The sequence below is a fragment of the Syzygium oleosum genome, unplaced genomic scaffold (genome assembly GCF_021117445.2).
Source record: "Syzygium oleosum isolate NSW1041296 unplaced genomic scaffold, Sole_v2.1 Sole_v2.24, whole genome shotgun sequence".
In the NCBI taxonomy this organism is placed as follows: Eukaryota; Viridiplantae; Streptophyta; class Magnoliopsida; order Myrtales; family Myrtaceae; genus Syzygium; species Syzygium oleosum.
In genome coordinates, this window is record NW_026607508.1 from 5040872 (window position 1) to 5112960 (window position 72089).

A 72089-nucleotide genomic window follows, 5' to 3' on the forward strand; every position below is an offset into this window, starting at 1 on the left:
GAGCGATGATATCATGACGGATGAATTTTGCCATGTTCTTCGCGGTGATGTTGACTTATGAATTTGCTTCAATCCACTTAGTGAAGTAGTCGATGGCCACCAAAATAAAACGATGCCCATTTGAAGCTTTAGGATTGATGGATCCAATAACATCAATGCCCCACATAGAAAATGGCCATGCTTCGGACATTTGATGTAATTCATTTGGAGGAGCATTGATTTTGTCCCCATAAACTTGACATTGATGACAATATCATACGTGTTGAATGCAATCCGTCTCCATTGTCAACCAATAATATCGGAGCCTTATGATTTTCTTTGCCAAGAGATGACCGTTCATATTTGGGCCACACTCTCCTTCATGTATGTCCTTCATCAATTGATTGGCTCCTTTGACATCCACACACCTTAGCAAGACCGAATCGAATGATCCTTTGTAAAGAGCATTTCCGCTCACAAAAAACTTTGATGCCAATTTCATCAAATACTTTCTATCGACTGCTTGACTCCCTTGGGGAAATGTGCCTTTTTGGAGATAGGTCATGATATCATAATACCATGACTCACCATCGGGTTCCTCTTCAATCGCCATGCAATAAGCTGAGCATTCAAGAATTTCAATTTTGAGGGGATCGATGCCCAATCCATCCATTACTTGTAACATCGATGACAAAGTTGCCAAGGCATCAGCAAATTGATTTTGAGACCTTGGTAGATACTAGAAAGATATCTCTTCAAATTCTTCCATTAATTCTCCAAAAAATTTGTGATAAGGGACCAATTTTGAATTGCACGTTTGTCATTCACCTTCGGTTTAAAGAATGATGCGCGCGGAATTGCCATAGACTTGCAATCTCTTAACCTTCATATCAATGGCAAGTTGTAGGCCGAGGATACAAGCTTCATACTCCGAGATGTTATTGGTGCAAGGAAAGACCAATTTTGTGTCTACGAGATAATGCGACCCATTAGGGAGATGAGGACTGCCCTAGTGCTCGAACCGGATAGGTTGATGGCACCATCAAAGTACATGATCCATTTGTCATGTGAAATCAAGAGAATGCGTTCGTCTGCAAGATCAATTCCGTTAGGGCCTTCTAACTACTTTGGACTTTCGGCTAGCATGTCAGCTATGGCTCGACCTTTGACAGATTTTTGTGCCAAAGTTACTCGGAGATGAGAATTTGCCACTTGGCTAATTTTCCAACGAAAGCGGGCTTCTCCAAGAGGTACTTGATTGGATCGTTCTTGGTCACCAACAAGATTTGATAATGAAGTGTATATTGACGTAACCGATGTAATACCCACACCGGGGCTACGTACGTCTTTTCAACTTCGGAATAATTCATTTTGGAGGTGGAAAACTTCTTGCTAAGATAGTATATGGCACACTCCCTTCCATCATTCGGTCTTCTTCGGGCTAGCATGGCTCCCAATGACTCATCATGGATGGTTAAGTATAGAATCAACAGTACTCCAGGGGTTGGCGGTACCAAAACCGGTGGATGTGAAAATAATGCTTTATCTCTTCGAAGGCATTTTGACATTCATTATCCCATTCCACTTTAGCTTTTTTCTTCAAAAGTTTGAATAATGGCTTTGCCGTCTCGGATAGTTGAGAAATGAATCTAGTGACATAATTCAATCTTCCCAACAAGCTTCGTACTTCTTTGACGATAGACGGAGCTTTCAAATCACATATGGCTTTGACCTTTGATGGATCAACTTCGATGCCTTGATTACTAACCATGAATCCCGATAGCGTCCTAGACTTTTCCCCAAATGCACACTTCGCAAGGTTAAGCCTTAGCTTGAATTTTCGAAGTCTATCAAATAGCTTCCTCAAAATTTAGATGTGATCTTCACCATGTCTTGACTTGGCGATCATGTCATCCACATACACCTCGTTCTCTTTGTGCATCATGTTGTGAAATAGCGTAACCATCGCTCTTTGGTATGTTGCCCCTACATTCTTTAAGTTGAAGGGCATAACCTTATAATAGAAAGTCCCCCATGGAGTGATGAAGGACATTTTGCTTTTGTCTTCTTCTTTCATTCGGATTTGGTTGTATCCAGAGAATCCATCCATAAAAGAGAATAATTCAAATCTCACCGTGCTATCAACCAGGACATCGATGTGTGGCAATGGGAAATCGTCCTTTGGACTGGCTTGATTCAAGTCTTGGTAATCAACACATACTCAAACTTGACTGTCCTTCATGACAAGGACAATATTCGCAATCCAGCTGGAATAATGAGTTACTTCGATGAAGTCCACCTTGAGTAGCTTCATGACTTCTTCTTCTATTTTTTTGGATAACTCTAGCTTTGTCCTTCTAAGCTTTTGTTTCTTAGGCGGCACATTAGGATCAATTGGTAATGCATACTCCACAATTTCGGGATCCAAACCCGGCATGTCGGCGTAGGACCAAGCAAATACATCTTGATACTCCTTTAAGAGTTCAATCATCCTTTTGGCTTCAACTTCGGAAAGACTGGCTCCGATCTTGGTTTCTTTGAGATTCTCGGAATCACCCAAATTCACAGTGACCGTCTGTTCGGCTATGAATGGTTTAGATTCTTCGTGACGAATCCATTCTTGTTCAATACATTTATGATCATCCTCATCATCTGATTTGGAAGAACTTTCATCATCCAACTCCGAGTCACATGTGTATCTATCATGAGTATGCAAAATGTCATGCTCAACAGGGTTGGTAGGTGCTCCAAATAGTCTGGATTCTTCATGGGTCATGATAGCGCCAATGAAGTCTTCCATCAAATCATTTACAACGGCGGTAATCATCCCTTCATCTTGTGTCGGGATAAAGAAGCTTGGAGGAGGTATGTACTTGACATAGAAGTCATATTTTCCACTCGGTTGACCTAAGGTATCAACTATCTCTCCACGTTCACGAGCGATTCTTATAAACTCATGATCTCAATGGGCTCCTCTAACATCGGGTTTGGAATCGCTATCGGAGATATCCCCATTATCTTCCTCGACATATGGAGGTTCAATCAATTCGGATGTGGAATTGTCATCCTCGGTTTCTAAGGCTTCCATTTCTTCGGCAACAATCTCGACAGGTTCATCTTCGACAACCTCAACGAGTTCACCTTTGATAAACCCAATAGGCTCACCTTTGACTTCATTTTCTTCAAACTCACACAGAAAGTTCTCGGAAGATACATCTATCATGGCCAACATCATCATGGCATCCGATTCTTCTCCTATGTTTCGGATTTTCCCTATGTCGATCAATTTGGAAATGCACATCAACTTTTCTTCTTTCAAGATGTCACCTTCCTTTCCATCATGCCCAGCTAGCATCAAGATCTCATTCAACTTCGGTACATCGACCATAAAAGGACTTCTTGTCTTCATTCATAACTACCATATTCACACCTTGGTTATGATCGAGCAATGGATTTTATTGCACATTCGGTTCGGGATCCTTAAAAGACAAGATCCCTTTGTCGATCAAGCTTTGAACCTTAATTTTCAACATTAGGCAATTGTCGGTGCTATGGCCTTTCTCGCCCATATGATATTCACAAGACTTCGTGATGTCAAAGCCAACGAATTTTGAAGGGTTATCTCTAGATTAATAACACATTTGAAGACTAGAAGTATCAAGCAATTTGTATAGGATCATTCAGGACGGTATCTAATCCAGCATACAAACCTACTCCAATGTACATGACTCACTCCTTCTATCACTGATTCTGGAGTGTAAAGACCAAAAGTCAGTGTTAACAGGCAATCGTACGAAAAATATAAAGACAAGTGGTTTATCTTTTTCCTTGTAGTTTAAATTTCAACTCCAAGACACATGCCCGGTGCGCTCACCGGTCACGCAAGGAGGAACATCTCCCGTCTAGTAGGGTCCGGTGCGCTCTCCGGTCTGCTGCGGTGTATGCCAATATTCTCATTGGCCTGCACAGACTTCGTAGTCCACTGACCACGGCATCTCGATCAACTCCCGGGGCATCTAAGATATACTCATCCTAGGCATCCAGTTCACACGATCCCTAGGCATCTCGCTATTCCCTACAGGCTCCTCGGGGCATCCACGATTCATCGGCCGTAGGCATCACATTCACATTTCCCAAATATCTCGTACATAACCAGTATGTGACACCACATGCAAATATGATAACTCATGTGTACACAACACCATGCCACTATCATAACACTGTTTTACTCATGGTAGCTTTCACACCATATTCCAGATTCTGGCAACATATAAATGACCTCATTTGCCCCATCATTTGACGTCACATCAAAGTCAATCATATCTCATTGGAAATCTCAGAATGTATAGATTTTGTCTCCAGAAGACATCGGATCGAAATTCCAACGTTCTCATATAGAAAATGATGAATCTTTGCAATCTGGCAAAACTGGCCAGTTTTGCACTGTTCAAGAAATCAGACTTAAAAACATAGTAAATGGATTCCGAAAATTATAAAATTTGAATATGTCATAAAAAAGGCATGAACAGACATTTCCCATGAGATCACGAAATCTGAATCTTTTTGTAAACACAACTTTTAGTAGCTCAAAGACAGACTAAAAACAGTTTGTTGGAACAGAATCCTTGCTTCTCAAAGTAAACTCTTTCCTATACACAAATCATCTCCAAAAATTCCAAAATTTATATATGTTATATAGAAAGAAGTTTTTAACAACTTTTGTGAAGGAAATTTATTAAGAATCGTTCTAGAAAAACTTGTGGAAAATCAAGAAAGTGTAAAGGTCATGGAAATAGCAACACTGGATGGTTCAAACCCGTTTAGAAAATGGTCTTTCATACAAACCAAATCAGCTTAGAAAAATCTAAATTTAAAGTATGTTATACTTCAAGATGTCGGGAGAAACTTTGAGAAGAAAGTTTCTTACTATTCGGTTCCCAAAAATCTCTATAAATATGGAAAGAAGAAGAGGTCCAGTAGCTACATTTCTGGGTTTCAAGAACAAAGTTCAAAGAATTGAGTCCGAATGGAAAACCACCAAATTTGTACCCAAATCACCTCTAAATTCTTTGAAATTCTTATATAACATAGCCAGAGAAATCCTTTAAAACTTTCATGAAAGGAGTTTATAAAGATTCATACTAGAAAAATTTATAAAAATTTGAGAAGATGTGAGAATCGGAAAAATTACTGTTCCGGACAAAGTAACCTGGTTTGAAGATGGATTTTCGTGTGACCCAAATCAACTCAAAAAATTCCAGATTTAAAGTATGTTAAACTTTAAGATGTGAAGAACAACTTTTGTGAAGAACATAACTTCATATTCGACCCACAAGAGTCTCTACAAAAATAGAAAATCGAAGAGGTACAGTAGTTCCGGTATCAAGCCATACTTCAAGAATCCATTGCTCCAAATGAAACCCACGAACTTCCTTTCCCCAAAACTCAATCCCAGAAGCTTAAATTGGACATGCGACAACCAATTCCACTCTATTCAACCACCTCCACCCATTTACTTAACATGCAACACAATTTCTTGACCTAGAACTCACATGCAAAGCCATTTAGAAGCTAAAACACTCACATGTAACTCTATTTGGAGCTCAAGAACACACATGCACTTCATTTCCAGGTCTGATCATACCCATTCATGCACAATAAACATCAAGAACCACACATGTAAGCCACCAAATTGCATCTACAACTCAATTCCAGCAAAATCAAGGGTGTAGAAAGATTGGAAGGCTTAGAAATGAGTCTCATCTCATTGCCTTGATGATCTAAAAACTAGAATCTTTCCTTAACTAGCTGCTGGTGGGTTCCTTGGTCTTGATAATAGGTGAAATTAGGATGAAGATGAAGATAGAGATGGCGTGAGACGGAGAGACAGAGAGAGTAGGTTTCGGCCAAGGTAGAGAGAGTGAGTGAAATTGATAGAAAATGGAGAGAGAGAGTGTGTGAGGGGTCGGCCGAATGATTTAAGGAGTAAGGAGAGAGAGTGGCTTCTTGAACACTCCTCATAAGGTTTGCATGAAATTCTATTGGTTAACCATGTATAGGATCATCATGGCTATTAGGGAAATGATGTCTTAATTTTGAGAAATTCAAATTAAAAGTGTATATTTGGGGGTTTGTGGCCGGCACCATGAGGTCTCAATAGGGCACAAATTGTGTCCTAAAATATCTAATTTAAATGCACAATATCCACATACAACATACATTAGTGGCCATTGTCCCTAATTACCTCAAATGATCACCAATCTTATGTATTTTACATATATATGGCCGTACATTAGTCTCCACAATTGTCCGATGTAATTCCAAAATTTTCCGGTCAAAATATGCCAAGTGCGTATTTACCGAAATTCCAAAAGTATTTCGACAAGTGTATAATCAAACCTTGGCCATCACTAATTTCAATTCACATAATGTCACTAATTAATTATGCAAAATTTCAGGATGTCACACCTCGAGATTTCCAAGCCAATGAACATATCATTGGATTTGATTGGGAATGAGTTCTTTAAGGAAATTGAACCAAACCAAGAATGATCAATAAGGAAAGATTTCGTCATTGACTCAAAAAAGTGAAATAGGATGGCGCTCTTTGGACACTCCGACGATTTTCATTCTTAAACCGAAATCTTTGAGGTGAGAGACCAACCAAAGTTGGAGTAAACCTATTGGGGCTCTAAAAGTACCATTTTTGTTTTGTTTGAACCTATTGAGTGACACAAAGGTTTCACCTAAGATCATGTTGGAGAATCTCTTGAACATACACACTTGATTGACAATGTGAACTACCAAGGGATCTATAGTCTTTTTAGTGTATGGAAAAACTACAAAGTCCAAAAATGCTAAGAGAAAGACGGGAGGGATTTGATTACTCCTTTCTTTTGGCAAACTTGAAAGATGTTGTTCTAAGAACGAGAAAGGGAGTGCATTGGAATTTCCTCTAAGGACGCCTTTGATTTGGGACATATTGATTCCCAAAAATTAACTCAAGAGAGGAACGGGATCAACATCTATTGGAGGACTAACTAGATCAAGAGAACCGACTCTTCCAATGGCAATATCATACTCCTCAATTGAATGGGTCAATTCGTTTCGACCAAACACAAACGTCAATGTCAAGGAATTCCAAAAATGAGACAATGCCTTGATCATGGCAACACGTGGTTCAATGTACAAGAGTGCGGGGAGTTATCCAATCCTCTTTTCCACATAGGCCTTGTGTTTTGGCTCGAGACTTTCCCACATGCCCACGAGAGCTCTCGGTATGGGGATGACTCGAATCTCCAACATATCTATTTTGACTAATCCTAATTGGGGCATCGAGATTAATCACCACGTATTATAGAAAGAATACAACATTGAATTGAAATGGCGTAATTGAAATTGCGGTAAGAAAAATATCGGAATGATACAAATAACCTTACCATGAAGATATGGCAAACACAATGACACATCGCATGATGACATGTGAGGTTTGACGCCTAAAGGGTAGGATTATAAGTGTTCAAGGTTCCTACCTTGATTAGATAAGAAGAGTTTAGCCACCGCTACTAATGTCGGTCGGTGCACTTCTTACTAATCAAGATGAGCAAGATTGAGGAATGGATTATCACATGTATTCACATGTGGATTCCACTCTCAATACCTCCTAAGGGTGCCCTAAAGCAATCCGGGATTTTAGACCGCGGGACATGGGTGCATTGTGTCTGCTAAAGCGGGTAAACATGAATTTAAATTTAAAGCAAATAACACTTCAATATAATCACATACATTCACATACACCCAAATGCCACCTACAAAACAAAGGGTTTGCACACACTCCACCCCTTATATCTCCCACCTACAAAACCATTTAACACATGGTTAGTGGACTTACTTCATTTTCCATGCGACTTTGACATGTAATCGATGCTATAAAATGTAAACAAGTCAGATAACAATCAACAAGTTCGTTACGGCTTTAATCTACTTAGGTTTGTAACTTAGTCCCCAGTGGAGTCGCAAAGCCTGTCGCGACCTACCACCACGAGGGCCAAACTCGGGAAGTGGGTTTAGAGATAAGTGTTCATGAAACGATCTGAATGACACATCATAAAAGACAGTTTACCAAAGCATTGATCTTTTGTTCATCCATAAGGTCCATTAATTATGAATGTGGATTTTCCCTAAATCCATACCGTGCGTGACAGCGGGTTGATTTATCTTTTTCAACAAATAGGAGTCGCCACTAGCCTATGTCGGGGGTCGGTTAGATTACTCAATCGAAATGCAGGAATTTCGTTTCGATTTCTACGAAAACCAGAGATCAAAGGTTCGGGGACTAGTTTACTTTAATGTTTCCACTAATGCCCTTTCGGTACCACTAAACTTAACATGGTTATTATCTAAATTGTCATGCATTTGTTTTACTATTTTCATGCCAAAGTCTTAGTCCACTAGGTGATCATGCATTTTGTTTTTGTGTTTTCTATTTATGATTCTAAACTAATCCTATATTAGTCTAGAAAAGAAAACGAACAAGCAATTTGTATTGAAATGGGGTGCATAAAACACACAATGTATTAAAGTCGGGTCTAAGTGCTCACCATAGGCTACCCACTGAACATGCATCGGTCCTAGACATTCATCTAACAAACACATGCATAACAATGAATTAAACATGCATTTAGGTCAAACGGCCTTGTTTCTCAATCAAGTAAGCAATGGTAAGTGAGCCTCATGAGAGGATCACTTATTCAATTAAAATTGTCAAATTCGGGCTTATTTTGTTTAAATGCGATTAACCCACTTAATGACGTCCAAATGATGTGAATTAGATGTCATTAGAAATATTAGATCATGAGGATCAAAGTTCAAGCAGACCATTTTTCCCAATTCCCATCCGATTTTTCCGAAAATCAAAATTTATTTCGGAATGACAAACTGGACTTGATTATGTTAGGGACTTCAAAAAATTGTGGGAAAAATAACAAACGTTATCGAAACCGTGTGAAAATTTTATGCAATTAGGATTCTATGTGTCTTACAACTTTCATGTTTGGAGTTTTCGTTAAAGAGCCTTTGATGTTTTTAGGAAAATCAGTTTTCACTGAGAACTCGTTTGCAAAACATTTTTGAGGCTGAGAAGACCTTATCCGAATTTTTTAGCAAATTGACCCCCCAAAAATTGTTATTAGGTCCTAAAAATTTATAGTTTTTATAGTGAGACCCTAATGAATAACTTTGAAGTTTTGAGATTTTTCAAAAAAGGACCCGAGCTTTATAAAAATTGCAAAACCAATTAGAGGACTGAAACTGGAAAATTTTGGATCAAAGCACATAATCTTGACGTCTTTATCACATGAGAATCGGACTATCCTAATAAACATGGAATTGCATGAAATTTTTAGGTTTTACATATCAAGATGTTTTCTACAACTTTTATGAAGGAAGTTTCTCCAAATGACGAACACAAAAATTTATAAAAATAAAGAACATGCAAAGATCAGTTTGAAACCGATTATCACAGAGAGAAAACACGACTTACGATGCCAATCGTACTGATCTAATCAACATGGAATTGTATGAAATTTTTATACTAGACAGATCTGAATATGTTCTACGACTTTCATGAAGCAAGTTTCTTCAGATAATGAACGTAGAAAATCAGAAAAATCATCAAACAGGGCAAGGTTATTCAGTGAAGCATAAAAAAATGACAGGAGTTCAACATTCCAGAATCTGACTTAAGATCACGAGGAGGTTTTCACATAGCAAACGACATCCGTTTCATCCATGCAACCTATCTAATCGAAGTTTAGGAAGTCTAGATCGAATCTCTAGTTGAACACTTTTTTGGATTTTGTCATTTTCGAGCTCGAATCAGTAGTGGAAGCACATTGACTCTTAAGTACACGAAAATTACAGAATAGGATGTAAGAGTGCATACCTTGTTCAATGAGCTAGATGAGCGTACACGAGCTATCCAGCCTCCGTATTCAGTCCAATAACACCACAGAATAACCTCGGAAAGCTCGACGAATCATTGGGAATAACGTATAAAGATCAAAGTGAGAATCGATTCAATAAAACTCGATCGAACAATCAATAGAAAATCAGATCGAGAGGAGTGTTCCGGTGGTCGATTGGATGAACTCCGGCCACCACGACTTCGGAGACAAGCTGAGGAAGAGGCTCGGGATGCTTGGGATGCCTTGGAGGGCCGCCGGACGGCTGGTTCAGCCGCTTGAACCGGCTGGAAGATGCACCGGCTTGGATGCTAGTATTGTTGCCGAGAGGGAGAAGCCGCCAGATCGGGGAGCTCCGGCCACGGGCGGCACCGGCTTGACTTGCGACCGGCTAGGAGAGGCCGTGAAGGAGGCCAGCGTGCGGCTGGCATGGGAGGTGGAAACCTCGGCCGAGAGAGAGAGAGAGAAAGTTAGAAAGAGAAATCTGATTTGAAAATGGCCCCCCCTCCAATTTTTAGAGGGAAATTTGTATATAAACCGCCTCTAGTTTGAATCTTGACCCTTGGATGTATCCAAGAGTTGAGATTAAACCCCTAATGTCTAAGCAAAGTGTCCATTGGCTGAAATTTAATCACATGATTGATGACATGGCAATGTGGATGGCCAAGATTGAATACCAAATGAATGGTTGAGATTTTTTGTTTAATCCCTAAGTAATTTCTCTAATAAGGGAAATCTTGTAATTTCACATAGGGGCAAAATTGTAATTTTAGGCACAAAGGAGAGTGACTGGCTGGCCAAGGCTCGAGGTGGCCGGACCATTGCTAGAAGTGGCCATTTTCTGACTATCCTCGTCGGAACGGTAACTCGAGCCAGCCGGACCGGTCGGGCCGGTTCAAACTGGTTTGGCCAGTTCAATTGCAATCAATTGCAAATTATTTATGCAATTTAGTTCAATTTGTTTTATTGGGGACCTAATTGCAAGGAATTTCTATCCAATTAACAAAAGTACGGATCAAATTGAAGTGAAACAACTCAAATCCGATCAATTAAAGTCAATTAAATTTCTTTCCGACACCTCAATTGGATGAATTTGCTCAAATTACATCATGGGTGATGCCAATTTCATCTCACTTAAGTCGTGTCGCACAAATTGGGGTTTTTTCAATCAATTGATGCAATTTTCACAATTTTTGTCTTCAATTGATGAAATTGATTTCAATTAAACCCAATTGATTTGAAAAGTAATCAATTGATTCTATCAAATGGGTTTAAAACATCCTAATGAGGCCTAATTGACTTCCACATAGCGGCTTGAACTAGACTCCAAAAGGAAATTGGAGTTTAATCGTCAAATTGAAGCTCAATTCATCAAATTAGACCCTAGATAAGAGTGGGTTAAGTTGAATTACCTCAATTGGATCAATATCGCTTGCTTTTGCAAGTCAATGGCTCACTTAATTGATTGAATTGACTCAAATTCATGTAAATTTTTCAAAATTGATTTTCAACTTGAGTTGCGTATAAGAAATTAGGCTAATTCGTGGATTGATTGACCAAATAATGAAGAACCGACCGAAATCCCTAATTATGGCTCAAATTGGGGGTTTTCACTCTTGGCTTGGAATTCTAAATTGATTTGAAAATCGAATGTAAGACGATTTCTAGATCAAATGTCGTGAAGGAAACTATCCTAAAAAATGACTAGAAACAAAGTAATTTCATTTTTGGTCTATTTGAATCAAATTCCGCGGGATAAGTACAGCGCAAGTGCCATAACTTTTGTACGGAAGACACTTAAGTGCCATAACTTTTTGGCTCACTTGAGTGCCATAACTTTAAAAAAATGATCACTCAAGTGCCACTTACAATCGATCGTGAGGGCCCGAAACCGCGACTTTTCCGGTCGAACGGTGACCTTCCCGGTGAGGCGAGCACCACCAACTTGAAAAGGGGGTGTCGGTGAATCATTCCATGGCCTCCGTTTGTCTCGAAATTTCCGTTTTAGCCTCTGTTGACGAAGGTAAAAATGCTTCGTAGTCACACAAATAGGCTCGATAAATATGTGACTACAAAGCATTTTTACCTTCGTCAACGGAGGCTAAAACAGAAATTTCGAGATGAACGGAGGCCATAGAATGATTCACCGACACCTCCTCTTCAATCTAGTGGTGCTCGCCTTGCCGGAAAGGTCACCGTTTGGCTGGAAAAGCCACGGTTTTGGGCCCTCACGACCAACCCTCTCGACAAGTTGAATCGTGAAGCGCCGAAACCGCGGCTTTTCGATCAAACGGTGACCTTCCCGGTGAGGCAAGCACCACCAGCTTGAAGAGGGGGTGTCGGTGAATCATTACATGGCCTCCGTTCGTCTCAAAATCTCCGTTTTAGCCTCCGTTGACGAAAGTAAAAATGCTTCGTAGTCAAACAAATCGGCTCAATAAATTGTGTGACTACGAAGCATTTTTACCTTCACGGAAGCTAAAACGGAAATTTCGAGACGAACGGGAGGCCATGGAATGATTCACCGACACCCCTCTTCAGCCGGTGGTGCTCGCCGGGAAGGTCACCGTTCGACCGGAAAAGCCGCGGTTTCGAGCCCTCACGATCAGCCTCAAAAGTGGCACTTGAGTGATCATATTTTTGAAAGTTATGGCACTCAAGTGAGCCAAAAAAGTTATGGCACTTAAGTGTCCTCCATACAAAAGTTATGGCACTTGCGCTGTACTTACCCCAAATTCCGCAAATTGGGGAAAAGTTGATTCTAAACCGATTTTTGTAAATTGATGATGCCTAAGTGAAATTGACACTATTTTGGGGCTTTTTATGCAAAAAACCAAATTTTGACTTTGGATTGACTATTTAGTGAAAATTTGATCAAAAGTCAACTCAAAAATCAACATTTTGACTTTTTGAAATTAAAATGAAAAAATTTAGGAAATGAATGGCTAATGCTAATTCAAACGCTAAATGACTCTTTTTGGTTGAAAATCGGATTTTGTCGCGATCAGAAACCCATATCTCAATTTTTACCTTTACGATGTGTCGGCTGAAAATTAGGTGTCAACAAAGTTATGGTTATAAATTCAAATAACCGTGAGTGAATTTATCGGCTATTTTGATCATTTGCCGCTTACAATTGAAAACCACTCTAAACCACTACTCTCCACTATCGAAATGTCTTTACTGATTGGCAATTGCATTGTTGACACAAAATCATAAATAAAGCGGCCCATTTTCGCTTGATTTAATCAAAGTAAATATAAATGATGTGTAATGCCAAGTGGTAGCATCAAGTAACGCGTGTGGATGACTCAACGAGGGTATTTGCTCCCTAGACTTGCTCATTGGGCGGGTTTGGGCAACCTTGGATTAGGCCGGGTCCTAGCCCGGGTATCAGGCCACCGTTCTTTTTCTTATCTTTAAATTTTGTAGCTAAAAAAATAAAAATAAATGAAAAATAACTGTAGGTCTTTGTGTTATTTCATTTATTATTTTACTATGATTTTCATACTAATTGTCTCTCCTATATTAGAATTTTGGGCTTATTTTATTCATGTTTACAAATTCTAACTATCTTTCATCCATCAACCAATTAAATACCTCTACTTTTGAAAATACCAAAAACATACTTGAGTTTTACCTTTGGGTAAAATTATTAATAAAAGGAAAAATACTAAAAACACACCTCATCTTTCATCCAACGTCCACTTTTTTTTCTGGACGGTCATCCAACAACCAATTAAATACCTCTACTTTTGAAAATACCAAAAACATACTTGAGTTTTACCTTTGGGTATCATTTTGCACCTTCACATCAATTATCATTGTGTCAATTTTTACGAAAATTCCATTTTCTTCACAAAATGCCAAAATTACCCAAAACCAACTAAAAACTAAATCACCCATAACCCTAAGCATGATGCTAAAATAAGTTTGCAAGGAGGGGTAATTTGGTCTTTTCAATTTAAAGCTTTGCTTAGAGGTATGGGAATGGTACTTATAAAAATAGACGTATGTAAATGATTATTAGGTCAAAAGTGAGATATGTGCTTGATACTTTCCCTAAATGAAACATTTTTTGTAATCCTTTTCAATAAATATGTGCAAACGGGCCAGACTTTAACGCCCTTGTGTAGCCTCAACTCACTCAGGGTGCGCATGGAAATCATTATATTTCTCTGTTTTTTTATTTTTCTATTTTCGAGAACAGGTTTACAACAGATATTCGTTTGCTAACACAACTGTATTTTTTTAATTTTTGGAATAAATTTATACTCCAGAAATAGGTTTGGAATAGAAATCAGAAGTATAAATTTTCTACTTTTCTATTTCTGGAACAGAAATGAAATAAAAACTCTTCTCACCGCTCGTTCGTTTTACTGGCCAGTCTCCCACCCATTGTCCACCGTCGCCTCCCCGCAGCCGTTGTCCACCACCTCCCACCACTGTCGGCCGCCTCTCGCCGCCTTCCGCCACCGACCGCCTCCATCGCCGCTCGACACTAGCTGCCTCCCACCGTCGGTCGCTACCTCCCATCGCTGTCCACCGCCATCCACTGCCGACCGCCTCCATTGTCGCGCAACGCTAACTGCCTGCCACCGTTGGTCGCTACCTCCCGTCGCTGTCCACCGTCAGCCACCTCCTACCATCCTCCGCCAGCCACCGTCTGCCGTCCTCCGCTTCCTCTCGTTGCCGCCCACCTGCTGACCGCTCGGGAGGGAGAAATTGTGTCGGTATCAAACGAATTTCTGTTTCAAGAATAGAAATTTCGTATCGTTATCAAGCGCGTATTTTGGCTCAGAAACTCGTTCCTTGGAATAAAAATAGAAAATTCTATTTTCTAGCTATAAATTGATTTCTAAAACAGAATGTTTATCATTCGCGTCCTCACTGACCAGACATGTCTAGGTCCGCCCATTGTACTTACAAAATTCAGCCAACTCCACCTGTTGATCAAGTCTATTGCTCGCGTGGCGCAATATATAGTGAAGTTACTACTCGTGACCAATCATATCAGGTCAAAATATTCAATATTCTTCTATGTACATTCTCTTTTAGATATCCATCAAATCAATATGGAAGAGAATTGTTTTCTACAATCATTTGCCAACATATATTCTAGAGAATATAACATTGTCTTCCAAGACGTACCTATATAAGGAAGTACAAGAGAAGAACGATAGTACTATAATATTCTTAATGAATCTACGTAAATACCGCGAAGCTTGATGAATATTCGAAATAAAGGATACACATTTAGAAGAAATTTGAAAAGACATCAAGAGCTCTTGACATACGTGAAGACTGTTGACTTTCGAAGAGCAAGAACACCTCCAAGCTTCCAGAACGTGATGAGCTGCAAAGTCTTATCAGATCAATCTTCTGAGCCCTGTCGTCTTCGTCAACATGCGTTGGAGTTTCAATGGAGCTTTCCTTTTGCTTTTTCTAACAAAAGCATTAGTGTCCTTATACCTCTGGAGCAAATCTCATCAGGTGACCGGATAATTTACGAGAGACCTATAGTTCTATGTTCTTAAATGACCTTAAGAGAATGAGTAAGCGTGGTGATTCGAATCCAAGTCTTGAACGAGGAGGTCGAACACGCTCATGAGTTGAGCAACTCTTGCGGTTCAATTATTAGGTTGACTTATAACCATCGCGGAGTCTTGGTCAAGTTTCCCAGTCAACCCGCTTGTTTTGTTAGGTTAAGCAAGCCAGGAACGTTCATCCTCATTTCTTCTGTGAAAAAGCAGCCTATTGGGTAGTTTCTCTTGATCACGGAACTTGAAAATTGGACGAGTTCATCATTGCTCACCCCGGCATCAGAGAAAGCTGCTGCAAAACTTGTTCTTGATCAAATCAAAGAAACGCAAGACCTTAGCAACAGTGACGTGACTGATATTAAATAACTTTGTTTACCTCGCCCTCCAGAAGTCTGCTTATTATCTTACTCCTCTTGAATTGAAAGTCCGGGGCCGTCTCTGAAATTCTCTTATTGTACCTGCGTTCTTTCCAAATTAAAAGATCAAAATGATTACAGATGCACCAAGAAATATATCCTTCGCTTTCTGGATTTCATGCCTGATCCTCCTCATCCCAGGCACTCCTGTCAGTGCAGAGTCATATCTTTCCCCGTGGTGCTCAGGTTGGGACAGCTACCGCTGCTTATAGAAAGTTCCAAGACAATCTCAACCGCCTCCTCTACAGGCGGCTTTACAACGAAGTACCCATTTACGGTTCTTCAACATGTCCGAAGGGGAAGATGCGGACAAAGTTTATGTTCTCTTCCTCTGCAGGTAAATCCCATGGGAAAGATACCCAAAATTTCAACTTTTGAGTGATACCTTTCAATTCAATCAGTATAATCTTTGGAATCAGCTCACTCGGCACTAGGATTTATAATTGTTAAATGGCACTGTTTCGCCCATGATGGGATATGTATTTGAGAGACACCCTTTGAAGAGGCGTCATTGGTTGTCTGTTGAGAGAAGTTAATATAACTTCCATATAAGAGAGAAAATAGACAACATAGACAACGAACAAACGTATAGAAAAGAACGTACATTTCCTCTCAATTAGAAAACACACAAAAGGGTTCCATTGTTACTTTGAGAAGACGATCGACATTAACGCTATGGAATAAGAATATTTTCCTCATGATTATATTCGGACCGGTGTGAAGTTATAGATTCGTCCAACATTCAATGGTGATTCAATTCACATTTTTGAGTAATTTGTTTGTTGTGTATCGAAAGGTTAGTCAATTCTTCCGTGACTTTTTCCCAACAATAATGGACCTGATATATTGGTCTTAATTGAAATCCTCCAAAAGGTGCGGTGATCCAATGCCAACCGAAGGATTACCACCCATATTTAATTGACTACAAATGCAACTTCCCTGTCCCTCCCTAGAGGCGATGTTGCAGCCAACCTCTGTCAGTCTTGCATCGATTCAGCTACCAGCAACATCTTATAAAGATGTCCAGGAGAGAGAGGCAATCATAAGGTACGGCAAGTGTCTCGTGGCTACTCTGATAGATCGTTCTTCTCTATCAAGAAGTCAACACCAGCTATTTTCCTGTACGACGTTATGGACGTAACAGATCCCAACAAGTTCCTCCAGATTGTGGGGGAGACTTTCAGAAATGTGATGGACTCAGCGATCTCTCAGAAAACTTATACGCGACCATCTTGTTGAAGATACCGTTGCCGATGCTGATTGATCTTAATTGATCTTGAATGGTGTATTGGTGGAAAATTAGAATATTGCATATCAGGCAATCTTAGGGAATCATTTATTCTCTATTTTGTATATTTTCTTTCCCTAATCATCTAGACTTCTTGTACTATAAATAGGGCTGTAATTTCACTTTGTTTGATATGAAAAGCAATACACAATTCCAATCTTCAATCGCTTTCCATCCTCTAAACTTCTGACATGGTATCAGAGCCTTCCTACATAACCTAGCTTCTGCACAGCATCACTTTCGCACACCAACATCCTGCATTTCCAAAGGGAGATATCATGCCGAGAAACCAAGACTCTGAAGCATCTTTCAACAATCAAAGAATAGAGGATACTTCCACAGAGCATCAACCAGATTCAACAACAGAAGAACAAGACCACACACGACCCATTGAGGGACTATCGGGTCCAGTACAGCCCATTTCGGGGCCCATTCAAACTAACCCTGGACAATTTTTTTCTGGTCCATATGTTCAATGGGTTCTGTGCGGGTTCAACCCATTCGGGGCCAAACGAACCGAGAAGCTCAGCCCAAAATCTCAGCCCCATGGAGCCTGGTGAAAACAACGGGCCGGGAGGAGGCCCACCACTCGTCACCGAGCCCATTTCAGGGTATGGATCGGGTTGGTCTTTTTCGGGCCACAATGGATCGGGTTCGTCGGGTTTCGGAGGAAATCCCTACCCGACCTACGGACCCGGTTTTCTTCCATTTGGGGGTGTCGCCGGCGGACGGCCAGAACCCGGCGATCCCCTGTATACGTCCGCCGCCGACGGACCCGAACTCCGCCTCGTCACCCAGCAGCTCTCGGGACCAGAGAACTATTCTGTGTGGTCCCGCGAGCTCCGGCGAGCGTTAATTACCAAAGACAAAGAAGGCTTTATTGACGGCACTATCCCAATCCCGACCGACGATCGACTTGCACGACAATGGAGGAAATGCAATCAACTCGTGCGGACCTGGATAGGTGACTGCCTCACGCCGGAGGTCGCCGCCGGACTTCCTCCAACTGAAGACGCGAAGAAAATATGGGAAAATTTGCGAGAAATGTACGGGAAACTTGACAGGGCTAAAATTTTCTCACTAACTCAAGCCCTATCAGACCTCAAACAAGGAAATTTGTCGATTTGTCGTTTTCAACCGGTTGTCCGCACTGTGGAACGAACTCGAAATGGCCGAGGAAAAATTGGAAGGACCCGAGACCACATTGGCTCAATATCGAGCCATGAAAGAACGGGAAAAGGAGGAATCCCAGCGTTTGGCTTCATCAGAGTATATGAAGGTGGGGGACCGCGTCGTCCTTGCGGCCAAGGCCTCGCCGGAGCAGCAGCTTGTGGCATTGAGGTCCGGCCATGGAAGAAACTCACCCACGGCACTAGGGTTCCTCAGGGAAGAAGATGAAGTATCTTCATTTGGAACGAGCAGCCACGATTTAATCACCCGATCGGACGGCCCAGGGAGTGTGGCAAGATCAGACGGTTCATCACTGATCCTCGCGGCACCCAGATCAGACGGCAAGCATCACGCTACATCAGCACCCGCCTGGAAAGGATTTAATAGTCCAAATTCTGCCACATCATCAAAGGCTCAATCCAACAAAGGCAAAGGTAAATTTTGCGATTATTGCAAACGTCCTTATCATACTAAGGAAAATTGTTGGAAATTGCATGGAAAGCCGGCAAAAAAAAGGGAACGAGATGTCTCCATAGCGGCAAATGCCAAGGCCAACCAGCCCATCAATAATGATCAGTTTCAACAAATTATGAGGGCTTTAAATCAGATGGGAATACAGGACAAAAAGCCTAGCTATGCAGGTATTTCCTATTGTTTGATGAGTGCTATTTCGAATAAAGCATGGATTATTGATTCAGGTGCTAGTGACCATATAGTCTGCGATGAACGTTTCTTTTCCAAAATTACCAAGTCCTCCCCTCATACCTCCGTACGTCTTCCGAATGGAAGTGACACTTCCGTTGCTAAAATTGGAAATGTTCAGCTAAATTCTTTCATCACACTCAAAGACGTTCTATTCATTCCAGACTTTCATTTTAATCTCATTTCCGTGTCCAAACTTTGCAAAGACAACTCATGTCGGGTTTTCTTTAACTCTGATGTCTGTCTCTTTCGGGCCCTTTTGACTGGGACACTGATGGGCTTGGGTAAAAATCACGAGGGACTCTATTTTTGGGCCACATTCCCCAAGGATTTTGATGTTGCACCTTTTCCTTCAAATAAAAGCATCTTATGTAATGCCCATAATAATAGAAATGTCCCTTTATTTCATCAGCGTCTAGGCCACAGTGCCTCCTTTCCTCATCCCAAATGCCCTATATGTCCATTAGCCAAACAATCACGAATTCCTTTTCCAAAAAGCACATCACGTGCCAATCAAGCTTTCTCTCTTTTACATATGGATATATGGGGACCATATCACACTCCACATCGTGATGGGTCGCGTTATTTTCTCACAATTGTGGATGATCATACACGAGCAACTTGGGTATTTCTCATGCAATCCAAGGCCCAAGTACTTTCTCATCTCAAGAATTTTTTCATCTTAATTAAAAATCAGTTTCACAAATCCGTACAACGGATTCGCACTGATAATGCTCGTGAATTCTTTAATCATGAATGCTCTTCATTATTTCTCTCCAATGGGATTCTTCATGAAAGTTCTTGTGTCTACACTCCCCAACAAAACGGGATTGTCGAAAGAAAACACCGTCATCTCTTAGAAGTTGCTCGAGCCCTTAAATACCAAGCTTCAATTCCGGAAATGTTCGGGAGATTGTGTGGTCACAAAGCAGCCTACTTAATCAATCGGATGCCATCTCGTATTCTCAATGGAAGGACTCCTTTCGAGTTATTATTTGGCAAACGTCCAGACATTCGTCACCTCCGTGTTTTCGGATGTTTATGCTATGTATCTACAGTTGGCCCTCGGGACAAATTGGGTCCTCGTGCCCTTCAGTGTGTATTTATGGGATATCCAACTCTTCAAAAGGGATATTTAGTCCTTGATCCTTCCACTGGACGATTCTTTGTCAGTAGAGACGTAATTTTTCATGAGGATACTTTCCCATTCCAGGATAAGTTATCTTCACATCGGGAAGAAGATCTGGCTACTTCTCATCATTTATTTTTAAGTGAAGATGATCCCCCACAAGCACAATTGATTATGCTCCCACAGGTGACACCTTCCTTAGCATCCCCTGATGTTGATGCAAGTCTCGCACCAGATATGGATAATGGGGCATCCAACAATTCACCACCAGCAATGTCTAAGACTTGTTCTCCCGAATCGTCGAATAATGTCTCTCTTGAATCACAAGATGATATTTCATTTGCACCGGTGAATCCTCGTCGTTCGGGCCGCACAATCCGACCACCTACATGGACAGCGGATTATATTTGCTCCTCCTTGGGTAAATCTGGTACTCAATACCCTGTTACTTCCTATGTTAGTTTTGCTCACCTTTCACCCGAACATATGTGCTGCATTAGCAAAATTTCTGAGCATCAGGAACCCTCCTCCTATGACGAGGCTACCAAAGATCCTCGTTGGCGACAGGCAATGGCAGATGAATTAGGAGCTCTAATGGAAAACAAGACTTGGGATTTCGTTCCTCTACCACCTCATCGAAAACCCATAGGCTGTAAATGGGTATACAAAATCAAGTACAAAGCAGACGGATCCATAGAACGTTATAAAGCCAGATTAGTCGCGAAGGGATTCACACAACGAGAAGGATTCGACTATACGGAAACTTTTTCACCGGTGGCAAAAGAAGTCACCGTTCGGTCTTTCCTTTCTATTGCGGCTCTTCGTGATTGGCCTCTCCATCAGATGGACGTCCACAATGCCTTTCTCCATGGGGATCTAGAAGAGGAAATTTACATGGACCTCCCGCAGGGATTACGCAGACAGGGGAGAATAGTGTATGTCGTCTTCGTAAATCCTTCTACGGGCTCAAACAGGCCTCTCGTCAGTGGTATGCCAAATTCACTAATGCACTTACAAATGTAAAGTTCCAACAATCCAGGCACGACTATGCATTATTCACATGGAAACAAGGTACATCGTCAATCTACTTACTTATATATGTTGATGATATACTGATTATGGGGAATGATGCATCTGCCATTGAGAAATTCAAGAAGTACCTGCACTCTACCTTTCACATTAAGGATTTGGGATCCCCCAAATATTTCCTCGGGATAGAAATTGCACGATCGAATAAGGGCATCTTTCTCACCAACGCAAATTTGTCTTGGAGATCATTTCGGAAGCGGGATTGTCGGGATCTAAGCCATTGCTATTCCAATCGAACAGAATATCAAATTGACGACAGTGAGTATGATAAAGGATTATCACCCATGAACAAGGATCTTTTGCTTAAAGATCCATCCGCTATCAAAGACTCGTCGGGAAACTCATTTATTTGACCATGACCAGACCCGACATTTGCTATGCGGTGATTCTCGGCCCGGTTCATGCATGCCCCAAAACAGTCTCACATGAATGCTTGCATTGAAAGTTATAAAGTACTTGAAAGGATGTCCGGGATTAGGGATATTATTATCTCGGGACAACAACATGGAAATGACAGCGTATTGTGACACGGACTATGCTACTTGTCCCATGAGTAGGAAATCTATTACGGGTTTTCGTATAAAGTTGGGAGACTCATTACTTTCATGGAAAACGAAGAAACAATCAAGCTGTTTCTTTATCATCGCGACAGAATATCGAGCAATGGCAAAGACTAGTTGCGAGATAGTCTCGGATAAGAGGTCTACTCCAAGATCTCGGTATATGGGTAAAAGAACCAACTGTCTTATTCTCGCGACAATGATGCTGCTCTCAAACTTGCAATGAACCCAGTCTTTCATGAAAGGACAAAGCACATAGAGGTTGATTGTCATTTCATCGGGATAAGATTGAATGGGGTGATCAAAACAAAAGGAATAAGAACAACAGAACAGCCCGCAGACATTTTCACAAAGGCTTTATGTCACAGGCAACATTCATATCTACTAAGCAAGCTGGGCGTTCTTGATGTGTATAGACCGCCAAGCTTGAGGGGGAGTGTTGAAGATACCGTTGCCGATGCTGATTGATCTTAATTGATCTTGAATGGTGTATTGGTGGAAAATTAGAATATTGCATATCAGGCAATCTTAGGGAATCATTTATTCTCTATTTTGTATATTTTCTTTCCCTAATCATCTAGACTTCTTGTACTATAAATAGGGCTGTAATTTCACTTTGTTTGATATGAAAAGCAATACACAATTCCAATCTTCAATCGCTTTCCATCCTCTAAACTTCTGACACATCTAGGTTAATGTCTCAAGTTCAATGACATTGCATGAGCTTGCGCAGTGCACCCCCAACTTATCAAACTTAGATTGTAAGAGTTGCTTGGTTTCTGCGATCGGTCAACTTCTTACCTTTATCAGCGACGGAAGGCAAGGTGCAAGAGTTCTTCAGCCGAGTTGTAATGTGCGGTACAAACTGTATCCTTTTTATGGGGAACCTAGAGGACAAGCACCAGCACTAAGCCCAGCATTAGAGGTATGAGTTGTACAATACTCAAAATGTGCACTCAATTTGTCATGGTAAACATATAATGGTATCGTTCCATTGCTTCTTATTCTCAATTTAAACTGTTTTGTGTATCAAGTGCACTTGACTTGCTTTTACGATCTAAACTATTATCATTCTTCCTTGCTTTCACTGAATTGCTGGTACTATTTACACTTGGTGAAAAACTAAAATCGGCAGATTTATGGTATGATTAGATGCAAGGAATTACTTTGTCTTGACAGGGGTCAAACGAAGAAAAGCTCTGTGGATTGCAATAATTAGCTCAGTAATTGGATCGTGTTTATTAATTGGTTCGTGCATTCTTTTAAAGAGGACAAAGAGATATAAGAAAGGAATAAATGAATTCATCTTGCTTGCCATTGGAATGACCATCTTCTAACCTTTACATTATGAGGGTACGCTCTTGGGCTCTTAGAGAAGGAAAACAACCAAGAGGTTCAGTTACTTCATGAGACAAGAAATTGGAGAAGAATTTCTGTTGACATCTGATTTTTAACTTATTTTTCTAATTTTTCCAAAAATCACAAAATTAGGATTAGGAACCTTGACCAAGCTTAGGAACCTATTTCTAAACCAAAAATAAAATTTTAAAAAATTTTCCTGAATTTTTCTTTAATTTCTTTTGGTCAAAATAAGGGTGAAAATCAAGAAAAATAGCAAATGGAATCCAAAAATTCCATAAAAATAGTCATTAGTCTTATTTTAAATCTAATTTCATTAATACAGCATCAATTTTAGAAAAAATCAATTGGGAATGTTCTTTTCCCAAACTTGGGTAAAATCAAGACCAAATTGAATAAAAAATTCAATTAATTCATTTCTAGCCATTTTTTCGGCCGTAGTGTCTTCACAACAAATGATTATGGGACCTTGAATTGCATAATGGTCAGTCCAATTGCACAGTTTGCTGAAGAAATTAAAAAGCCCCAAAATTCAATTGAAAATTAAGAATTTTAAATCGAAATTGGGGATCATAACCAATTCGAAATTGTCGAACCCTGAGACCATCATTTCTAGAGTTAATCAAGTGTGGGTAATCCAATTTTGGCACCAATTTTGCCCAATCAGATTATCTGGATATTGAATTAGACAAAACTCCCAATTATTTGAATTTACAATCTGAAATTTTTGGGTTTAATAGTGATAAAAACTAGGGCAAATTACATATATGGGTGCGAAATGTGATGAGGAATTCAATTTTGGAGTTGAAATCGAAAAATTGGGTCAAAATCAGGTTTAATTTGTGATTTTAGATCAACCCGGGCCTGTCGGGTCGGCTGGGTCAACCTGACCCGACTTGGGTCGGTCTCCTTCTTCGCCCGACTCGTCTAAAGCATATTAAGCCCAGAAAAATTAGCTTGTGCCTGCCTATTTGCCGACTTAATACAACCTAATTAGCACGTTTTAAACTTCAATTCCTGCTGGCATCGAAGATTTGATCCAACCAACCCCAAGTCGGTGATAGCCAACTTTAGACTGGAAAATCAGGTAACAAAATGGGAGGAAGAACATTATCCCGGGCATAGAAGGTGCTTGACAGATTGATAGAGAGAAAGAGAGAGAGAGAGAGAAAAACGGCGAAAGAGAGAAAGATCGAGCGTGGGGTGAGTAGAGATTCCCGGAGACTGAGTAATCGGCGCTTTTCCGACCGGAAAAGCACCGGCAAATCTGTCTCAATAGTGAGTTTCCTCACCGGAGGACCTATAACAAAGCTGGTCATCGAGGCCTGAAAATCGCACTCGGCCGACTAATCCAGGAGCTCCCCGAAGAAACTGACACCATCAACTTGGAGATTAAGTGATAAGGAACCACTCCACAGGCGCTGATTAGCTCGGGAACTCCATTTTGATTCTCATTGAAGCAGGTAAAGTTGACAAATACTCATGGTTTTGATAAAATTCCAGTATAGGATCTTAGCTTAAACATGCTTAGTCATGCAATTCTCTTCGTGATTTTGAGTTTCTGGATGCTTAAAACGTCTTTCTGAACATATTTCTCATTATTTGATTGCAAAACTTGGATTAAATCGCATCAAACCGAGTTGGCCGTCTAAGGAAACCTTCGTCGGAGCTTTTTTCTGAACTTGCCGGAATGCCATTTGTGGTTTAAACCACTCAAGTTAGTGATTCTTGACCTCGATTTGTGCTTTGATAATTGTCTGAATCAACATAGACGGCTAGGGCAGATTATGTAGTGATCTAAAGGCCAGAAAAGCTTGATTTGATTCAATTTTATATTAGGTTCTTTAGGTTCAATTTCCACTGGTTGACAGAGGCCCGATGATGAACTGAGGTGGTTAGATGATTAGAGGTTGATGCAAGGTTAATGCATAAACAAAAATCATGATAGAAAGGATGCCGGAAGGTCATCGGATTTCGGTCCGAAGTTGCAGCCTTGACAAGAACAAAGCTAGAATTATACACACTAGGTGCTTGGCGAAATGCCGAAGAGATGATAGGCCTAAATGGTGACGTTTTGGCGTCGTGCTCGCCGGGGCGATGGCCGTTGCCAGCACTGGCCGGTCCACTTGGTCGGACCGGTCCAAACCAGGCCGGTCTGGTTCAAACTTTCAACGGAAAAATTTTAAAAAAAAAAAAAAAAAAAAATTCTAAAAAAATTAGAAAATAGAGAAAATCAAATAAAAATCCTAAAAAAATTCTATAAAATCATAAAAAAATAGAAAATTCAATAAAAAAAATTTCAGAAAATTCAAAATTTTTAGAAATTTAGAAAACTTAATAAAAATTGGAAAATTTCTAAAAAATTCATAAAAATTCAAAAAAATCTTAGAAAATTTAAAAAAATGTGAAAAATTCAGGAAAATACAAAAAAAATTGGAAAATCCGAAAATCTAAAAAAAAAATTTAAAATTTCAAAAAAAAATTTCGGAAAATAAAAATTAGCTCTCGGGAAAAGAAGTTCTCAGAAATGTTTCCAAAAAAAAAATGAAAAATTTCAAAATTTTACAGAATGACTCCAAAAACATTGTGGCCAACATTTGCAAGTGAAATTGGAATTTTTAGAAGTGCTTAACCGGCATTTTTAGAAAATCCTTAGTTTAGGGGTTTTTACCCCTAAAAAACCCTAAACCCTAAAACGACACATATCATTGAATGAATAAGTCTTTAGGGCTTTATTACGGTTTTGGTGTTTTGAATTGATTTTCATTTTAGAGACCCAAATTAGGATTGTTTTGTTTGATTGCAATTGATTGTGTTGCTTATATTGATTGATTGAGTTCTCACGTTTAGAATGGTTAGTAGTAGTGGATAGACCTTGGAAACTCATGTGGCACGTTAGACACATCATATTATTTTAGGTACCGAAAGGGTGTTGGGATCTCGATTTGGGATCATTAGCATAATCAAGTCCCCGTATTCAGAATCTCTGGTTCGCAGAATCGTGTTATTTTTCCCATACCCCGATTAGGTTTCTAGTCAACCTACCAATAATGACTAGTGGCCACTCCAAATCAAAAACATAGATTAAATAGAAAGATAAAAATCACAACCTGCTGTCACGTGAGGTATGGTCTGGGAGAAGCCCCCGTTTGTCTAGTGATGAGATGTCTGTGGGACGTTTGAGCGAAATATCCGTATCGGAACCTAGTAGCTCATTCAGGAACAGTTTCCCCATTCGTGACAAATGGAAGTACCTCTTTAGCGTGCCAAAAGGCGCGGCACGACAATATCCAACAGATAACTGTCAAGGAGAAAAGCCGGTGGATTCTCATGAATTCTCTCTGATTACGATTAGATGTCATATGCACGGCCGCTGCAAACTTCTCCAACGAATGTAAACTTGGGGAAGGTGGGTTTGGCCCTATGTACAAGGTAAGCATTTTAGTGACTCAACACCTATTTATGTGGAAAATAGGGAAATCTTCTAATAGTGGCAAACTGGCAAAGTCATTATCTGTAACAATAAAGGAATCGAATTTGGCTATCAATAGTAATCCTCAAACAGGGATTTCACTACTGACTTTACGATGTTTCAGGGCACATTGGCGGATGGAAAAGAAATTTCAATTAAGAGCCTTTCAAGAACCTCAGGCCAAGGACTCATCAAGTTGAAGAATGAAGTCATCTTGATTGCTAGACTACAACACAGGAACCTTGTCCGGTTATTGGGATGCTGCTTGGAAGAACATGAAAAACTCTTGATTTATGAATACATGCCCAACAAAAGCCTGGATGTCTTCCTTTTTTATTTGAGCTTTTAGCTGATGCAATTAATTTTATAACTAATTAATTTTAATTTTATAAAGTTGAGCTTCATTTGAGTCTCTCATCGTCGACTTATTCAAATATGGGGCAATCTCTAGATTGGAAGATGCGCATGAACATCACTTGTGGAACAGCTCGGGGATTTCTATATCTGCATGAGGATTCTCGCCTAAGAATTATCCTGAGGGATCTGAAAGCTGGCAATATTTACTGGACGGCAAGATGAATCCAAAGATATCCGATTTCGAAATGGCAAGGATCTTCGGTGTAAATCAAGACTAGGCCAACATGAATAGGGTTGTTGGAACCAAGTAAGTGCTTAAATATCTTCTAGATCCATCATATGTTTGAATGATTCACTAGGCCAACAAAGAACTCTGATGATTCAGTTCAACGTTACCAAACTGAGCACATTCATATTTTAGAAGTTCCATATAGAAAACTACTTTGCATTGCTTGTTACTTCCAACAAATTAATCTTCATCACATAATTCTGGTTAGTGGATACATGGCACCAGAGTATGCAATGAATGGGTACTTTTCCGTTACATTAGATGTCTTTAGTTTTGGAGTTCTCTTGCTAGAGATGATAGGCAGGCGTAAGAATAATGGTTTTCATCTCCAAGAGTACGAAAGCCTTCTCACCTTTGTCTGTTCCTGGTCACCACTCCTTTTTAATATGGAAATCCAAGAATTTCGTGCAGCTGTCCTTGCTTATTTTCCTTGCTAAATGACAGGCATGGAAGTTATGGTCCAAAGGTCGAGGCTTGGAAATTACCGATCCATCAATGAAGGAGTCATGTGATGGAGTTCAACGGCTAAAATGCATACACATCGGTCTATTGTGCGATTAGAAAGACTCGGCGGATTGACCGACCATGTCATTGGTGGTTCGTATGCTAGGAGGCGATACCGTCCCACTTACCCAACCATCACAGCCTGCATTCTCAGTCGGGAGACATGTGAAAACACTCGATCCTATCGGGCCGATTCACAAAGCTTCCACCATTAATGTAGTAATAGTTACAGATATTTCGCCTAGATGACCAAGTATCATCCCTCCTTTGTCACGCCCCGCACCCTACGAGCGCGCGGTCATCCCTCGATGGTCGATCATTGAACGCGACGTCCCAGGACGCGTCGCCGACCCAAACGAAACACCCAACAATAAAGGCAAGCGGAAGCGAAATTAATTAACCCAGACAATAAACAATGACAAAGGGATAGCACGAAACAATAATTGCATACCATCATAAAGTAGTCACTATACAAAACGATAACTCGGGCTACCAATTTAGAACCACAATTTTCAAAAGGGGGCGGTGGTTGACAAGCTTATCTCCTCTACAAAAGGTACTCAAAAGACAGGGTAAATGATCTATTCTTCAATCCCTGTGGTGCTCTGGCGGCATCTCCGAATCGATTACGGTCGTGGATCTGAAATGGTTATATAATAACCGTGAGAACGAGTCTCAATAAGCAACCCCCTAAACCCCACGTAGGCCAATGCGTACCCAGACAAGTCATACATGCAATCTACCCCATAACATATAAAATTCGCATCATTGTACTTACCTCGCCATCAAGTCCATGCCAACTCTACACGTTAGTCGTCACGTGATAAGGCAATAATAGTAATTAAATAACACATCACAAATCGCCCAAACACCAACCACGCTTTCACTCAATCACTCCAACTAATTCAACCAGTCAATTCAATCGCACTCAATTCGCATGCGTGGCCGAGCAACTTTCTCACGACCTCCCAGGTCCTTTCACACGGCCCGCGTCAACACGCCTCAGGCCAGCCCTCAGATCAAGCCGGGCTCAGTCCCGCGTAACCACGCCTCAGGACATTTCTCTCGACCCGCGTAACCACGCCTCAGGACATTTCTCTCGACCCGCGTAACCACGCCTCAGGTCATTACTTGCCTTTCTAGCCACACCCGCGTAACCACGCCTCAGGTTGGCAGCCCTCAGATCAAGCCGGGCTCAGTCCCGCGTAACCACGCCTCAGGACATTTCTCTCGACCCGCGTAACCACGCCTCAGGTCATTACTTGCCTTTCTAGCCACACCCGCGTAACCACGCCTCAGGTTGGCAGCCCTCAGATCAAGCCGGGCTCAGTCCCGCGTAACCACGCCTCAGGACATTTCTCTCATGCACATGCACCACCACACAATCTGTCATCTAACACGTCGTACATTTCACAATCAAATTACCAAGCTCACACCAATATCAATCTGACACACTCTAACAACCAATTTAATTCACACTCCCCACATTAGTCCACCGATCCGACATTCATGTCGGCACATTCAAATAATCCAATTCACCCATAAGCGCCACGACAATTCAGTCAGGCATATTTATCTCAGTCAATCACTAAATCAGCCGCACAATTATTGCCACAATAATTCACCAATTAAGCACAATCAGTCTAATTAGCCCACGCCTAATTAAATTCCTAAGCCGGTACTAAATTTCACCCTAAACAAGTCTAAAAATACCCAAAGTACTAGGTAGGGTTTAGGAAGTCACTTACCAAAGTTTGGCCCAGGAAAAGTCGGCTCGAACCCAAAATGGCCCGGGTGAAAAGTACCGGTCTGGGCGCGGGCGCGGGCCAACAGGCGCGGTGGCCGGCCAACGCGGCACAATGGCCGATCGGCGTGCCTCGCGCGCTGGCGCGATGGCCGTGCGGCGTGCCGTGGGGCGCACGGGCGAACGGACGGGCAACGCGCCTAGTCGGATGGGCGACGCGCACTCGTCGGACGGGCACGGCGCGCGGCGAGCTCGGCCACGGCCCGAGTTGGCCGGGCTGCTTGGCTACGGCCCGGAGCCGGCCCGAGCCGCCGGCCACGGCCTCGGCGGGCCTGGCCGGGGCCGGCTAGCTAGCTGGTCGGGGCGGCGACCGGCGGCGGCGGCGACAACGGCGATGGCGACGGCAACGGGCAGCTGCGACGGTGGCGAGCGACGACGACGAACTGCAGGAGGGTGGAGGTCGGCAGGGGGTGGGGGCGAGAGGGAGAGAGAGAGGAGGCTAGGGCTGAGGGGGGCGGACCGGCGGCGGCATAGCGCGGCGACGGCAGCGGGCAGCTACGACGGCGACGCGGCGGCGACGAGCTGGAGGAGAGATGGAGGTCGGCCTGGGCGGTGAGGGCGAGGGTGAGGGAGAGAGAAGCTGGGGCCGAGAAGGGGGGGCAGCGGCGGCGATCTGGCCGGACAAGCTGGCGACGGGCGAGCTGGCCGGCTAGCAGCGATGACGGGGGCGGCTAGGCGACGCGGCGGCGGCTCGCAGCAGCGGGAACGGCGGCGAGCCGAGCTCACGCGCTCGGGAGGAGGAGAAGGCAGAGTCGGGCGGGGCTACCGGGCGACACGGCGGCGCGACGACGGCGCGGGGAGGACGGCGGCATCGGCGGCTGGTGGGGCGGCGTCGGGCGGAGGCGGAACGGCGGTCGAACGGCGGTCGGCGAGCAGGGCACGGCGGAGCAAAACCAGTCGGGCGAAGGAAGAAGGAGAAGAAGAAGAAGAAGAAGAAGAAGAAGAAGAAGAAGAAAGAAAAGGGAAATAAGGGAAGAGGAGAGAGAGAGAGTGGTTGCATGGGGAAGGGCAAACGTGCGCATGGCAGGGGGTGGGACGTGCGCGGAGGGGACGTGCTCACCGCGGCAGAGGGAGGAGAGAGAGAGAGAGAGAGAGAGAGGGAGAGAGAAAGAGACTCAAAGTCAAACCTCTCATTCGAGTGCGATCCAACGGACACGGTTCAAACCCGAAAACGATCTAACGGTCCCCTATAATCCTAATTAATAATATAGGAAAATGGCCAAAATAAAATATGCCAAAACACACCACGAGGGAGGTCTACTAGTCCAAATCCGCACCCGGTCAAAAATCCACTTTTCACATACTCCGGGTAATACCGACGCTGGCCACAATAATATCGACACCGTCCAATTAAATTCGTCCCGGAACTCCGAGAAATTCAACACCAAAGTTTGGGCTCTAAATAACGGCCAAATTCGATCGAGTGCGATTCTAGCGAAATCTCTAATATAAATATAATAAAAAAAACCCAGGAGTGATCAGTTCCGGGCGAGATTTTATTATAAGCGCACTGACGAATTATACGTTTTATAAATCCCAAAAATGGGCCAAAATTCGGAATGTCACAACTCTTCCCCCCTTACAAAAATTTCGTCCTCGAAATTTACAATCCAACCCAACTATTCAAACAAATGGGGGTATTGGTGTCGCATCAACTCTTCACTTTCCCACGTCGCACCTTCAGTCCCATGGTGCTCCCAAATCACCTTGACCATCGGAATTTTCTTGTTCCGCAGCACTCTTTCTATTCTGTCCTCGATCCGTACTGGCTTTTCCACATATGACACTCTGTCGTCCATGTCTATCTCTTCGTAGTTCAGCACGTGGGTCGGGTCCGGTTCATACTTTCTTAACATTGACACGTGAAATACGTTGTGCACTTGAGACAAATTTGGTGGTAGCGCGAGACGATAGGCCAAGGTACCAATTCTCTCTAAGACCTCGAATGGGCCCACGTATCTCGGGCTCAACTTCCCTTTCTTACCAAACCGAGATAATCCTCTCATAGGCAATACCTTGAGGAAAACGTGGTCCCCCACTTGAAATTCCAAAGGTCTACGTCTCCGGTCCGCATAATTCTTTTGGCGGCTCTGAGCGATCTTAAGCCTATCCCGAATTACCTTGACTGTTTCGACTGATTGCTGAACCAACTCGGGACCTGTGATGCTCCTCTCACCAACTTCATCCCAACAAACCGGTGTTCCGCAAGCCCCGCCATAGAGTGCCTCGAATGGTGCCATTCTCGATACTTTCTTTGGTAGCTATTGTTGTAGGCGAATTCCACCAAATGTAGCTGTTCCTCCCAACCACCCTTAAAATCCAAAACACATGCTCGCAAGCATGTCTTCCAAGGTCTGAATCGTCCTTTCAGACTGGCCATCCGTCTGGGGATGATAGGCCGTGCTAAACTGTAACTTCGTTCCTAATGCCGCATGAAGACTTTTCCAAAAGGCGGCAGATAAATTTAGGATCCCGGTCTGAAGTGATTGTCACCGCACTCCGTGCGAGACGGACTATTTGTCGCACGTAAATCTCGGCATACCTTTCCAAGGCGAAGTCCTTTCGTACCGGTAGAAAATGCGCCGACTTTGTCAATCGGTCGACTACCACCCAAATCGAATCATGACCCCTTTGACTTCTCGGTAATCCCATTACAAAGTCCATCGTGATGTGTTCCCATTTCCACTCGGGAATTTCCAATGGCTGCAACATTCCACCCGGCTTACAATGTTGTGCCTTCACTTGCTGACATGTTAAACACTTGGCCACGTGCTTGGCTACGTCCACTTTCATGCCGTTCCACCAATAATGTTGTCGCAAGTTCTGATACATTTTCGTACTACCCGGGTGAATACTGTAATTGCTACGGTGTGCTTCAGACAAAATCTCTTCCTTCAGTTCTGTATCACTGGGTACACATAACCGTCCACGGAACTTTAGAATTCCATCCTCGGATACCTGAAAATCCGATTTCCTTTTTGTGGCATCCATACTCAAAATCTTCTGAGTCTCCGGGTCCGTCGATTGTAAAGCCTTAATCTTAGTCTGTATTTCTGGTTCAATCCTCAACGCTGCAAGTAGACTTGAGACATGATTCACTTCAAACTTAAATTCCGAATCCCGAACTCCCTCCAACAGAGTCCACTCCTTGACCATCATATGCGCGATGCTCGATTTCCGACTCAGTGCATCCGCTACCTTATTAGCTTTTCCAGGGTGATACATAATCTCGCAGTCGTAATCCTTAAGGAGTTCCATCCAACAGCGCTGTCTCATATTTAATTCCTTTTTGGGAGAACAAGTACCTTAAACTTTGATGGTCTGTATAAATCTGAAATTTCTCCCCACACAAGTAGTGTCTCCAAATCTTAAGAGCGAAAATAATCGCGGCCAATTCCAAGTCATGCGTCGGATAGTTCTGCTCATGTGGCCTCAACTGTCGCGATGCGTATGCCACTACTTTCCCGTGTTGCATTAGCACGCATCCCAATCCTCTTAATGACGCGTCACTGTAAATCTCATATCCTCCCGGGCCTGACGGGATCGTTAACACTGGCGCGGTTGTCAATCTCTGTTTTAATTCTTGGAAGCTCCTTTCGCACTTATCCGTCCATTCAAACCTCGTCTTCTTCTTTAGTAACCGCGTCAACGGCATCGCTAATGCCGAAAACTTCTCCACGAAGCGTCTATAATAACCTGCTAGTCCGAGGAAGCTCCGAACCTCGGTTACTGTTGTCGGTCTCGGCCAATTCGTGACGGCTTCAATCTTTGTCGGGTCCACCGCAATTCCTTCTCCGGATATCACATGTCCTAAGCACGCCACTCGGTGAAGCCAGAATTCGCACTTACTGAACTTAGCGTAGAGTGCGTGTTCCCTTAAGGTCCGTAGAACCTCTTCCAAATGTACCTCGTGCTCGGCAGAACTCTTTGAATACACTAGAATATCATCTATGAACACGATCACAAACTGATCTAAAAATTCCTTGAATACCCGATTCATTAAATCCATAAACGCTGCAGGGGCGTTCGTCAGTCCAAACGGCATCACCGTAAACTCATAGTGTCCATACCTCGTCCTAAATGCCGACTTCGGCACGTCCTCCTTCTTGATCCTCAATTGGTGATAGCCAGTCCTCAGATCGATTTTTGAAAACACTGACGCCCCTTGCAACTGATCAAATAGGTCATCAATCCTTGGCAACGGATACTTATTCTTAATGGTCACCTGATTCAATTGTCTATAGTCAATGCACAACCTCAAGGATCCATCCTTTTTCCTCACGAATAACACTGGAGCTCCCCATGGAGACGCACTAGGGCGAATGAAGCCTTTATCCAATAACTCTTGCATTTGGACCTTCAATTCCTTCAATTCCGACAGTGACATCCTATAAGGCGCTTTCGAGATCGGTTCCGTCCCTGGGGCTAACTCAATCGCGAACTCCACTTCTCTATCAGGTGGCAATCTCGGCAATTCCTGAGGAAAGACATCGGGAAAGTTGCACACCACGGCTATGCCTTCTAGCCTCGGCTCTCCAGCCGTCGAATCGATTACATTTGCCAGAAATCCTTGGCACCCTTCATCCAACAGCTTTGTTACCTCGAGCGACGAAATCCAGGGGATTGAGGTTCCTCCTCGGTTTCCCACAAACTCAAATCTAGGATGTCCAGCCGGATTAAACTGGATCACCCTGCTACTACAGTCCATAACAGCTCTCTGTTTGACTAGCCAGTCCATACCGACAATCACATCGAAGTCATGCATACATAATACCGCCAAATCTCTCCTTCCTTCTCTATCGCCAATCACTATTTTACAATCGGGACACCCAAACGTAATCAGCACTTTATCATTCAGCGGAGTAGTCACACACAGCATAACATCAAGCAATTTTGGCTCAATCCCAGATAATTCAACGAAGCTGCTCGGATATAAATGAATGCGACGCCCGGATCAAACAAGGCATAAGCAAGCATGATCACGAGAGAGAGACCGTACCGTGACCACGCCTGGGCGCGTCCCGAGCCTCCCTCCTTGCCATTGCATATACCCGTCCTTGGGCCGGCGGCCGATTCTGATTGGCCGGCTGGATAGCTCTAATTTGATTTCCATTCTGGGGCGGTGGCGGCGGCAGAAGTGCAGGTGACCCGGCCTGCTTGTTGTTTGGACATTCTCTCATCTAGTGGCCCCTTCCATCACATGTAAAACATGCTCCGCCCCTATTTGGGCAAGGTCCATTCCCGTGTTTTCCACCACACAACCTACACGGGGCGTTCTGGTAACGGTTTGGCTTCCCGATATTCCTCCGAGCGGGCGGAACGAAGCGACTATTTCCCGTCATGGGTCCCTTCCCCAGTTGACGGTTGTCCCTAGCCGGGGCATACCGCGATCCAGAAGCGGCATCTCGATCCATCTGATCTCGCTCAATTGCCTGAGCCCTTTCATATATCTCATTGTAGCCTCTCAAGTTCAACGAGATCATCTGACTGCGAAGGTCCGGCTTCAACCCATTCCGGAACCTCCTAGCTTTGTCCATCGGGTCCTCCACCATCCTGGGGGCAAATTTGGACAGTCTTGCGAACTCGGCCTCATACTGATCTACCGATCTCTGACCTTGGCGGAGCCCCATAAATTCAGCCAATTTCTGTTCTCGGGCACTTTCCGAGAAATACTTGCCGTTGAAGGTCTCAGTGAAGACAATCCAATTCGGGGCAATACCAGCGGGGAATACTTGACCTCTGGTGGCCCTCCACCAATCACTTGCATTATTCTGAAGCTGATAGACTGCTAGCGTCACTTTCTCTTCCTCAGTACACCCCAGCACCTCAAAAGCTTTCTCTAGCTCTTCTACCCATCTTGGTGCAGCCTCGGGGTCGCCTCTCCCATCAAACTTCGGGGGTTTCAACCTCAGAAATTGCTCAACTAGCTTGGACATCGGCCTGTTCGCATTTACTCGCACTATACCCGGATTTCCACTAATCACATTATTCCCCTGATTTCCATTATTCCCTATGATCTCACCGGTATGCAAAGAATGGCGCCGCGCTCCTTTCTCCCGTCCGTCTACCCGATAATAATCCCGCTTCCTCAAGTACCCTCCACACTTCATCCAATCTGGGATCCCCCACAACTCCAGCTTGCGGGGCTATACGACCTCGACCTCGACCTCTACCTCGACCTCTACCTCGACCTCGACCGCTCATCTTACCGGTCCTCACAAGGCTCACCTGCTAAATTCCACGCAGGAATTAGAAACCTAGGCCAACTATACCAGTCTAAGCCCTAGGCAGTGCATCACAACACATTTCATTAAGCAGGCAGCCAACCACAACAACACCCAATCACAACCAACAGAGTTCGTGCACTTACCTCAAGTCCTGACGCACCTGCACTTCACATAATATTGCATAAAAACCACTCAAGAATCATAATCATACGATCCGGGATACGCATGACACACAAGACTCCCTAACCGACTACCCCAAAGTCATCGCTCCTTATCACCCGGGTTTCGACCACTTGGATCGAGCTGACCTTGCTCTGATACCAAATAAACAGGGATGTCACGCCCCGCACCCTACGAGCGCGCGGTCATCCCTCAATGGTCGATCATTGAACGCGACGTCCCAGGACGCGTCACCGACCCAAACGAAACACCCAACAATAAAGGCAAGCGGAAGCAAAATTAATTAACCCAGACAATAAACAATGACAAAGGGATAGCACGAAACAATAATTGCATACCATCATAAAGTAGTCACTATACAAAATGATAACTCGGGCTATCAATTTAGAACCACAATTTTCAAAAGGGGGCGGTGGTTGACAAGCTTATCTCCTCTACAAAAGGTACTCAAAAGACAGGGTAAATGATCTATTCTTCAATCCCTGTGGTGCTCTGGCGACATCTCCGAATCGATTACGGTCGTGGATCTGAAATGGTTATATAATAACCGTGCGAACGAGTCTCAATAAGCAACCCCCTAAACCCCACGTAGGCCAATGCGTACCCAGACAAGTCATACATGCAATCTACCCCATAACATATAAAATTCGCATCATTGTACTTACCTCGCCATCAAGTCTATGCCAACTCTACACGTTAGTCGTCACGTGATAAGGCAATAATAGTAATTAAATAACACATCACAAATCGCCCAAACACCAACCACGCTTTCACTCAATCACTCCAACTAATTCAACCAGTCAATTCAATCGCACTCAATTCGCATGCGTGGCCGAGCAACTTTCTCACGACCTCCCAGGTCCTTTCACACGGCCCGCGTCAACACGCCTCAGGCCATCCCTCAGATCAAGCCGGGCTCAGTCCCGCGTAACCATGCCTCAGGACATTTCTCTCGACCCGCGTAACCACGCCTCAGGTCATTACTTGCCTTTCTAGCCACACCCGCGTAACCACGCCTCAGGTTGGCAGCCCTCAGATCAAGCCGGGCTCAGTCCCGCGTAACCACGCCTCAGGACATTTCTCTCATGCACATGCACCACCACACAATCTGTCATCTAACACGTTGTACATTTCACAATCAAATTACCAAGCTCACACCAATGTCAATCTGACACACTCTAACAACCAATTTAATTCACACTCCCCACATCAGTCCACCGATCCGACATTCATGTCGGCACATTCAAATAATCCAATTCACCCACAAGCGCCACGACAATTCAGTCAGGCATATTTATCTCAGTCAATCACTAAATCAGCCGCACAATTATCGCCACAATAATTCACCAATTAAGCACAATCAGTCTAATTAGCCCACGCCTAATTAAATTCCTAAGCCGGTACTAAATTTCACCCTAAACAAGTCTAAAAATACCCAAAGTACTAGGTAGGGTTTAGGAAGTCACTTACCTAAGTTTGGCCCGGGAAAAGTCGGCTGGGGCCCAAAATGGCCCGGGTGAACAGCACGGCCCGGGCGCGGGCGCGGGCCAACAGCGCGGTGGCCGGCCAACGCGGGCACAATAGCCGATCGGCATGCCCGGCGCGCGGCGCGATGGCCGTGCGGCGTGCCGTGGGGCGCACGAGCGAACGGACGGGCGACGCGCCCGGTCGGATGGGCGACGCGCCCGGTCGGACGGGCACGGCGCCGGCGAGCCTCGGCCACGGCCCGGCCGGCCTGGGCTGCTTGGCTACGGCCCGAGCCGGCCCGAGCCGCTCGGCCACGGCCCGGGCCGGGCCGGCCGGGCCGGGCCGGGCTAGCCTGGTCGGGGCGGCGATCGGCGGCGGCGGCGACTACGGCGACGGCGACGGCAACGGGCAGCTGCGACGGTGGCGAGCGACGACGACGAGCTGCAGGAGGGTGGAGGTCGGCCGGGGGTGGGGGCGAGAGGGAGAGAGAGAGGAGGCTAGGGCCGAGGGGGGCGGACCGGGCGGGCACATGCACAGGCCGACGGCACGGCAGTGCGCGACGGCGACGCGGCAGCCGACGAGTGGAGGAGAGATGGAGGTCGGCCCGGGCGGTGAGGGCGAGGTGAGGAGAGAGAAGCCGGGCTGAAAAGGGGGCAGCGGCGGCGATCTAGCCGGACAAGCGGGCGACAGGCGGGCTGGCGGCGGCAGCGGCCGACGACCTGGGCGGCTAGGCGACGCGGCGGCGGCTCGCGGCGGCGGCTCGCGGCAGCGGAAACGGGCGGCGAGCCGAGCTCACGCGCTCGGGAGGAGGAGAAGGCAGAGTCGGGCGGGGCTACCGGGCGACACGGCGGCGCGACGACGGCGCAAGGAGGACGGCGGCATCGGCGGCTGGTGGGGCGGCGTCGGGCGGAGGCGGAACGGCGGTCGGCGAGCAGGGCACGGCGGAGCAAAACCAGTCGGGCGAAGGAAGAAAGAGAAGAAGAAGAAGAAGAAGAAGAAGAAGAAAGAAAAGGGAAATAAGGGAAGAGGAGAGAGAGAGAGTGGTTGCATGGGGAAGGGGAAACGTGCGCATGGCAGGGGGTGGGACGTGCGCGGAGGGGACGTGCTCACCGCGGCAGAGGGAGGAGAGAGAGAGAGAGAGAGAGAGAGAGAGAGAGAGACTCAAAGTCAAACCTCTCACTCGAGTGCGATCCAACGGACACGGTTCAAACCCGAAAACGATCTAACGGTCCCCTATAATCCTAATTAATAATATAGGAAAATGTCCAAAATAAAATATGCCAAAACACACCACGAGGGAGGTCTACCAGTCCAAATCCGCACCCGGTCAAAAATTCACTTTTCACATACTCCGGGTAATACCGACGCTGGCCACAATAATATCGACACCGTCCAATTAAATTCGTCCCGGAACTCCGAGAAATTCGACACCAAAGTTTGGGCTCTAAATAACGGCCAAATTCGATCGAGTGCGATTCTAGCGAAATCTCTAATATAAAAATAATAAAAAAACCCAGGAGTGATCAGTTCCGGGCGAGATTTTATTATAAGCGCACTGACGAATTATACGTTTTATAAATCCCAAAAATGGGCCAAAATTCGGAATGTCACATCCTTTGTCACTTGATTTCTCTCTTATACAACGGAAGGTAGAATAATAATTCCAGTGTGTGATCACTTGAGCATTGTGACTACCATTTCTAAGGTTAAAATTGTGAGGTTAAAAAGCCTGTTTATTAGTCGTCATTTCTATCCAGTTCACCACTTTGGTTCTATCAGAATTATACATGTACTTGAGATATATATCAATTCTACAAGTACCCTTTGACATATTAAAATTTAAGCATATATAAATTCTATATTCTACCTTCTGTGTATTCACTGAAATCTATTGCGTGATGAATATTATAGTATTTAAATACTAAACTAGGCCTAAGCAGAAGGTTTTGAATTCAAATTTCTCCATATCATTATTTGCCTATTATGTCTACACTTTAGTTTTCGGCCAAAGTTCAACTTATGCATGCGGAGGAGTGTAAGAGTATTTATGCATTAAACAATGTACTCGTCCAATAACTTAAGTCTATTATGTTCCGATCCACTCTCATGGCCTCATTCTCTCTTTGAGATCATGTCACTTGAAATTACCTTTGGTTACATGAACGATTTCTCTTTAATCGAACTGCAGCATCGAACAATATTTGATCATCTGGAGTTGAACCGTAAGATGATATAGGAGAAGTAATTGAAGGAATGTGAAAAATAACGATCAGAAATCGTTTTCCTACTTCCTGCTTCCTACTCCTTGGGATATGTTAGTTTGTCCCGTTCGGACGTGATATAGGACCTTTGTCTGGGACAAATTACAGGAATGTTTCTAAGTTGGCCAGGTCCTTCTGGTGGATGCCCTTCGACGGGAGGAAGGAGACGACGGAGTGGATGAAGTGGGGGGGAGGTGCCGCGGAGGGACTGTTTGAGGGCAAGGGCTCGGCTCGCGTCGATGCCCATGATCTCGAGACAGAGGATCTTCTCCTTGAAATGGTGGGAGATGTGGGGGTGGGTTGGGGTGTAGAGTGGGTGCTGGTGGAGGAGGCTTCTGGGGAGCTTTGTGGCCAATTGGGTTGTGGTGGAGGTCAAGACGGAAGATGGCGGCGGCAGCGGTGGAGGCGGTGACGGTGGTTGTGGCGGTGATGGGATTGGGGAAGAGCAGCGAATGGGGGAGTGGAGTGGTTATGCTCTCATTGCTGATGGCGAGCGTGAGATTTTTCTGTTTTGGTTATATTTGTTTTATTTTTTTAGGATTTGACACGTGGAAATTAAGCAGGAAGTTATTGGGTGTTTATGGATTGTGCGGATTATTTGGATGGTGAAAAACGCAAAACTAAATAACCTATTGTACATTTCAGGGAAAAAAATTTTAGTTGAAGTCGTATGTACTCGGTATTGGCTAGGGATCGATCTCAAGATGGATAGATTCCAAACCTAGAATCGACTTTGTTATTCTTAGAACCAGCAGAGACTTTCTTTTCCTTTTTTTGAATTTCATTTAATCATATATACAATATGTATTGTGTCAAACAGGAGTACAATTGTTTTTGTTTGAAAATAATACGTCACCATATTTAATTTCAACAAATTGTTTCCATTCTAAAAAAAGGACTCACATAAAGTTACGGATAAACCGATTTTGTTTCAAGTTTTACCATGGAATTGGTCTTGCAGGTTCCAACTTCCCAAGTAGAACCAGTCGGTTTAGGGTGTAGAATCTGAAAACAAATTAGTTAAAGCCAATTCCCATTTTTCAGAATCGAAAACCGGATCAGTTTCCTTCTAGCTGGTTAAAGCTAGTTCAGGCTAGTTCCCAAGTTTAACCGACCCAATTACTCACCCCTAGTATCAGCCACAAGCACGATTTCAATCAAGTGTTTTTTTCTTCTTCTTCTTTTTCAAAAGGCTTTCTAGGTGGAAAAAAGTAATTTTTATGACTGATACACTACTTGTAGATGACGGTGTGTTGTATTCGATCAATCACTATTGACGTTTTGATATGAATCTCATCCTATTTGGTGCCATGTATGAATGTATTTTAATTTCTATTGGTCAACTATATCACGTGTCACCGTTACGTGGTAATTCAATATATAGATTACCTTCACATTTTGTGTTTTTTGTTTTTGCTTTTGCACTTTGCATGATCTAAATCTAACGATATCTATTATCCATACTACTCTTTCAAGAAGAGACTTCTCTAAGAATCTTTCAATTTAAATTGCTTCAAAAATTAGTTAAGATAATAATTCAAATAATGTTAATTCATTGGCTATTTTGATCATCTGTTGCTTACAATTGAAAGCAACAATGAACAAATACCCTCCAGTATGGAAATGTTGTTAGTGATTATAAACAAAAAATAAACGTTTGCGCATGCAATTGCATTGTATAGACAAAAAATCATAATTAAAGTGTCCAATTTTTACTTGATTTAATCAAGTAAATAGAAATTATGTGTATTGCAAAGCGGTAATATCAGGTGTAGATGTCTTAAGAAGTTGTGTATTAGTCTTACAAAATTTTGTTTTTGTAAAATCGGTAATTGAAGACGAAAAATATGTTAAAGTGTCCAATTTTCACTTGATTTAATCCAGTAAAGAGAAATTTTTTTTCTTCTTCCGAAAGAAAAAAGAATAGTTTTTCAGACTAAAACACCTTTTAGATGCCTGCAAATAAAATCGGTAATTGCATAAACCAAAAAAAGAAGAAGAAGAAAGAAGCAATCCATTATCTTGAAGGGAAAATGACACAAATAGTCCCTGAACTTTGGCCCAATATATAATTTGGTCCCTGAACTTTTAATTTGTTCAATATAGTACCTGAACTTCAGGCTAATGTTCAATGCGATCCCTGAACTTTTATTTTGTTCAATGTCATCCTTGAATTTTTGGTACATGTTCAATTCAGTCCCTGAACTATATGAAAATGTTCAATGCAGTTCTTTCCATTAATTCAAGTTGAGGGACTACATTGAACATTTTAATATACTTCAGGGACTGAATTGAATATGTACCAAAATTCAGGAATGACATTGAACAAAATAAAAGTTCAGGGATCACATTGAACATTAGCTTAAAGTTCAGGGACTACATTGAATAAATTAAATGTCCAGGGATCAAATTACATATTGGGTCAAAGTTCAGGGACTGTTTGTGTCTTTATCCCTACCTTGAAAGAAGAAAATTTTTTTTCTCATTATCATAAAAATAATTCTTTCTATCTATAATCTTAGATCAATAGAAGGAAACTTCGGCATCAAAGGACGGCAAATGTCATCTATTTAAAAATGGGCACTTTCTTCTTCTGCATGATGAACTTGATCGAAATTCCCTTAAGCTATCTTCAAGATCACTCAGAAGAAAAAGTTGTCTCAAAGATACAAGGTATTGTTTATGCAACTTTTAATGTTGAAGGATAAAAGTTGGGAACTAACGCTAACTTCAATTAGTAGTTTCATAAACAAAGCTAGTAAATTAAAGAAAAATAAAAATAAGTAAAACAATAGAAGGTTGGTACATTAAAAAGACAATAAAGTAACCTTCTTGAAATCTCATTTAGTTGTCTAATGGAACTTTTTGTCGAACAAATAACCATCTCGGCTATTGCCTGGATAGTAGTTAGCCTAAGTCAACTCTTTTTCCCTACGTGACAAATCTTGGATTGTTGCCATGCCACTATAGGTTACATGTGAATGGCTAATCAAATCTCTGGGAATGGATCCACCTTGCTCCTTCTTCAACCCCCCTCCTTGGCCACCAGACCAGACCGAGAGGATCAAAATATGAATAATGATAGAAATATTAAGTGCCAATTTGTAAGATTGATATATCAAGTGACGTGATAAATTCCCTTTTTATGCTCGAGTATGATCCATATATTTGTAGGGAAAAAAAATGCAAGAGTGAGGGTAAGAGGTCAAAGATGTGTGTGATAAAGTCCAAAGGATGTGGAGGAGTTAGGGGTTGACCCACCAAAAGAGAATGTAAACCGCAAGTAATAAGCAAACCATTATTTTTTCAGAATCTACTTGGCGGTGACAAAAAGCAATCCAACCTAATTGTTGAGTATATGTATATGTGTATATACACTGGGCACGAGGAGTGGCTTACTGACCTGCTAGGATAGTAATAGATCCCAATAGCATGTAGCCAACGCTCGGGAACATATGCCTATGTGAAGAAAATAACTGCACGAAGCATAGATCGAGGTAAGTTACAGAGCTCTCCAAGTCAGAGTGAAATCTCTCATTCCAAATAAGAATACTTATACTCCATACGGACAGGCATCTTGTCTCCAATTAAACAGGGAAGACCTCTCTAACGAGTGACAGTACTAATCATAGATATATGGATTTCGGATGAGAGAACCACATTACTTCCGTGTTTACTTTTGTACTTGTAACGCGCATAATCTGTTCGACAAAAGGTTTCTAAGTTGTTTTCTTGGCGAAATAGCTCCTGTGTTTGTCGGATATGAACATATGTGTTGATAATCTTTGAACGATTAGATTTCGTGTCATTAGCTATTAGATAAGGTGAATCGTGGTTACTGAAGTTTGCCCCAGTGAAGTGTCTACTTGGATGTCCCTTATTATTGTTGCCATCGCCAGTGAAGTGATCTGGTTCATAGTCATTGGAATAATTTTTCGGATGACACCCAGTTCATGGGTGTTTGTGATTTCTGAATTTCAGCATGTTGTTGGCTAGCAGAATTGTTTAGAAAATAGCATCTTCTGGTTATTTGTTGGAGGTACGCGGTGGGTTTTCGTAATTGTCCTCTCAAACAGTTAGAAGATGTGTGTAATACGAGTTACTGTAACTGATGATTCTCTGAATTTTTTAGTTTATAGCTTATATTATGTGCATCTCTTTATAGCTTGTTGTGAACACGAACAACAGCCTGCAAGATCCTTACCAAAAAAAAACAACAGCCTGCAAGTTGATGTCTTCGGATTGAAAGAATGTGCGAAGACCTACATAAAAGTGACATCTCAGCCATATTATGTGAATGATGAGGGAGATACTTTGCACCCCTCTTTTCTGTGCTTGGACAAAAGGGAGTTCCTTCTTTCTCTTCTCTCTGTGAGTGTGTGCGTGTAGGTGTGGCCAAGCTAAGAAGCCTAGTGCCGTCTCTGTTATCATTGTTGGAAGTTTCATTTTGTGAAAATTGATCTCGTTGTTGCACGCAATTTGTACTCGGAACTTTCAGTAAGGAACTTTGAAAGTGATGACGGGTTGATGAGGACGGAAGGAGTGACAGTAGCCCATGATTTCTTCATCAATTCCTGGATTGGGGCTGGTGCTTCCCAGGCCATTTGAAATGGATGGGTCAACCTATTGAGTTATGGTGAGGTTGTTGAGCAATCAAAATTTCACTTTGTTGCTTCAATAACGTGTCAGTTTATTACTTTTGATCTTTGTTTTGCTGTAAATGTTTGACGTGTGACTAAGCCCAGAGGTCCAAAAACTCCGAACAAGAAGATGGTCGAATAGCCTGGCACAAGTTATGCTTGGTTACGGATGAATTCATATACAACCTTTTTGTTGCCAGGTTACCTTCCATGAGATTGTTGAGAGAAGACATGATTCCACTATTTTATGCTGGATGATGTAGAAACGATAAGCCACCGGCTATCCCACGGGTTTCAGTAGCATCTGCTTTTTTTTTTGTTCGGTCAGTAGCATCTGTTGAGATGCGTGAATGTTGGCTTTTTCTGACTGGCTTAAGGTATTTGTTCCAGTTTTGCTGGAATTGTTCCCGCGACAAAATATCTTTCACCGAAAGTAGTTATTCGGCTTTTATCTAAAGAGATTACGGTCCTACACTAACTCCGAACTGAGAATATCACATGCAAAAAAGGATCAACTTCTCCAATCCAAACAGCACTGTACAGTCCCAAACCAAGTCGGAATTTAATTGACGACGAGGCCCGGAAATTACAAACTTGATGACGTAACAAGATATAAGCAAATTATGTCAAAATTTAATTGACGACACAGCTTGAAAACATAAAGATACTACGCCAGAATTTAATTGATGGCGCGGGATACACGCTAGAATTTAATCGACGACGATAATCTAAAAGCTACAACTAAGGAAATTTAAAGTGTACCGTATGACAGATAATTGAAAGATAACATCCGATTTGATTTGTGCGGGGGTCTCTCTGATGGGTGGATGGCAGTATTTATAAAGGTTTTGAGGTAACCGTTTTTCGACAGTTTCCAATGATTGTATCTTTTTGAATAACTTCCGTCGATAACCTTCACGTTCCTATATCTCCACCAACTTCACGCCCACATTCTTGAACGGTTGTCCTTGTCTTATGTAGGTCACTCCATGACAGTAATTTTCAAATGATAATTGTTCCCTCCAAAACGCATGTCTTTCGGCCTAATTGCCCCGTTGATTTCAATTTCAAGATGGTGCTTCAACGTCTCTCCATCAATTGTTTACTGCTGAGGCTTCATATCAGCGGCCACTAACTATCCATTACCGTATTTCGATAATTGGATATGTGGTAATGATGAGTATCAACATTGATTAACACATGTTAATCTTTATGTTTGTCGATAAGTTGGCATATGTGCGGTGATGCCCATGTGCCCTCCACATACTTGTTCTCACTCATGCGCAAAGAACGTGCTTGTCGATGATAGGATTATTTTGGTGTCAATAGTTCCTCTGTTGCCTTTTTCAGTTTGAAACTTAAGCGATGCTCCTTTTATTTGTCGCTCACAATGAAAAACTTGGGACTTAAAGAAGGTTTGGTTTCTGATTTACGAAGCAGCGACAGTTTCTGATCGAGTCAATCCGTGGAGTAGCGGTTTTGATTTGACGCATGTTTTTCCCGAAAGCAATCACTCTCTTATTTCTTGAAATGGGAACAATGTAAAAAGAGCAGAGCTGGACGACGAGAGCCATTCTTCTATTGTTCTTGCATATGGGCATATTGCATCATATTCAATTACTTAAACAGGGAGTAAGGTTAAATTTAAGTACGGAATTAAGTCTCTTTCTTCCCTTCGGTGGAGTTTGCTTGTGGTGCCCATCACCCGAATCTCATCTAAGCTAATTTATCACATTATTTATGTTCGATAGAGACCGATGATTCAATAAAATGGATCCTTATTTATCCAAAGTCCATACCATATTTTAAGGATAAAGAACCTTTTTAGCGACCATGTTAAAACGTCGGGAAAACTGCACATTACTTTTTAAATTCATAAACTACCCACTAGCTAAAAATGAAAAGAAAATGTCCAAACTTGCGGACCATAAAGGGTTTCCATCAGTTAATAGATGCCTTTCAAGTTCTTCTTCTTCTGTTGTGTATTGCAACGACAAGTATTGGGCAAGAAGAAAATCACAATCCAGTCACAGTGTGCATCTGTCGATGCGTTTAGCTATGAGGTGTGGTCCCTTGCCCGCACTTGAAGAAAGCCGTTAACCATCCTTTCTGTCATTTGGAGTTTCTTTTTTGAGCAATTTTTTGTTTTCTTTTTGCCACCAAGATTGATAAAGAAGATAGTCATTGATCGCGGTCAAACCTCAATTTCCTGGATCAATTCATGTGAAAGAGATTAAATATCTTTGTCGGGAAGGAACACAGCAAATGCCATAGCTTTTGTACGGCATTTAATTGGGTGCCATGACTTTTTTCGATAATTTGAGTTTTATAATTTTCATATGACACTCACTTAAGTGCCATATAACTTTTCAATCGATCATTTGAATGTTATAACTTTTAAAAAAAATATTCACCCCAAGTAACACGCCACCTTAGATTTCTAGCACTGGGGGGTAAACATTTTAAAGGTAATGGGACTCAAGTGACTAATAAAAATTTATGGCGCCAAGTGACCATTTTTTAAAAGTTATGATACTTAAGTAATCGAGAAAAAAGTTATAGTACTCAAGTGAGAGCTGTGGAAAAGTTATGGTACTTGTGGTGTTATTATTCCTATAAACATATATCGAAAGGCTAAATGTGGTTGTAGATGATGATTTTGTTGTCCATGCAATATGCACAAGAGTTCTGAAAATGAACGCTTGCTAATTGGCCCAATAATAACCTTTATTTTAGTATTTATTATTGCTATACGAACTATGTAATTTGTTGATTACACAAGTCAACTCTCTTACCCTTGATATAGGTATAGTTACAAGTTTTAAAATCAAAATCAAGTGTGCAAAACATAATTTATATGAGGTGATATAGTTGTTTCTAGGAGGTATTGTGTTCGTATAATCTTTCAACGTCGAATTGAAATGCAATGATTCTTGATCATTCAACAAATCTGATTGTGATTTTTTACCTTTCGATCTAATGTTGAAGGCTCTGGACTTTATTTGGGCCCATCACGTGTAACATGATGTGAAAGTTCCTTCATCATAAAAGTACATGTCTGTAAATCTTTCAGTGGGGCTGGACTTTATTTGGCCTCATCACGTGTAACACAATAAAAATCCATGACTCACGAGGAACTAAGCCCATGAAGTCCGAAAGAATAAGTCAAGAACTCGTAGGTCAAAAAGAGAAAAAAGGAAACGATAAGTTGAACTAATTGAGGCCTTTATAAAACCATAATTCCTTCCAACTGGATCCCGAATTGTCACTACTTTAATAATTGAGTTTAGTCATATTATTAAATTGAATAGCTTTGTGCTCGCAATAACATAATTAGACTATTGAAGGGAATTCAGAATGAGTTGAAAAAGTCAAGGACTTCATCATCAAGACCGTCCACATGATTAAGACATCATTGGAAAAAGAAAAGAGGGAAGCATAGCAACAATATATTTTCGAAGAAACTGAGGCAAAAGAAAGATGGGATAATCATACAAATAATCTCTAAACTTTAACGCAATTTATAATGTGATCCATAAAATTTTAATTTGTTGAATGTGATCCCTAAATTTTTAATTTGTTCAATGTGATTCCTGAACTTTTGGTACATATTCAGTTTAGTCCCTGAACTATATGAAAATGTTTAATGCTGTCCTTCAATTAATTTAAGTCCGAAGACAACATTGACCATTTTTATTGAATATGTACCGAAAGTCTATGGACTATATTGAACAAATTGTACATTAAGCTAAAGTTCAAGGATCATATTGTACAAATTAAAAATTCAAGGACTACATTACATATTAGATCAAAGTTAAGAGATCATTTGTATCATTTTCCTAAGAAAGATAAAGCTGGGGTTGATTTTGTTGTTTATCCTAAGTTCAAGTTTTAGGGCTATTGACCGATGACAAGAGGGTCGAATCAATTCCCACAATGCGAAACCAGCGGCGAATATAAGTTGCTGCTGTGTTTTCTTGGAGTCAAGATTGCTGTTGCTATCGCTTGACTTCCACTGGGTCAAAATATGTAGTTCTCAGGATTCACACCGTGACAGGGACACCTCGTCGTCGGCTTACTTCGATGAGATCGAGACAACAGAAAAGGACGAATGATCTGAAAAGGACAGATTTCACGGCGTTTCTTGCCGGTGCGTGATAAAGACCATTCGTGAGTCGATGAGTTTGAATTCTCTCTATCGACTCTGTCGTCAGATGGTGATCAAAAGTTCATAGCCATCAACGGTCTTTTTGGTCTCTTACGACTTTTAGTCCGCCGTTTCTTAAAGCGGTGATTATAAGGTAATCGCCTCGCTTAATCAACATTTAATTGAGATTTTTGACTAATCAACTGTCTTAAGCGAGGCAATAGAGCTGTCACAACGTACCAAAGATGTATTCCATTAACATATGGGCCAAAAGAAGAAAAACAAGAAAGAAATACCATAAAGGTGCAAACAAGAAAGGCCCAAATGTCATTTGATCTCTCAATAACTTGTTGGCCACTTACTGACATTTTCATGACACTACTAAAATCTTTTTGCTAGTTCACGAATTATTGAATTTTCTTATCTTGAACTAATTTACAAGTCAAAGTCTTGAATTTTCCACCTCTCAGATGAATTTACCGAATTTTATTTGAGTGACTATTTTGCCAGAACTTTTGTTCTCGCAACGAAATATTTTCACAGAAAGTAGTTCTTGGGCTTTTAATGAGAGGAGATTGGATTTTGTGGCGATTTGGGACATGAGGTGTTCGGGTAAATTATGTAATAAACATTTTTACTCCGATAGAAACAATGCGAACTTGGATTGTGGTGTAACTTAATTGACGACAAAGCCCAAAAAGTACAGTGGGTATAAATGTAAACAGATTTTGTAGGAATCTAATTGATGACAATACCTAACTTCACTGGAATATCACGCAAGAATTTAATCGACGACACGAATCTGAAAACAACAACTAAGGAATTAAAAGTATTGTGCAGGAAAGCTTAAAGATACTTTAAAGATAACATTTTGTTTGATTTGTGCGAGGGGCTCTTTGTTGCACAGGTAATTAGCTGCATCACGTCTTATGGCGGTGATTATAAGGTAATCGCATGGCTTAATCAACATTTAATTGAGATTTTGGACTAATCAATTGTCTCAAGCGAGGCAACAGAGCTGTCACAACGTACCAAAGATGTATTCCATCAACATATGGGCCAAAAGAAGAAAAACAATGAAGAAAATACCATAAAGGTACAAACAAGAAAGGCCCAAATACCACATTTTTTTTATTCTTCTATTGTTATATCTTTTTGCAAAATTTTCACCAATTTCTCATTTAATCAAAACATCACGTTGGTCCCAAATTACGTAGCCAGCAGAAAACAAATGACGACCGGTATTTTTTAAAGAAGAAGTGATTTTCAAGCAATTGGATATTTTTGGACAATCCAAATCCGAAGTAGCAATTTAGCAGAGCGCGTTCGTTTTGCGAAAAATGAGTGATTTGGAAAACTTTTTCCGAAAAATGATCGCTTATATCGTTTAGAAAAATGAATGAATGAAATTTTTTTATTGCCCGCAAAAATAGTGAGGCATAAATCGTTATCGATGATGAAAATATTTTCCGTAGACTAATTTTTCTAAATGATATAAGCAATCATTTTTCGGATAATATTTTTCAAATTACTTATTTTCCGCAAAACGAACGCACCCTTAGTTTGCTCCGGCAGGCTACCCCTGGACTTGGGGCTCATTGATTAGTCCATTTGGGGGAAAGGAATACCCAAGCAGAAAGTCCTGCTCGCCTCTTTATTATTATGTTTGACCTACGCGTATGGGCGAGTGTCGGAGTATTCATGTAGTAAACAACTCTTCATCAATAGCTTAAGTTTTTTAGGATAGTTAGTTTTGATCTCACAAAATTTTACAAAAGGAACTACCAAGTCAGGGAAAATTTACGAGGAACCCTATTTGATGTATAAGTCTATGATGTTTCGATCCAATCTTGTGGTGTCATTCTCTCTATAGTTTGTGTCCCTTGAAGTTATCTTGGGATGCATGAATGATTTCTCTTTAATGGAACCATGGCATCGAACAATATTTGATCATCCAGAGTTGAACCCTAAATGATAAAGGAGAATCAAGGAATATGGGGGTGGTTTGGGGTGTAGAGTGGGTGCTCGTGGAGGAGGCTCTTGGAGGTCGAGAGGGACGATGGCGGCGGCGGTGATGGTGGTTGTGGTGGTGATGGGTTTGGGGAAGAGCAGGGAATGAGAGAGTGCAGTGGTGATGCTCTCGTGGCTGATGGCGAATGGTGGTTATATTTGTTCTATCGTTTTATTTTATTTTTGGATTTGACACGTGGAGATTGGGCAGGAAGTAATTGGCTGGTGATGGATTGCGTGGATTATTTGAGTGGTGAAAAACTTAAAACTAGATAGCATTTTGTACCGTTTAGGTACGGTTCCGGTCAAGCGACTCTCTTTTTTGCTTGTTTTTTCGAAGGCCGTCCAATTGAAGAAAGTGTTTTATGAATGGGAAAATAACATCAATGGTCTTTGAAATTTGATTTAATGTGCAATGTTATTCTTGGACGTTTAATTTGTTCAATGTGGTCTCTGAACTATTAGTAAATATTCTGTTAAACTATGTCCCGAGTTTGAGTCCGTTGAACGAACCCGACCCAAACTGAATTTTGTATAAGCTGGGTACAAGAAAGTTCAAAATACAGATATTATTTGTCGTGCATGAGTCGTGAAGTAATGAAGACTGTTTCGGTATTGAAGTTGGAGAATGAATAATCTTTCCTGATGGGCGTTGGAATCTTGGCTTGAAATAGGAAAGTCCACGTTGGACTTTGAGCTGGACTTTGAATCAGTCAACAATGGATCAGTGAAAAGAAGAAATAAAATAAAATAAAAGGAAAGCTTGATTGGATTTTGTTTCCTAATCCCAATCGGCGTGAATTCTTTGACTGAGTATCAATGGACTTCTTTAGGCGGTGAATATAGGCATATATATTCCAAAAGATTTATCTTTAGGTGAGACTATATCAAAATATTCAATGCCATCTTTTCATTAATTCAAATATGGCATCTGCCGATGTATCTTCTAACTCGTTAAGTTTGAACGGTGGATAACAAAAAGAAGTTACACCTGAATTATACAAGTAAAATATTCATATTAAATTAGGATATAATTTATTCATTTGTGAAGTAAATCTCATCAAGTACGACAGTCCCCTCATCCCACATATTGAAAAATGTTGTGCTCCTGGGTGACCCCAAGGAAATGTACAAGTGTGGTGATTGGAACAGCATTGAACGAGGAGGAACAAACTTAGAATGATTTATAACCATTGTCGAGTCTTTGTCGGGTCTTTTGCGTTCAACCCGCCTTTTGGGTTAGGTTGGACTAATTCGTCTTTGCTGACCCCGGCATCTGGGAGAGCAGCTTTAAAACTTTGGTTCTTGATCAATTTGTTTACCTCGCCCTCTAGAAGTCACATATTTTCTTACTCCTCTCGAGTTGAAAGAAAGTCCGTGGCCATCTTTGAATTACTCTTATTGTACTCGCGTTCTTTCCAAGTTCAAGAAAAGATGATTATCGATGCATCAAGAAATGTTTCCTCCGCTTTCTGGATTTCATGCCTGATCCTCTTCATCCCAGGCACTCCTGTCAGTGCAGAGACATATCTTCAAGAGCGGTGCGGAGATAGGGGCAACTACGCTGTTCATAGCAAGTTTCAGGACAACCTACATCGCCTCCTCTCCGGGGGGCTTGACAACAAAGGACCCATTTACGGTTTCTACAACACGACGGAAGGTGAAGATCCAGACAAAGTTTATGGTCTCTTCCTCTGCAGGTAAATCACATGCGAAAGATACCAGAAATTTCAAATACTTTTGAGTAATACCTTTCAATTCAATCATTATAATTTTTGGAATCGGCTCACTCGGTGCTAGGATTTATAATGTACCTGATATATTGGTCTTAATTAAAATCCTCTACAAAGTACGGTGGTCCAATGCCAACCCAAAAAATGCTACCCAGATTTAAGTGACGACTAATGCAACTTTACTATTCCTCTTTAGAGCGGATGTTGACACCAATCTCTGTCAGTCTTGCATCAATTCAGCTACCAGCCTCATCATAGAAAGATGTCCAGGACAGAAAGAGGCGACCATATGGTACGATGAGTGTTTTGTGCGCTATGCTAACAGATCTTTCTTCTCTATCATGGAGACATTGCCGATTATTTTCATTGTCAACCCTGCGGACGTGGAGCAAACTTTTGATAATGAAGACTTTGAGACAGAAGTGACGGATTTTGCAAGGAATGTCACAGGCTTGGCGATCTCCTCGGAAAGCTTATACGCGACCAAAAACATTAATGTCTCAAGTTCAGTGACCTTGCATGAGCTTGCACAGTGCACCCCTGACATATCAAAGTCAGATTGTAAGAGTTGCTTGCTTTCTGCTATCAAAGAGTTTCCTACTGTTCTTAATCATAAAAGGGGAGGTGCGAGAATTCTTCAGCCAAGTTGTAATATACGGTACCAACTGTATCGTTTTTATGGGGAACCTAGAGGACAAGCACCAGCACCTTCTCCAACTAACAAAACCAGCACTGAGTCTGGCATTAAAGGTATGAGTTATATAATACTCAAAATGTGCACTCAATTTGTCATGGTAAGCGTGTAATGGTATCATTCCATTGCTTTTCATTCTCAATATAAGCTGTTTTGTGTGTCATATTGCACTTGACTTACTTTTATGATCTAAACTATGATCATATTCTTTTGCTTTCACCGAGTTCTTGGTATGTTTAGATGCGAGGAATTTCTTTGTCTTGATAGGGGTCAAACGAGCTCCATGGATTACAATTGTTAGCTCAATAATTGGATCGTGTTTACTAATAAGTATCGTGGGTTTGTGCATTTTTTTGAAGAGGAGAAAGAGATCGAAGAAAGGTATAAGTAAATTCATCTTGCTTGCCATTGGAATGACCATCTTCTAACATTTACCTTATGAGAGTAAGCTCTTGGATCTCAGAGAAGGAAAACAGCCAAGAGGTTCAGTTACTTCATCTGAGACGAGAGATTGGAGAAGAGTTTTCGAAGGAAAACTCTCGAGGAGGAAAGCCGGTGGCTTCTCAAGAACTATCTTTGATACAATTAGACATCATACGGGCGGCCACAGGAAACTTCTCCAATGAATGTAAACTTGGGGAAGGCGGGTTTGGCCCTGTGTACAAGGTAAGGATTCTAGTGACTCAACACCAATTTATGGGGAAATGGAGAAAATCTTCCAATGGTAGCAAACTGGCAAAGTCGTTATCCATAACAAGAACTGAATCGAATTTGGTTATCTTTAGTAATTCTCACATTCGGATTTGACAACCGACTTTCCGCTGTTTCAGGGCACATTGGCAGATGGAAAAGAAATTGCAGTTAAGAGGCTTTCAAGAACCTCAGGCCAAGGACTTATTGAGTTGAAGAATGAAGTCATCTTGATTGCTAGACTACAACACAGGAACCTCGTCCGATTATTGGGATGCTGCTTGGAAGAACAAGAAAAACTCTTGATATATGAATACATGCCAAACAAAAGCCTGGATGTCTTCCTTTTTGGTTTGAGCTTTAGCCGATGCTATGAGTTTTTTAGCTAGTTAATTTTAGTTTTATCAAGTTGAGTTTCAACTAAGTCTCTTGTTGTCGACCGATTCAAATATGGGGCATAGTTAATTTTAGTTTCATAAAGTTGAGTTTCATTTGAGTTTCTTATCATTGACAGATTCAAATATGGGGCAATCTTTAGATTGGAAGATGCGCGTGAACATCACCTGTGGAATAGCTCGGGGACTTCTATATCTACATGAGGATTCTCGCTTGAGAATTATCCACAGGGATCTGAAAGCTAGCAATATTTTGCTAGATGGTGAGATGAATCCAAAGATATCTGATTTCGGAATGGCAAGGATCTTCAGTGTAAATCAAGACAAGGCCAATACAAATAGGGTTGTTGGAACCTAGTAAGTGCTTTAATATCATTCTACGTCCGTTACATGTTCGGATGATTCACTAGGCCAATAAAGGACTCTGATGATCAGCTCAATAGCACCATAATGAGCACATTCATATTTCATAAGTTTCATATAGAAAATTACTTTTCTTTGTTTCTTACTTCCAAACTAATTGCTCTTCATCACATAACTATGGTTAGTGGATACATGGCACCGGAGTATGCAATGGTAGGACTCTTTTCTGTAAAATCAGACGTCTTCAGTTTTGGAGTTCTCTTGCTAGAGATAATAAGCGGGCAAAAGAACAACGGTTTTCATCTCCGAGAGCACTGTGAAAGCCTTCTCACTTTTGTATGTTCCTAGTCACCATCCAATTTTAATATGAAATCCAAAAATTTCATGCGGCTATCCTTGCTTATTTTCTTTGCTAAATAACAGGCATGGAAGTTGTGGTCCGAAGGTCGAGGGTTGGAACTTATTGATCCCTTAATCAAAGAGTCATGTGATACAGTTGAGGTGCTGAAATGCATACACATCGGTCTATTATGCGTTCAAGAAGACCCTGTGGATCGACCAGCTATGTCACTCGTGGTTCATATTCTAGGAGGCGATACTATCACACTCAACCCACCATCGCAACCTGCATTCTCAGTTGGAAGAGATGTGAAGAAACTTTATTGTATTGTACGCAGTCAAGAAGCCTTCACTGTTAATGGTGTAAGCGTTTCAGATGTTTTGCCTAGGTGACCAAGTATCGTCATCGCATCTTCAATTGATTTCTCTTTTATACAATGAAAATGCCGTTCGAGATAATTATGATGTGTATTTTTATTCTCCATATCTTTGTAGGACTAGGCATATATCTCCCTTATTGTGCATATTATTAATTAATTGTAATATATTATGTCATGTTACCTTGTATAGTTATCATGTAAAGTCGGCTTTTGTTCTCTTCTTTATATATATAGAAATATACAGATCAAAACATTCTCTCTTCCGCATATTTCTTATGTTAGTATCAGAGCTAGATGATCTTGAGCAAATTTTTACTCCTTCCGGCTTCCTACTCCCTGGATTGGGTTAGTTTGTCCCGTTTGGATGTAATTTAGTAGCTTTGTATGGGGCAAATTATGTTTCTAGCAAGTAACAATCATATAGATAATCTAAGAAGGTTGAGAAGTTAATTACCTCTTCATTAAAAAGAAAAGGGTTAGTATTACGAAAAACTCTAAATTGGTACATTTGTAACAAATTTACATCAAACCAATTTTTTGACCACGAAAAATCCCAAATTGGTACACATGTAACAAATTTACTCAAACCAATTTTTTAACCAAAAAAATCCCAAATTAATACATCTGTGACAAATTTATCATAAACTAATTTTTTGACCACCAAAAATCCCAAACTAGTGCGCGTGTGACAAATTTATCCTTCGTTAGCTTCCATCAAATTTTACCGTTAAATTTGCTGACGTGGATGATACATGGTGAAGTGGCAAGTCCCTAGGATAAATATCATGAAAACACCAAATTGGTCAGCTAATGGATGATAAATTTGTCACAGGATTATTAGTTTGGGATTTTTGGGTGGTAAAAAAAAATTAGTTTTGGGTAAATTTATCACATGTGTACCAGTTTGAAGTTTTTTGTGATCAAAAAACTAGTTTGGGGTAAATTTGTTACATGTGTGCTAGTTTGGAGTTTTATGGTTAAAAAATTAGTTTGGAGTAAATTTGTCACATGTATACTAGTTTGAGGTTTTTCGTGATATTAACCCAAAAGAAAAAAAAGAAAAGCCTCAACATTTTCCATTAACGCCATAAAGAGAGCTTTTTATACTAATTATCTCGGCCATATTAGAATTTTGGCTTATTTTATACGTGTTTATAAATTCTAAATATCAAGGTAAAATTATTAGCGAAAAAGAAAATATCAAAAACATACCTCTCCTTCTATCCAATTACCACTTTAAGTGCTTCTACTATTGAAAATATATATCTAATTACCACTTTAAGTGCTTCTACTATTGAAAATATCAAAAATATACTCGAGTTTTACCTATGAAGACCACTTTGTACATTCACATCAATTATCTTTATGCACCTATTTACGAAAATAGCCATTTTCTTTACAAAATGTCCATCCCCCAATCCTAATTTTTTAACATCCACCAAAATTACCCATAACCAATTAAAAACAAAACCACCAAAACCCTAAGCAAGATATCAAAATGAGTTTGCAAGGAGGGGCGATTTGGTCTTTTTAATGTAAAGCTTTGGTTAGAGGTATGTAAATAATATTTACAAAGACAGAGGTATGTACATGGTTATTGGGTCAATAGTAAGGTATGTATTTTGTATTTTCCATTAAAAGAACACATTTTGTAGTCTTTCTTAATTTATATAAGGGTGGAACGGGCCGGGCCTCAATGCCCTTGCACAGACTCGACCCACCTGCGGACCAGAATTGTCCAGGCTTGCCCAACGGGCTTACAAAATTCAGCCAAGCCCACCCGTTGATGAGGTCCATCGCTCAGTGATGTCATATAGAGGAAAGTTACTACTTCTGACCAAGCATATTATGATCAAAATAGTTGGCATCTTATTCTATATATTCTTTCAGTATCCATCCAATCAATATGGCAGAGAATGTTTTCCTACTATCATTTGCCGACATATGATTCGGAGGACATAACTTTGTCTTCCAAGACACACTTATATAGGAAGCACAAAAGAAGAATGATAGACATGTAATATTCTCAATGAATCTACGCAAGTTATGGCTCTTGATGGATATTCGAAGCAAATGACACACATTTAGAAGAAATTCGGAAAGACATCGAGAGCTCTTGACTGTTGACTTTCGGGAAGCAAAAATCAATATCTCCGAGCTTCAAGAACGTGATGAGCAGCAGAGTCTTATTGGATCAATCATCTTAGTCCCATCATCTTCTTCATCAACATACATTGGAGATTCTTGGATGACCCCAAGAGAATACGTAAGTGGTGATTCCAATTATGATTTTGAACGAGAGACAAACACACTTGTGACTTTAGCAACCCTAACTCATAAGTTGTTAGGTAGCGCACGCCCGGAAGGTTCATCCTCGTTCTTTCTCGGAAAAATAAGCCAATTGGGTAGTCTCTCATGATTACAGAACTTGAAAATTGGACTAATCCGTCATTGCTCACCCCGGCATTAGTGGGAGCATCTGGAAAACTTGTTCTTAAGCAAATTCAACAAACGCAAGACCATAACCACAACGACGTAATTGATATTAAACAGAATTGTTTATGTGACTCCTAAATGCAACTTTCCTATCCTTCTGTAGAGGCGATGTTGCCGGCAGTGGCCGTCACTCTTGCATCGACTCAGCCACCAGCAACATCTTAGAAAGATGTCCAGGAGAGAAAGAAGGTGATCATGTGGTACGGGGATTGTCTCGTGCTCTACTCCAACAGATCGTTCTTCTCTATCATGGAGTCAACACCATACTTCGAACTGTACAACCTTATGAACGTACCGGATCTCGACAAGTTCCTCCAGATTGTGGCGGAAACCTTCAGGAACGTGATGGACTTGGCAATCTCCTCAGAAAGCTTATATGGGACCATCAAGGTCAATGTCTCGAGTTTAGTGACCTTGCATGAGCTTGCGCAGTGCACCAATCTTATCAAAGTTAGACTGTAAGAGTTGCTTGGTTTCTGCAATTGATCGTTTTCCTACCTTTATTGGCGACGGAAGGCAAGGTGCGAGAGTTGTTTGGCCGAGTTGTAATGTACGTACGAACTGCATCCTTTTTATGGGGAACCTAGAGGACAAGCACAAACACCTTCTCCAACTAACAAAACCAGCACTGATTCCAGCACAGAAGGTATAACTTATATGATACTCAAAATGTGCACTCACTTTGTCATAGTATTTGTATAACGGTATCATTCCGTTGCTTCTCATTCTCATTTGAAGCCGTTTTGTGTATCTTTATGCTCTTCACTTGCTTTTATGATCTAAACTATGATCATTCTCCCTTGCTTCCACTGAGTTCCCGGTATGATTTACACCCTGTGAAAAAAGATCTGCAGATATGTGGTATGATCAGATGCAGGGAATTACTTTATCATGAACAGGGGTCCAACGAAGAAAAGCTCCACGGATCGCAATAATTAGCTCAGTCATTGAGTCATCTTTACTAATATTCATCATGGATTCGTGCATTTCTTTAAAGAGGACAAAGAGATTGAAGAAAGGTATAAATGAGTTCACCTTACCACTAGACAAATGGATGTCCAGGACATAAAGAGGCGACCATATGGTACGATGAGTGTTTTGTGCGCTACGCTAACAGATCTTTCTTCTCTATCATGGAGGCATTGCCGATTATTTTCATTGTCAACCCTGTGGACGTGGAGCAAACATTTGATAATGAGGACTTTGAGACAGAAGTGACAGATTTGGCGAGGAATGTCACAGACTTGGTGATCACCTCGGAAAGCTTATACACGACCGTAAACATTAATGTATCAAGTTCAGTGACCCTGCATGAGCTTGTATAGTGCACCCTCGACATATCAAAGTCAGATTGTAAGAGTTGCTTGCTTGCTATCAAACAGTGTCCTACCGTTCTTAATCATAAAAGGGGAGGTGCAAGATGTCACGCCCCGAACCCGAACGAGCACGCAACATCCCTCTGGGGTCGTCAAGCATGCGACATCCCAGGACTTGTCGCCGACCCAACTTAACTCAAACGAGGAACACGAGCGGAAGCAAATTCGAACTCACCATACAACATACAATGAAACAGGGTAGTAGAGAGAGACGAACGATACACATCAACAAACCGCTTTTTAAGAACATAATGTTACTTACAAACGGCACAAGGTACAAGCCTTACTAGAGGCCACTATTGACGAACCACGCACAACAAAAAGGATCGAGTGGTTGGTAAGCTTAACTCCTCTACAAAAAGGGGCACTCAAAAGACGGGGTAACTCGACCTATTCTCAATCCCCGTAGTACCTTGGCAGTGTCTTCGGATCAATTATGGTCGCGGATCTGAAATGGTTATATTACAACAATGAGAATAAATCTCAATAAGCAACTACCTAAGCCTCGCTTAGGCCAAAGCGTACCTCCGAACAATTCTAAACATGCAATTCGAACAATCGACGTGCCATAAACAATCACAGGCGTCCTTACCTCGCCTCGACACATACACAAGCTCTGCACGTTAAAATATCACCATAACATGGCCAATTGCTCAGCAAACAAGCACACTTCAAATCATGGCATAATCATAAGAAACATACTCAATATTCCGGATTTCGAGCATCCACCAATGCATAGCATACGTTCACATGTATCTAGGTTATTAACGACCCCTCGGGCCACCGAACTCCCGCCGATCTTCTGGCATAACCAGGTATCGTCCCGCTACGTCGGCGAAGGCAACGTTGGGGATCGAACACCCCCCGGCAAGCCGGGTACCCAACGGCATTCCACTTAGGATCGAACACCCCCCGGCAACCTAGGGTACCAGACAGCATCCGAACTCCCGCCGGGCATCGTCTAGAACCCCCGCCTAGACGGAATGTGACGTGATCATGCACACACATTATCCACTCAAAGCCAATTTTTATCTTTGAGAATTGGTCACATGCCAACTGAATACTTATTCGGCCAATAAAATGCCACACTTTTCATTGATAACCCTACCTTTGAATAATTGCCAGAAAATGAGAAAACTGAGTATACACATAAATGGGTGATTCCGGGCAATTCTGGGTAGTAATACAGTCACCGAGTTTCCTTTTAAAAAAATAGGAAATAAACTCAAAAAATTATGAAATTTGGATATATTGTACAAAACATCTTGATAAACATTTTTCATAAAGGACACAAAATCCATTTCTGACTGTAAATGCCTCGTTTTGACACTCAAAGCTGGGCAGAACCCTATTTGCTCGGACAGCCCCTCAGACCATCAAAATACAACTCATTCAGTACCCAAATCACTTTGTAAAGCTCTGAAATTTTTATATGTCATAGAAACGGATGTTCTCAACAATTTTTTGTGAAGAAATTTAATTGAAAAGAGGTCTGGAAAAATTTATAAAAAATCGGAAAGACCAGAAGGTCGGGTGAACAGTAAATCCGGCAGACTGAATTTGGTCCATAAATGGACTTACGAATGACCCTAAATGATTTTCAAAAATTCCATATTTAATATATGTCATACTTCAAGATGTTATGAACAACATTCATGAATAACACTTCCTCAAATTCAGCCCATACAAGTCACAGAAAAAATAGTAAAATCCAGCGATGCAGCAGCAACCTTATCGGAAATCAACCAACAAGCACCACCAAGCAAACCAAGCACAACCAGCCACTAAACCAACTATCCACAGCCCTTAAACCATCCCTAACATGTCCATTAGTCACCCCTTAGCCTAATCAAGGGTTAGGAAGCCACTTACTTGGAAAAACCCAAGCAAACCGAGCAAGAAATGAAAGAAACGGTGGTGCGGTGGGTAGCAGCGGTCTCCGGCGGTGAGCGGCGGTTTCCGGTGACCTGGACGGCGGCTGCAGGTCAAGCATGCAACCAGAATAAGCCAAGAAGTAGAACAAGAAGCAGCAAAGCAGGAGCAACAAACCAGCAAGAAGGAAAAGAAAACAGAAGAAGAAGAAGAAGAAGAAGAAGAAGAAGAAGAAGAAGAGAGGAGAGGAGGAGGAGTCGGCCACGTGAGGAAGGGAGAAAGAGAAAGAGTGAAGGGAGAGAGAGAGAAAGACATTATGAAAAGAGAGAGAGAGAGAATGGGTACAAACTAGGTCCTAACCCTCTCAAGTGTGATCTAAGGGCCGCAATTCCATCTTGTGGGTCAAGCCAAGATCCAAAGGCTCCCATTAATTCCAATTCTAAAATTTAAATAAAAGGCTAAAAAGCATAAAAATGATTTAAATAAAGAGGAAAGTATACTGACCTAAATCCGCACCCGGTCCAAATATCACTTTCCGACAAATCCAGGCAATCTCGAGATTGGCCACACTTATTTTGACATCGTTCAATTGATTTCGTCACGAAACTCCGATAAATTCGACACCCAAGTTCGGGCTCTAAATAATGGCCAAATTCGATCAAACGCGACTTCAGCGAATCTCAAAATTAACGGGTGGCTTTTAGGAGTTACACGTATCGACTCGTGGCCGATTTGAAATCGAGCCACGTCTAAGTTTTACTCGAGCCAGGGCGACCTCGGTCAAACCATGGTCAAGTTCTTAAGTCCACGTAATCAATTTCCAGTTAGCCTTTCCCTAACGGTCAATAACCCAAGAGTGATCAGTTCTTGGCGAGATTATACTACAAGCGCGTTGACGAAATACACATTTTATAAATCCAAAAAATAGGCCGAAATTCGGAATGTCACAACTCTTCCCCTCTTACAAAAATTTCATCCTCGAAATTTACAACCCAATTCAGCTACTCAAACAAATGGAGGTATGGACGTCGCATCAATTCTTCACTTTCCCATGTCGCACCTTCGGTTCCATGATGCTCCCAAATCACCTTGACCATCGGAATTGTCTTGTTCCGCAACACTTGTTCCATTCTGTCGTCAATCCTCACTGGTCTTTCCACGTACGACACTCTGTCGTCCACGTCTATTTCCTCATAATTCAGCGCGTGGGTCGGATCCGGTTCATACTTCCTTAACATAGACACGTGAAATACGTTTTGAACTTGAGATAAATTTGGTGGTAGCGCGAGACGACAGGTCAAAGAGCCAATTCTCTTTAAGACTTCGAATGGACCCACGTACCTCGGGCTCAACTTTCCTTTCTTGCCAAACCGTGACGATCCTCTCATTGGCGACACCTTGAGGAAGATGTGGTCTCTCACTTGAAATTCCAAAGGCCTATGTCTTCGGTCTGCATAGTTCTTTTGGCGGCTCTGAGCGGTCTTAAATCTGTCCCGAATAACCTTGACTGCCTCAACTGACTGCTGAACTAACTCTGGACCTGTTATACTCCTTTCACCAACTTCATCCCAACATACCAGCGTTCTACAAGCTCTACCATTCTGATACTCTGCTGGTAGCTATTGTTGTAGGCAAATTCAATCAAATGCAATTGTTCTTCCCAATCGCCCGTAAAATCTAACACACATGTTCGCAGCATATCTTCCAGAGTCTGAATCATCCTCTCAGACTGGCCATCCGTTTGCGAATGATAGACCGTGCTAAACTGTAACTTCGTCCCTAATGTTGTTTGAAAATTTTTTCAGAAAGCGGCAGTAAACTTAGGATCGTGATATGAAGTAATCGTCATTGGTACTCCATGAAGACGGACTATATGTCGCACGTATATCTCGGCATACCTTTCTAAGGCGAAGTCCTTTCGTACCGGCAGAAAATGTGCCGACTTTGTCAATCAATCAAGTACCACCCAAATCGAATCATGACCCCTCTGACTCATCGGTAATCCCATTACAAAGTCTATTGTGATGTGTTCCCATTTCCACTTAGGGATTTCCAATGGCTGCAACATTCCACCCGGCTTGCAATGTTGCGCCTTCACTTATTGGCATGTTAAACACTTAGCCACATGCTTGGCTACATCCACTTTCATGCCGTTCCACCAATAATGCTGCCATAAGTTCTGATACATCTTCGTACTACCCGGGTGAATACTATAATTGCTACAGTGAGCTTCCGATAAAATCTCCTCCTTAAGTTCTGCATTACATGGCACACATAGCCGTCCACAAAACTTCAAAATCCCATCTTCGGACACCTGGAAGTCCGGTTTCCTTTTGGTGACATCCATTTCCACAATCTTCTGAATCTCTGTGTCCGTCGATTGTAAAGCCTTAGTCTTAGTCTAGATTTTCGGTTCAATCCTCAATGTGGCAAGCAAACTTGAGACATGACTCACTTCAAACTTAAACTTCGAATCCCGAACTCCCTCTAACAGAGTCCATTCCTTGACCATCATATGCGCGATGCTCGATTTTCGACTTAGTGCATCCGCTACTTTATTAGCCTTTCCGGGGTGATACAGAATATCGCAGTCATAGTCCTTAAGGAGTTCCATCCAACGACGCTATCTCATGTTCAATTCCTTCTGAGAAAACAGATACTTTAAACTCTGATGGTCTGTGTAGATTTGAAACCTTTCTCCACACAAATAGTGCCTCTAAATTTGGAGCGCGAAAATGATAGCCGCAAGTTCCAAATCGTGCGTTGGGTAATTTAGCTCGTGAGGCCTCAATTGTCGCGATGCGTATGCAACCACTCTTCCATGCTGCATTAACACGCATCCTAATCCCTTTAGCGATGCATCACTGTAGATTTCATATCCTCCGGGACCAGACGATATTGTCAACACTGGTGCGGTCGTCAACCTCTGTTTTAACTCTTGAAAGCTCCTTTCGCACTTATCCATCCATTCAAACCTCGTTTCTTTCTTTAGTAAACGTGTCAACGGTGTTGCTAATGCCGAAAACCTTTCCATGAAGCATCTGTAATATCATGCCAGACCCAAGAAGCTCCGAACCTCGGTTACCGTTGTCGATCTCAGCCAGTTTGTAACGGCTTCAATTTTTGTTGGATCCACTGAAATTCCTTCCCCGGATATCACATGTCCTAAAAATGCCACTCGATAAAGCCAGAATTCGCACTTGTTGAACTTAGCGTAGAGTGAATGTTCCCTTAAAGTCCGTAGAACTTTTTCCAAGTGTAACTCATGCTCGGCGGAGCTCTTTGAGTATACCAAGATGTCGTCTATGAATACAATTACAAACTGATCTAGAAATTCCTTGAATACCCTATTCATTAAATCCATAAAAGGCAGCATGGACGTTAGTCAATCCGAACGGCATTACTGTAAACTCATAGTGCCCATACCTCATTCTAAATGCTGTTTTTGGTATATCCTCCTTTTTAATCCTCAGTTGGTGGTAACCCGTCCTCAAGTCGATCTTAGAAAACATCGATGCTCCTTGCAACTGATCAAACAGGTCATCTATCCTTGGTAACGGGTACTTATTCTTAACGGTTACCTGATTCAACTGTCTGTAGTCAATGCACAGTCTCAATATCTCATCCTTCTTCCTCACGAATAAGACTGGCGCTCCCCATGGAGAAGCACTCAGGCGAATAAAGCCTTTATCCAATAATTCCTGCATCTGAACTTTCAATTCTTTCAATTCCGACAACGACATTCTATAGGGCACTTTCGATATCGATTTCGTATCGGGGGCCAACTCAACCACAAACTCTACTTCTCTTTCGGGTGGCAATCCCGGCAATTCCCGAGGAAAGACATCGAGAAAATCACACACCATGGCTATATCCTCTAGTCTCGGTTCCTCAATCGACGAATCAACCACAGTCGCTAGGTAACCTTGACATCCTTCATCCAACAACTTAGTCACCTCAAGTGACGAAATCCAAGGGATTGAGATTCCTTCTCGAGTTCCCACAAATTCATATCTAGAGTGACCAATCAGATTAAATTGGATCACCCTACTACTACAGTCCATAACAGCCCTCTGTTTAACCAACCAATCCATACCAATAATGACATCAAAATCAAACCACCATGACCTACACCAGCCAAACACCACCACCACCACTACACCACCACTACCACCACTGCACCACCACCACCACCATGACCTACACCAGCCAAGCACCACCACTACCAGTGCACTACCACCACCATGACCTACACCAGCCAAGCACCACTACCACCACTGCACCACCACAACCAATACACCACTACCACTAGTGCACCACCACCACCACCATGACTTATACCAGCCAAGCACCACCACTACCACGATCTACACTAGCCAAGCACCACCACCACCACTGCACCACCACAACCACTACACTACCATCACCACCACTAGCAAGCACTGTCACGTTCCGAACCCCAACGGCACGCGCGACACCCCTTTGCTAGTCGTATTGAACGCGACGTCCCAGGACGTGTCGCCGACCCAAAAGAAACACTCACAAGAGTATGCAAGCGGAAGCGAATTTAAAACAACCCAGACAATAAAATATGACAGAGGGGTAACAATGACGCAAACCAATAACATCCTAAAAATAGAAGACCTCACTTACAATATTCAGTCGTACAATTCAGGCATTAGGCTCCTAGGGTTAGATCCACCATAATCATCAAAAAGGAACAGGCGGCAGGTAGACTAGCCTAGCTATACAAAAAGGTCCACCAACTCCATGGGCTTCTCTTCGAGTTTTGCTCCATCGGCCCTTCCTCGGGATCCCAAAACGCTGTGACGGACCATTCATGGCCGGGGTTGAGGGTCTGAAATAGTTATATAATAACCATGAGAACGAGTCTCAATAAGCAACACCCTAAACCCCACATAGGCCAATGTGTACCCAGACAAGTTGTACATACAATCTAACCCATAACATATAGAATTCACATCATTGTACTTACCTCGCCATCAAGCACATGCCGACTCTACACAATAGTCGAAACGTGATAATGTAATAATAATAACTCAATAACACATCACAATCACTCAAACACCAACCACACTTGCACTCAATCAATCCAACCAATTCAATCACACATTCAACCAGCCAATTCAATCACACTCCATTCGCATGCATGGCCGAACATCTTTCTCACGACCCGCGCCACTGCTCCTCAGGTCCATTCTCACTGCCCGCGCTACTGCGCCTCAGGCCCAATCTCACTGCCCGTGCCACTACGCCTCAGGCCCAATCTCACAGCCTGCGCTACTGCGCCTTAGGCTGTCACGCCTCGAACCCCATCAAGCCTGCGACACACTTCTCTGGTCGAATAATGCGACATCCCAGGGTATCGCCGACCCAATTCAACTTATCAGAGATTTATATCCATCAGCGAAAGCCACAATCAATACCCGGACAATAATAACTGGGGTAAACATGGGAGATGAACACATCCATTATCGATTCAAACTTATATAATATCCACAATTTACAGAACCACAATATATACAAGCACACCGAACTTCTACACTATTAACCACCGACGTCAAAAAGGATCGATAGCCTGGGTACCCTATCACCAAAAATGGTACATTCCAAAAAGCCTATTCCCAACCCCTACACTAGCCCCTACGCCCTCTGCTTGGCGTTCACTCAGAGTCTGATTCCTCGGCACTCGAGTTTGACTCCCCCTGAACCGTCTGCTCCTCTGGGGACTCCGGCTCGGCCTTGATCTCGATCGGGTAGTTTATATCACCCGAATCCGCTAGAACCTCGACCCGCTCCTCCTCGACTGGCTCCTCGTCCGACTCGTCCTCTGACACAAACTCGGGAGCCCACCATGGCTCATACTCGGGTAGGTCCTCTGGTTCTCTTTCAGGCTCATCTTCTGGGGCCTTTTCAGGTTCTGCCTCAGGTTCTTCTTCTTCTGGTTCCTCCTCTGGGATCGCCTCGAGGTACACGCCCATCGGGTCGTACCTCGCCTGGGATTCTTCCGGCTCTGGTTCATGCTCGGCCCCCGAAGGCTCAGGTGCCGCAGGCGCTTGCTGGAGTCCAGACTGTGCCAGGCTAGTCTCTAGACTCGTCATCTCGCCGTCGGGAGGGGGTATGGCTGCCGGGTCCCAATCTCCAACTCCGACAAAGGGGACATCAAATCCACGGACGGGGCCAAACTCATCTACCCTGTCTCGAAAAAACTAAGCGGTATAGGTATGGGCTTGCCAAAGGGGTAACCCTACGTCTACCCAGACTAATGTAGTATGCTTGATCCAGGTCATATGATCATCTATAGGGTACTCTACTACGTCGTGGTCGGTGTGCATCGGCTCTCCAAAACGCTCAGGTGGCGGCGGTGGGAGATTCATCGCTCAGGCCGGGGTTCTGAAATTGTTGGTTGAAACAACCATGGGATTACATCTCAATAAGCACACACCATAAACCCCACTGAGGCTATCACGTACCTCCAGACAATCACAACCACAACCACACTCAACCATCGCATAGCAGGCACACAATTATGCTTACCTAGGCCTTCACTGCGACTAACTCATAACAACACTTGATGGCCCGCGTGATGGTACCGCCTCAGGCCGTGTATCTTGCCCGCGTAATTGTACTGCCTCAGGTTCAACACCCACCACCTACGACACAACCCGCGTAATGGTACCGCCTCAAGTTGGCCGTCCTCCGATACCGGGCATCGTCCCGCGTAGTCGCACCGCCTCAAGACGGATCAATTCCCCGCGTAATGGTACCGCCTTAGGGATTTCCACAATCACACATACCGTGCCACACACGATTTCTCGCTCGTTCACATGCTCAATACCCACTTGCCAATAAATTGGCCAATCACACGTGGCCCGTGCACGCGCTAATTCACACACATTTCTCATGCTCAATAAGTATCCAACAAGGTCAATTGACAATTAAAAACCAATTCAACCCAAGCGTGCACATAATGGCTCACATTTCAATCAACCAAAACACGATCCAACAAACACACAAGGCCACTAACGGGCCCACAATCACAGCCACATAATGAGCACAATTTCAGTATTTCCTAACTCAATTCAAGCCATAACGAACATCACATTCCAGCCACCATACCGTGCACCAAACCGACAGCATTTGCCCTTAAATCGAGCCAAATACTCTTTACTACGAGTCTCAATTTCCAGCATTCAATTCGGCACCAATTCAGCCTCGAAACATCACAATTTCCACCTCAAATCAGCCCATCTCCATTTTCCAAATCAGAATGCCAACATAACCCCTAAACGGCCCTAATTAACCCATAAACCGACACTAATTAATCCGATTTAACCCCTAATTCGTCCGTCGATACCCGAAATCCTAAATAGAGTTTAGAGCGCGACTTACTCGAACTCTAGACTAGCTCGGCTAGAGTGGGAATGGGGACGGCTGATCGGCGGCTCACGGCGGCACGCGGCGGCGGCGAGCGGCTGAACGGCGGCGGTGGCGGCTTTCTTGGCCGTGGTCACTCACGGCCACGGGAGGGGGAGAGAGAGATCGCCGAGAGGTAGAGAGAGGGGCGGTGTGAAGGTGGTGGTGCGGCTCGACGGCGGATTGGCGGTGGCACGGCGAATGGACGGCCGAACGGCGGTGGCGCGGCAAGGGGGAGGGGCGGTCAGTAGAGAGAGGGGGGGTTTGGTCGAGAAGTAGAGAGAGAGAGTGAGGAGAGAGAGAGAGAAAAATTGGGTTTAAATAAGCAAGGCCAATAATTGATGCCCAAAAGACCATCTTGCGCTTCTCTCACAAATCCAATTAACGGCCTAGATTCGATCTTATCTTGAGATCGACGGTCCGGATAGAATCTTTTCCAAAATATCCAAGGGCAATTTGGGAATTTCTCAAAAAGTCCAAGGGTAAAATTGTCCAAAAATCTCTAATTCTAAGGCTAGGGCGAAATTATCAAAATGCCCTTCCCAAATTACATTGGCCTTAACAAATTTCCAGGGGTAAAATGGTCATTTTCCATTTCTCGCCAAAATTTAATTTTTCTAAAGGATTCGGACAAAACCGAGGCTACCCAGGCAAATGACAACATCGTCCAATTGATCTGTCATGACTTTCTAAATTTCCAATGCCCAACTTTGTCTCAAATAAATGACTAAGTTCTCAATAACGTAACTTGCGCGTATCTCAGACTAATGGGTGGCTTTTGGGAAAATTCGCATATTTGACCCGTGGCCAATACTGAATCATGCCACGTACAAGTTTACTCGAGTCGTGACGACCTCGGTTGTCACTTAATCGCGAGGATCGATCGCTAGATCCGACGGGCACGATCATTTGGTATAGGTTTAGGGTTATTCATCAATTCATTTTGTGGGCCAGCGGAATCACCTACGATTCACTAATATGACAGTGGCGAACTGATCCCTGGCTATCCTTGGATCGGCCTATAGTGGCTCAAAATGTCACCTCGACGATTTTCATGATCGAAAGTCGGTTCACGATCAAGTTCTTTGGTCGCGCGAATTTAAATCCCTAATTAGCCTTTCCCCAATGGTTAGTATTCCTGAAGTGATCAATTCCGGGCAAGATCTAACTACAAGCACGTCTATAAACTACTCATTTCATAAATCCCAAGTTGATCGGATTTCAGAATGTCACAACTCTTTCCCCCTTATAAAAATTTCGTCCTCGAAATTTACAAATCAAACTACTACTCAAACAAGTGGGGGTATTGACGCTGCATTTGCTTTTCGCTTTCCCACGTTGCGCCTTCTGTCCCATGGTGTTCCTAAACAACCTTGACCATCGGGATCGTCTTGTTCCTTAGAACCCGTTCTTTCCAATCTTCAATCCCTATTGGTCTCTCGACATATGACACCCTGTCATCGATTTCTATCTCCTCATAATTCAACACATGAGTTGGGTCCGGTTCATATTTTCTCAACATCGATACGTGGAACACATTATGCACTTGTGATAGATTAGGCGGAAGTGCAAGGCGATACGCTAAATCTCCAATCCTTTCTAAAACCTCAAAAGGTCCCACGTACCTCGGACTCAACTTCCCTTTCTTACCGAATCTGGACAGTCCTCTCATGGGCGATACCTTAAGGAATACGTGATCCCCTACTTGAAACTCCAAAGGTCTTCGCCTTCTGTCTACATAACTCTTTTGACGGCTTTGAGCTGTTTTTAACCTTTCACGAATCACCTTAACAGCCTCAACTGACTATTGACCTAATTCTGGCCCGGTTATACTCCTTTATCCCACTTCGTCCCAACACACAGGCGTTCTACAAGCCCTGCCATATAGCGCTTCAAATGGCGCCATTCCAATGCTTTGCTGACAACTATTGTTATATGCAAATTCTGCTAAGGGCAATTGCTCTTCCCACTTACCCTGAAAATCCAATACACATGCCCTAAGCATATCCTCTAAAGTCTGAATCGTCCTCTCAGACTGGCCATCCGTTTGTGGATGGTAAGCTGTACTGAATTGCAGCTTTGATCCTAATGCCGTTTGCAGACTTTTCTAAAAATTGGCGGTAAATCTAGGATCACGATTTGAGGTAATAGTCACTGGTACCCCATGCAAATGAACTATCTGCTGCACATACAACTCAGCATATCGATCTAATGCGAAGTCCTTTCGCACAGCCAAAAAGTGTGCCGACTTTGTCAATCTGTCGACAATCACCCAAATAGTATCATGGCCTCTTTGGTTCCTTAGTAATCCCGTCACAAAATCCATAGTTATATGCTCCCATTTCCATTCTGGGATTTCCAAAGGTCGCAATAATCCTCCGGGCTTACAATGTTGTGCCTTCACTTGCTGGCACGTCAGACATTTGGCCACATGTCTGGCTATGTCTACCTTCATACCATTCCACCAATAATATTGCCTCAGATTCTGATACATTTTGGTACTACCTAGGTGGATACTATAACTATTACGATGCGCTTCCGACAAAATTTCTTCCTTAAGCTCCGCATCGTCAGGCACACATAATCGTCCACGGAACTTCAGTATCCCGTCTTCGGATATCCAGAAGTCCGGTTTTCTCTTGGTATCATCCGTCTCTAGGATCCTTTGGATTTCTTGATTCGTAGACTGCAAAGTCTTAATCTTAGCCTGGATCTCCAGTTCAATCCTTAGCGTGGCTAACAAACTCGAGACTTGACTTACTTCGAATCTAAACTCCGAGTCTCGCACTTTTTCCAACAGAGCCCATTCCTTGACCATCAAATGTGCGATGCTTGACTTCCGACTCAATGCATCTGCTACTCGGTTGGCCTTTCCGGGATGATACAATATATCACAATCGTAATCCTTCAACAACTCCATCCACCGATGCTGCCTCATATTTAATTCTTTTTGAGAAAACAAATATTTGAGGCTCTGATGATCTGTATATATCTGAAATTTCTCTAGGCATAAATAGTGTCGCCAAATCTTCAGGACGAATACTATTGCTGCTAATTCCAAATCGTGCGTCAGGTAATTCAACTCCTGCGATCTTAATTGCCTTGATGCGTAGGCCACTACTTGTCCATTTTGCATGAGTACACACCCCAATCCTTTCAACGCCGCATCACTATAAATTTCATATCCTCTGGGTCCTGATGGAATAATCAACACCGGTGCCGTTGTTAATCTATATTTCAATTCCTGAAAACTCCTTTCACATTTGTCAGTTCATTCAAACCTCGTTTCCTTTTTTAACAAATGTGTCAACAGTGTTGCTATTGCCGAAAATCCTTCCACAAAGCGTCGGTAATATCCTGCCAAACCCAGAAAGCTTCGAACTTCTGTTACCGTTGTCGGTCTCGGCCATTTTATTACCGCCTCAATCTTCGCTGGATCTACTGAGATTCCTTCCCTAGAGATCACGTGTCCAAGAAATGCTACTCGATTGAGCCAGAACTCACACTTGCTAAACTTAGCATACAGTGCGTTCTCTCTTAAAGTCTACAACACTTTACTCAAATGAAACTCATGCTCCTCTGGGCTCTTCGAGTACACTAATATGTCATCTATAAAAACGATCATAAATTGATCGAAGAATTCCTTAAACACCCGATTCATTAAATCCATAAAGGCAGCAGGGGCGTTCGTCAATCCGAACGGCATTACCGTAAATTCATAATGCCCATATCTTGTCCTAAATGCCGTCTTCGGTATAT

General features: G+C 42.4%; 1 protein-coding gene and 1 pseudogene across 1 annotated transcript; both read left to right on the forward strand.

Moving 5' to 3' along the window:
• Positions 1-26361: 26361 nt before the first annotated feature.
• LOC115692172 (G-type lectin S-receptor-like serine/threonine-protein kinase B120) lies at positions 26362-40170 on the forward strand (annotated as a pseudogene).
• An 11694-nt stretch (positions 40171-51864) lies between these two features.
• On the forward strand, positions 51865-55197 carry LOC115692174 (cysteine-rich receptor-like protein kinase 10). Its single transcript, XM_056302605.1, has 7 exons — positions 51865-52255; positions 52485-53038; positions 53446-53648; positions 53813-54023; positions 54187-54424; positions 54616-54766; positions 54854-55197. Exons 1-7 carry the CDS (start codon positions 51990-51992, stop codon positions 55160-55162), a joined length of 1932 nt encoding a protein of 643 aa, XP_056158580.1. The 5' UTR covers positions 51865-51989; the 3' UTR covers positions 55163-55197.
• The last annotated feature ends 16892 nt before the right edge of the window (positions 55198-72089 follow it).

Excerpts from the sequence above, each read along its gene's own strand:
- LOC115692174 (XM_056302605.1), top strand. The coding sequence starts at position 51,990 with ATGATTATCGATGCATCAAGAAATGTTTCCTCCGCTTTCTGGATTTCA. Across the intron at positions 53,649-53,812 it reads GGTTTGGCCCTGTGTACAAG|GGCACATTGGCAGATGGAAA; the intron begins GTAAGGATTCTA and ends CCGCTGTTTCAG. Across the intron at positions 54,767-54,853 it reads GTGAAAGCCTTCTCACTTTT|GCATGGAAGTTGTGGTCCGA; the intron begins GTATGTTCCTAG and ends GCTAAATAACAG.